The sequence below is a fragment of the Drosophila ficusphila genome, unplaced genomic scaffold (genome assembly GCF_018152265.1).
Source record: "Drosophila ficusphila isolate 14025-0441.05 unplaced genomic scaffold, ASM1815226v1 contig_607, whole genome shotgun sequence".
Classification (NCBI taxonomy): Eukaryota; Metazoa; Arthropoda; class Insecta; order Diptera; family Drosophilidae; genus Drosophila; species Drosophila ficusphila.
The window spans coordinates 2,120,062-2,192,150 of NW_025064537.1; the positions used below are offsets into that span (position 1 = coordinate 2,120,062).

General features: G+C 40.6%; 2 protein-coding genes across 2 annotated transcripts; one reads left to right on the forward strand and one right to left on the reverse strand.

The window, feature by feature from the left end:
* Positions 1-33,654: 33,654 nt before the first annotated feature.
* LOC108098703 (homeotic protein spalt-major) lies at positions 33,655-51,390 on the reverse strand. The gene is given in 8 exon segments (XM_017201816.2): positions 33,655-33,903; positions 33,905-34,108; positions 34,324-34,521; positions 34,610-34,842; positions 34,906-35,155; positions 37,834-37,994; positions 39,147-41,865; positions 50,553-51,390. Coding segments are annotated over 7 exon segments (3,834 nt in total). The 5' UTR covers positions 41,797-41,865; positions 50,553-51,390; the 3' UTR covers positions 33,655-33,765.
* Positions 51,391-68,884: 17,494 nt separating this feature from the next.
* On the forward strand, positions 68,885-69,860 carry LOC108098694. Its single transcript, XM_017201802.2, has 4 exons — positions 68,885-69,051; positions 69,106-69,323; positions 69,377-69,582; positions 69,643-69,860. Exons 1-4 carry the CDS (start codon positions 68,986-68,988, stop codon positions 69,690-69,692), a joined length of 540 nt encoding a protein of 179 aa, XP_017057291.1. The 5' UTR covers positions 68,885-68,985; the 3' UTR covers positions 69,693-69,860.
* Positions 69,861-72,089: the final 2,229 nt, after the last annotated feature.

The following is a 72,089-nucleotide window of genomic DNA, read 5'->3' on the forward strand; positions in this document are numbered from 1 at the left end:
CCCATGAGTTTAAAGGCAGAAAACGAGTATTTACAATATTTATTGTCCTAAAAATTATTACTATACATAATAACTCCTTTAGAAAACGCTGGCGTTTTTCAATAAACTATATATTACCTTTTAAAAATGTATATATTTAAGTTAGGACACAAATAATTTTTCATATACATTTTAGTGGAATTTTGAATGCAACAAGCTTAAAAAAAATAAAATACACAAAAATAAAAAACCAATGAATTGAAAACATTTTGATCAAATCAAAAGGCATTTTTAATTAGAGATGTTGTCGTTCAAATAGTTTATATATTTATGTGCCTGCGCAACATTTCTTGCCTTCAGACATACCACACTGCGATTAGATGACGAAGCCGAAGGAGACATCAAGCCATGTGAGAATCGCATGTACTTTAATCTGCAACTCGAGTGGAACGCTCATTACATCTGGATGCCAACCAACTGGGATCTGAGCATCTGTCTCCTTCTGACTTGGTGTTTTTCTCCAGGAATCTCCGCTTCTTGGCCGACTCCATCTCACGTCCGTCTCGGCCAGTTTATGGCAGCCATACTCCGTCCGATGGCCAATGCCCGATGGCCGATGTAGAATTTCAACCATATTTAAATTATGGAAAACATAAGCGAACATTTCTGAAGCGACGAACATGAACAAAATCAAAAATTCCAACAAGTTACAAAAATAACTTGCAGCAGAGCCCACTTAAAGCCCGCTTAAGGCGAGCTGCAACTACAACTACAGAATGCAGAAGGCACAACAACAACAACTCTAGATGTGGGGAAGGGGGAGGGGGAAGAACTGGGCAGGGGGAGGGAGAAAGGGAAGGGCGGGCAGACAGGGACGCAGAAGAATTCGCATTCGCGCTCATTGCAACAAAGACAGAACAGGAGACTTCGGCGGAGGCGGTACAACTCTCATGAATCCTTCGGCCAGGAGCGCATTCATCTGGGCCTAGAAGGGGGCTGCCAAAGACAAATTTCTTAAGAAAATGTATGCAAATAAGATTAGAGAGGTTATAAATTTATTAAAGAAAATTCTGCGATGATTTAACGATCAAAATATTTATTATTGTTTTCGGATATTAATATCCGTAAGCGTTTTTAATTTATTTTAATAACCAGTCAACTAAAAGAAATATAATACATATATTTAATTGCACACATATGTAACCATTACGCTTTGTAATATTTATGTAACCAATGAAAAAAAATGTTATAAAAAAATAATATTTACCTTTTCGTAGGCTTGACGAGGTTAGGTTAAGTCGTATGTCTTACATTCGCGCATTAGTTGTAGACAAGTGATTGTATCCAAAATTACCTATAAATAAATCTGTTCTTTTAAATGGAATTAAATTAAATTTTTTCTTGGGAGAAAAATAATAAAATAATAATTTAACGAAACCCAAATTTATAATATTTTTAAGTTTCTTAAAAGAACGTACCCATACTTGGAAGCCTTTTATTAATCTTGCACTACGGAATCTTTTTCAAGAATTTAATGTATTATTTTTTATCCTTGACTCCGCTCCTGGGGCGATTTGAGCCCGACTGAGCTTGCACTCGCGGCAACAAATGAAGCTAACAACTCGGACGGCGTCTGGCAGTCGTCGATGTCGCTGGTCTTCTGGTCGTCTTCTGGGCTCTGAGTTCTGGGCACCGAGTTCTGGGCTGTTGTCTCGTTCTGTTCCGCGCTCCTCGGCGGCAATGCGATTGGCCTGGCTGTGGGCTTTGGGCCTTGGCAGTGGAAAGGGGTTCGGGGAAGAGCTCCGAGGCAACAACAATTGCAAATAGCACCGCCGTGGAGACAACGAGAACAAGAGGCATGGCTGAGGAGCTTACAACGACAATTATAAAATGATGACAATAACAACAACAGCCGATGATGGTAAAGCCTGCTCAGTGAGCCCGGCTGCGCACGAAACTCTCACGATCTGGACGATTGGCATTGGGAGTTGCTCAGGACGAAGGAGCTCCCGGGGGGCGGTGGCCATTTTCCGGGGAAATGCCGGGAATTCGCCGAAACAGCCCACGAACTGATCGTCGTCGCTGTTTCGCCGGCGACAAATGTGTTTTCGATTGGTTGGCGGCCCTTTCCTTCTCCCCCCTGCGAGGATCCCCGCTCCCGGGCTCCTGATCTTTGTTCTGTAAGCTCGGCCCGGCATTCGAGTCGGCGCCACAGGCGGCAATAATGTGCAACACACAGCACTAGACCAAAGAACCCTACCCCCATCCGATTCCCCCATTGGAAGGTACTTCCCCTCCCAGGGTCAGAGTCAAAAATCGAAAATTAAAATTTTTATCGCTGCTACTCAGTGATGCAAAGGGAAGTATACTATAATGAGTATGAAAATATTTAGGAAATTATTATAATTTATCAAATTCATCGTATACACAAGATTTGAATTTATTAGAATACGTATTTAGATTTGCATCCATTCATAATATAGGGAGTGCAATAAACGCAAAGTTGTAATAAAATAATGACTTGTTAAATGGTATTCCTTTCCAAAATTTTTACCAAATAAAAGTTGTTAAAAATGAATTTTAAATTTACAATGAACAGCCAAGTTAAGTTAAGTTATATAACAAAATTTGATTTAAAATTTTATAAGCATGGTCTAAGTTAAATATGTTTTCAGCCGAATTATATAATGAGAACTGATCGTAAGTCGTATCCTTTATCGATATTATTTGTATAAATGTTGCAGTGTTTATAAGTTTATTTAATAGGTACTCCCTGTCCTGTTCCCAAGCCTATATATAAATTTCAGCTTGTTCTAAGCGACGAGGCAGGCGACTCCTGAACTGGATCCTCCCCGTGGATTTCCCCCCTCTGCAACTGCCACTTGTTGCGATTAATCGCTAGATCGACGCTTTAGTTAATTCCTGCCAACCGCAGTCAGCAGGCGCCGAGTGTGTGGGTGGCGAGTTGGCAGTGGATGCCCCGGCTGATCTCGTTTCTGTTAATTGCCACAACTTTTATGAGTCGCAATTGGGCCCAGGTGGTGCAGGCTGAAGACTGGAGACTGAAGACTGGATCCTGGAGACTGCGGCGGTGGTGGTGGTGGTGGCGCTCGCCCCATTTGCATATGTCGTCGATGCGATCGGCTGGGAGTTGTCCATTTTATAATTGGATAGTTTGTCACCGCTCCGAACGGAGTATCCGCAAGTGGGGGCAGACGTAGGCGGGCATTTGCTTAAAGCTCAGTGGCCAGTGGCTGCGTTCGAGATGGTCAACTTAATATGCATATTAGCCATGAAAGCCAACCGGTTTCGGCCAGTCGCAGACGAGAAACCAGGTGCAGCAGCAAAGGATCTCAAATGAATGTTTTAATCGAAACCATAAATATCAATCCTTACTTTGTCTTTCAAAGGGAACGTCAAAATGAGAAGCACTAATAATAATAAAAACGTAATGATTTAATAATATATAATGTAAGAGAGATTTGTTACCCAAATTTATTATATGATCTTCAAATATATTCCCAAAATATTTGCATTTCCAGAATAAGCATCCGAAGAAACGGACATTTTGAAATATATTCCCTTTTGCAGACATTTAATTTGCATCCTTTGATTTGCATAAATCTCTTCGTAAAATTTCTGTATTTCGGGGAGATAAGAATCCCTTGGAGTGTGTTGATAGCCGACCCTCTTCGCTCCGATTACTTTATCGACATCTTTTGGGAACCCACTGAAATTCATTCATGTTTAGTCTGGCCTGGGAAGAGGACAATTAAAAAGCTACCTTGGGCATTGAACTGTCACAATCGTTAAAAGAATGCTTATAACATAATATGCCGGCGATCGTTGTCGGGAACACAGATGCAACCTATGTGCATTTAGTAAATAAGCTAAATGCGAAGGATCCGAGAGATTAAGCCCTCCGAAGGTCTCTGCCCACTTTGTTTTCGTATAATAATTTCATTTTATTTTTAATCCCAACTGCAAAATGCAACGAGTATCTGGAGGGGATGGGGAGCAGGTATGTAAGTAGGGAGAGTCGAAGTCGGAGACTATCGCAACATACGGCGATGTCCAATGTTATGTTGTCACGATATCAAAGCATTTTAATTGGCCGATTTATAGATTTAATTACGTATTCATGCGAAACATCGAATCCGTGATTCGTAAAAACACACACCGCGGCCCCAATCCGCAATGAACCCGGCGGAGGAGAGATGAAGATACAGATACAGAAAAGGACGGGGCGAGCGAGCGATTCTGCCCAAGATCGGAGCCCGATTCCTCAGCCGGCGACGCAGCAGATCTTTACGATTTCGGATCGGGACGGGAGGATCTGAGTGGGTGGAGGGGGTGGCAGAGGAGGGGCTCAAAGATCTTTCGGCTCCAAGATCCCTTCTACTCAGCTATGTACACTTAAAACGCTTTTAAATCAGTTTCAGTTTCATTCAACTGGTATTTTCTAGTTATACACGTTTCATTATATTGCAATCAAAATTTAAAAGGAGAAATGATCATTTATCTTCCTGTTCAGAAACAGAAGCTAAAATATTTTGAAAAGTTTATCTTACCTTATTCATCTTTAAAGTTTTATTAAATGAAATAGGTAAGTATCTGAAAAGTATTTCCGCTCTACAAAAGGTCAATACTGTATTTATCTTAGAGTTAAGCATCTCAAATTTGTTTTAAATTAATATCGCAAATCTGAAAATATCTTTATTCTATTTTTTCGAGAAACAAATAAATAAATAATAAAAAAAATCGAAGTAAATTGAAGTAACAGAAACAAAAACAATTCAGAAAGAAATCAATTTAAATAAAATTCTAAACTTTTGTCTCAAAATAGTGGTTTTAGACTTTTAACCATAAAATTAAATTTAAAAACTTCTCTAGCTAATATCCTTTCTCCTAGTGTATGCCAAGCTGCACGAGATGCAATCTCGAAGCGAACTGAGCGCCACACGCTGCCGCCTTGAAATGCAGCAACCGAAACTGGCCGAAATGGAAAGGGCCAAAATGAACGCGATGGTGAATGTGAATGCGTATGCTCTTACATATTCATTTGTGGCGAGGGCATAAAAACCATCATAACAAATTTGTATTCGTGGCATTTGCGGGGGAAAAACCCAAGTGGCCCCTCCCCCCGGCCCCTTCACCATCCACCGCCCCTTTTTCGCGGAGGCGTGCGCAGAGCCATTTATGAAACCATTTCGGGGGCACATTTCATGCGCCGTTTTAATATCTTTATTGGTCATCATCGTCGTTGTCATTAAAAATGAGAATAATAAAATCATAAAGCTTCGGCGCAGACGGCCGACCGATTCGGGTACGGAACGAGGCTCTGGAACTCAGGTCGAAAGATCGGGCAATCGTCAATCGACGGCAATTTCTGTGTTGATGATGTTGTGCAAAAAGCGAAATTATTAAATTTTGTGCCTGCCTCGCATTTTAAATGCGTGTGCGCGCATTTTAATTTCCCCGCTTGGCCAACTCACGTATCTGGCCCCAGCTGGGCCTTGTCACTGCTTCTCCTCGGCTCTGGATACACCAACAAAAAATGTTATCAAATACAACACACTAAATACATATTGAGACGTACAATATGAAAACTCCATACTCCTTATTTCCATACATTGTAACCAAATAAAGGATAATATTATACAATTTAAAAGATAGTATATAATTTTTTCTGAGAAACTTATAACAAATATTATAATTACAAATTTACTCAAACGTATAGAAGAATCAACTTATGAAAATTTGTTTGTTTAGATTTATTGAGAACTAATTAGATATTTAATGCATGCCAACAAAATAGTGAGGTAAAATGTAAAGGGTAATAAATCTGAATCTTAATAAAGCTTATATGTTCTTTGAACTTATTAATGAGAACCTTTCATTTAGTTTTGATGATAAAGCCAATAAAGATTTCTTAAAAATAAACATGTTCTTAATAAAAATTATTCAAAATATAATATACAGACAATAATAAATCTTTGGCATAATATAAAGTGGTCATTAAAATACTATTAACTATTCAAAAAGAAAGGAATTCAATTTTGTAATTAGTCACACTAAATTTAAATTCAATTTTCTAAAATTAGCACATTTTGCGAGTGTACTTCGTGGCCCCTCTGCAGGGCACACTGAATTTGGCTCGAATTCGGAATTGGGCTGAAATCGAGGTCTGAGGTCTGGGCCACTTAATTAGAATGAGTTCACTCGCCGCGAAGAGTTGTCCATAATGTGGCTATAAATTATGCACGGCAAGTGCGGCGATCCCCCGGATTCCCCGCCATTTACACCGATCTCCTCCCACCTGCGAAGTCGGGACATAAAGCCACCGAAATTATTCAATATGACAGCCGTACAAGACAGTTGATTTAAGAAATTTCATCATAAACGTCAAAAGCGAATTGTTTGGCTCGTAGATCTTATCCTCATTTTCTTTGGCCCAAACGAAGACGGGAGAGGGTTTTTGGGGGCGAATAAGTCCACACGATTTCGCGGTTTCTGGGACATCTGCACATTTCTTGGCCGTCGTGCCAAATTGATAATTCGCTCGGATTATATACGGGTATATACGTATTTATAAACAAGAAGTGTCGACATCGCCATAGTCGTAATAATTTGCGATCTTTACTGTGAGAATAACTGTGTGAATTTTATATACCAATCGGGGAATGCGTCAACCATGACTTTTAAATAATTTAATTAAGTGGTTCTTAATTTACAAGAGAAAAAATATCTTAGAAAACAAATTTAATGAAATTATCATAGTAAACAGTATAATTTAATTTGTTTCATTTCTTCATTATAATTAATAATTTATAATTTTAACAAAACTTCTAATTTCGAAATCTTTTTTCGCCTTTACCATTTCGATTTTAACTTTGTTTTGCGATTTGTTTGGTCGCACCACTTCAACAGTGAAAGATTGAATATCAACCGAAGCACTGCAAATAATAAAGCCAAACGAATCACCAGTAATTGTGTTGACTTAACCCTTTGGTGGCTGAAACCATATCGCGATACTTCCCGTTTTGGGGTCCAATAAGGAATCTCTCAATTGAAGCTCTTGCGTGTCATCCATATCGAATTTCAGAGGGGAAGCACCGAGTTCGATTCACTTTCTGCGTTTTAATAACCACATCGCTGGGAATTTTGACAAATTGTGGCTTCGTGTGTTAACCGGCGTTTAAGCAAATTGACCGCATATCAATTATGAAATTGAAATGTGTGAAAGTGCAGTTTGAGTTTGAGTTGAGGAGCGAGAAGCCTCTGTCAGCAGCAACAGCTCATTATGCAATAATTGAGGGGCAGTTGAGCAGTTCGGTTTGGGGGAAAGGCGAGGGATCGATTCTCGCCACGGCGATCGATTTCAGGTGCATCCGGTCGAGAGGGGCGGGCCACGCCCTCCCTGGTCAGCGGTCAGATATATTTACCATATGCGAATGTTCTTCTTCGGCGCTGCTCTGCGGATATGAACGCAATTGTTAACCCCCTTGGCCTTTTGTTGTCGCTGCTTCTGTTGCGTGTCTGCACTTTTTGAGCATTTGTATGGCTGCACTGAGCAAAATTTTATTATCTTAAAAAATGAAAATAAAACTTGAAAAGATGACAATATTAATAAAGCAACAATTCTTATTTTGCGTTTAAATGAATATAAAACTATAAACCCAAAAAACACCTTTAATTCAAAACAATTATTAAACCTGGCAACTTTATTAGTAAAGTACTTCTCTTAAATACTGGCAGCTTTTTTTTTCTGCTGATTATTACGACTCAATGTAGTAAAACTCAAGGTGACAATACATTCTGGCAGAACACATTTATTTGATGACGAAGAGAGATCAAAATTAATTACAGGAAAACTTCGAAATCAATTACAAGTTCGGTGATTATTTTGCGCCGTGTAGCCAGCCGTTTGACGTTGTTATTGTGAATTAACATATCATACCCATCGGAAAGACCTTTTGGGTGCGGTCAATGTAAATCAGAGCGCACATTAATTTCACAACTTTGTGCGAGTCCGAGTGTGAGTCTGAGTATGAGTGCGAGTGCGAGTGCGAGTACGAGTGTGAGTTCGAGTAGAGCCGAGCAGGAAGTCGCACGCTGAAAGCCCTGTAATTGAATATGACGAGTGCAGTGGAGGGTCAAAAGGAAGCTCCAGTCAGTGGTCACTATCGGAATCAGAGGTCAACTGGCAATTGTGCTGGGCGAATGGGTTAAGTTGGCGGCGAGTATTCCCAACGGAAATCAACATCTTTGATTTCAGCATATCAGTTTCGAAGGGGCGGGGATCGAAAAGGGGAAAGCAGAGGGGGAGGCGAAAACTCCCCGTTCTTATGTCTGTTTAATCAACGTCAACTGTAAACAACGGTCAACATCTAAAGTTTCCACCACACCACAGAAAAGGGGGCGGCAAAGGTGGCCGAATGCTATTTGCACTTGGCCTACAACTCCGTGTCTGTGTTTTCGGTGGGCGGTGAGAGGTGAAAGGGGAGTGGCAGCGGTAGCCATCCATAAGGATGAACAACCCATGGCCAAGGCATCAAACATCTTGGCTTCTTGCAGTCCTGTGCTGCACAAATATTTGCTCTCAAACACAATTCAGAATGCTCAAACAAAACACATGCAGCTTTTGAAGGTATATTTACGAACACGATATCTTCACATTCACAAAATAATAACAATATAATATTTTGTCTTGGCTGAAAGTGGGTAGATTGACCAGTAGCTATTCTATTTGTTAATAATAAAATACAGTGATAGAAAAATGGGATTTTTCTTCAAACTGTTTTATAATATGTATTAGTATGCTGGCAATATTGCTCCCTCCCTTTTTAATAGTTTCTGTTAGTATCAACAAATTCCAATTCTATTTTTATTTCTGTATAAACTCATTAAGCTACCCAAAACCCGTTCAAGTCAGAGGAAATTGTCTCGAATTCCGATTGTGTTATTTTTATTGCATGCAAATACAAATCGAGAGTAAATATGCATATCTATATTGTATTTATTGCATCTGCAGTTGCAGTTTCAGGCCGAGTGCGTTTAATTTGAATCGAGTGAGGGGGCGGAATCACTCATAAATGGGAGCACTCGAACAAGTCTCGCAGTGGCAACTGCAGTTTCAATGGACGCAATTGTTTGGGCTGTTGCTGCTGATTGCTTCATTGTGGTTTCTCTGAACAGACGTACAATAATAATGTGCCACGCCCACAAATGGGGAGACATTGGGAGGCGGGGAATATTATTTGCAGCTATGACAAGCGATAAGGTGGGAAACTGAGAATCGAGCCTGGGCAAACATGCATTTAATGATAAACATCACAAAGGACCAACTCACCGAATGGACAACTGCTTAACCACCGAACCACCCATCAAAATTATCCATTCCGAGGATAATTTGGGGACATTTGCATTTGGCCTCAAAAGCTCGGAGGGAGATGGAGCTAGTTTGCAACTGGCGATATGCAAATTTTGATATTGGTGCATTGATATAACAATCAATATTTAAATTGCCTCCCCTGAATCCCCTTCATGATTTGACTTTGCTGTGTGTACTCGTGTTTTGGTACTAAAGTGCATCTATGAAGACATATTCCTGATAGTCTACATTTGAAAACCGACAATTAGTCAATAAGCAGGACACTAATGTAAGTGTATCAGAATAGTTACAATCGTTTCAGGAAAGCTATTTCTATAGAATAAAGTAATTACATTAAAAGTGTATTAATATGCAGCATGAAATGTTACAAGGCTTTATTTTTTGACATTTCTACAGACATTCTATTGGCAGAAGGAGCACCTCCAGATTAAAAACAAACATATTAGCTTGCAATTAAATTGGCTAAACCTATTGCTTATAGTACTACATACTACATACTAAATATAATAATTTAAGCATTATTATTTGGTATTAATTTGTATATATTTATTATGCTGATGCAAACGAATTAATACATTTCATGAATTACTTATTTATCGAACCCTCATTCTATAATCCCCAATTATGAATATGATACTCAAATCGAAATACTTCGTGCTAAAATAAATCATCATTCTTCATCAATTTATTTATGAATGCTTTTACAAGCCTTAGTTCTTTACTCCCCAATTATGCCTAATCCTGTGTCTTTTTTACGCATTCGCTTAAGTAAACTGAAATTCCAGTAGCAGTTTGGCCCCCGTTGGACCGCTTGACAAACCTGTCAGAGTCGTCGATGCCACGATTGATATCGATATGCTAAGCCTGAAAACTGGCGACAGGCAGCAGGCGAAAACGGCTTAAGGCCGGGCCAAGAGCCAACTGCCAGTGGCAAAGTAACAAAGTAATTATGAGAGTTTTGTCTAATAGGCTTAAAAACGGCGGAAAGCCAAGTGAAGAGTGAAGAGTGAAGAGTGAAGAGGGTCATGCTCGAGCAACAGTCGAGACCAAAAGGGAAAACAGATATGGAAACGGAAACCGAGCCGGTCGAAAAATCCCCTAGGCAAGTGGAAAACATTCGAAGCGCCTCGAAGGTGAGACGAAAAGAACATTAAGACACAGAAGGGTTAATTAGAAGGATAATTAGTGCGTAATCCGATATGTCAACATCGGGAAGTGGGTTGAGTTGAGGGACGGCTGCGTAATGAAATTTGGCGACGGTGTGGAAACTTATTACTCCAACGGGGTAGAAGAAGGAAACCCTGGCGAAAAGAGGGAAACCAAGTTCAAGACCAAGTTCAAATGCCCAGAAAATTATGACGTTAACTCAGCCTGGCGTTTTCCCTTTAAGTTCCTTTGCTTTTACCTTTTACTTCAACTGGAACTGAAATTCCATTCCCTGTTTACTTCTGGTTCTTACCGGGGGGTATTACTCTTTTGAAACCAATTTGGCTCAAAGAAACTTTTATAAATTTTTAATAAATTTGGTTCAAAATATATTATAGTTATTTAAATATAATAACAATTTTATTTGGATGTGCTCTTCAATGAACTATAAAACATATAAGTGCATTTTGTAAGCATTTAAGCATCTTCAAAGAATCCGTTGCAAACTTAATCTCAAATTTATCTTCACTATTTAATTATATTTTTGAAAAACCTAAAATATTGAGAAAGGGTATACCAAACAAGGCACAAACTTTTAAAACATATTTTGAAAGTCTGACGAATTCCTTTGAGACTTTTGTGATGTTTGTTTTAGTGTCGCTTTAAATTATGCAGCAAAAACTTATGAATAACCACTCTCCGCAGGTGGAAATGAGCCCGGCGGGCCAACCCAAGACCCAGGCAAACCCAACCCAAACCAAACGAAGAGATCCTGGGGCGAATCGAACCCGATCCCCTCGTGCTGCTTTATGGCATTGGGCGCCACCCAATTAAAAGGCACTCGCCGGCCATTAAAAGCCGGCTTCGAACGGGAGAATCGGGACAGGCATCGTGTGCTGGGCCCACTGCAACATTTCGCCGTATTTTTTGCAATTAGAGAATTATTAAAGTGTCGTTAAACGGCCGGGGAGCCTGGCATATGAATCATGCGCACTTTTATGACGACTGTCAGGGCTCGTGAGTATTTATGACCTCGCACAATGGCCATAATTTCGGTGGGGAAAAGGAAGATGAAGGGGGAGGGGTTGAGTGGGAATGTTACTGGATCCCAGCTGCGGGTATTTCGTATATATATCGAGTGCTTTGAGCTATAAGGCAAGTGTGATGGCACTGAGGAGTAATCACAGGGATATACAGGAAGTAATGGAACTTGTGGCTTGGCTATTTCAAATCAATGTCAAATATTATTGCACCTAAACCATAGTTTTCACTTTAATAATGTTGTCTGAAACCATATTTTCCACAATTTTATTTCCGAGTAAGAATCATTATAAAAACTTTGCTAAGAAATACACAATACAGAACCCATTCAACGAAAAACTTCGAAAGGAACGACTGCTGACCGGCACAAACATATAAAACTCTTCCAACGCATCTTAAATTTGTTTCCTCTAGTTTGGCTTTCCTTTTTTTTTTCCTTTTCTGCCTCAGTTTTTCTCGCAGAAAACCCGCTGTGAAATCAAGCCAACAGTCACAAAAGTATTTGGACAAATCGTGATTTACGTTGCAGGCGAAAGAAAGTTGCACAAATATTGAAATATTATATCCATATTTATTGGAGCTGTCTCCGCTCTCGGGGGCCACAAAACACACGCAAAGCCAGCGAGGAAATTGAATCAATGAATTTAGTGCGGGCATCAGCAGAAATTACTTTTATGATAAAAAAGATACTAAAGCCCGGACCCAAAATCCATCCATCCAACCACCCCAAAAAGGCGAAAAAGGAGCCGAGGACAGGACAAAGGAGCTGGCTATCTCATATCATAATAAGCGCTCATCAATTTCCATTAAATTTAATATGTCACTCGGTCGAGGACAATGTCCGGAAAAGGACGCTGTCCTCTTCCGCTCGTCATCATCGTAAAAAGCGAGCGGACCGACCATAAAAAAGCTTTTTCATAATTTCCCTCGAAGTGCGCGAGAGCGGAAAATAAAATATGATATGAGCGTGTAATAGATTTTTATCACTATTCGAGTGGGGCGGGGTGTGTCATTGAAACAAATGAGCGTGCTAAGTGAAAGTTTTGATTTATGCCGAAATAATATACGCCAGGGACTGACCAGCCACTTCGCACGATGGACAAGCATTAGCCGCAATAACGAAAAAAAACAACCAAAAAACCAACCAAAATCACGAAGAAAATTGCACAAAAATTTGGGAAAGACATGCAAACCCGGGAAAGACTTTTGTGCTTTTATAGGGGAGAAAAGGAGCAGGACGAGGGGCTTTGACAGGTCATTGAATGGCAAATGTGTTGCTGGAATGACAATTGGCCATAACTCAGCCCAATTCGTGGGCAAGTAAAAAGCGCTGACTATTTGGCCAGCAAGTGCAGGGTTTGGTAAGTGCACACAACAAAAAGGTAGATAGAAAATGAAAATTTAAAAGTAAATAAACATAAAGGGAAGAAATACTTAAGGTAATCATAAAAGTACTTGTATGGTATTTAATTAGGTTTCTTCTTTGTTTTGCCAGCTTATATTTTCCAAACATTATAATTTAAAATTAAAATATAATATGAATTTCTTGTTCGTCAGCATGAAAAGTGAACCCGAACTTATTGTTTTTATAAGCTATATATGTTTTCAATAAAACCAATTATTAATATTAATTTTGTTGACATATTTTTTAAGCCTACCCTAATTAATATCTGAAATCCGAGAAGATTTTCTGGCCGTGCCTTTAACACCTGTGAGTCATACTCCGGATAGTTGCAGGCCTTTCGGATTCGCGGTTTTCCTGGGTGGCTGCCCACCTGGCGGATCAAAATTAATTAGCCGCACTCAAAGGCAAAGCGGCGACATTTTATCAGCGCCTCCAGCTGCGATTGCCTTTTGTTTCGCTTGCCGATTTTGCATTTTTCATACTTCAATAATTGGGAAATATGCAGGTGGGGATGGGATTGCGGTGCATATCCCATCGGGAGCGGCAGCCAATAAAAGTTTAACGAGCATTACACACGGGATGGTTGCCACATAAAAACTCAGCCCGTTTCCCAGGAATCATCGTCATCGATGGACACCAGTTGGCTGAGGATGGAAGGATTGGTTGTGACGCGACTGTGTTTTCCATAATTGATTAATTAATTAATTTTGAGGCCATTGCGAAACGATGGCTGTATTTCTCGGAGTCTGTCCAAACAAAGTCATTCGGGTCGATTTTTATGCGTGACAAGCCATAAAAGATTTAAGATCGACATTAACAATTTCCTTATTAAAGCTATTTTGAATCATTCACTACGCTTTTTAATAAACAATTTTATTGAGTTGATGCATCTGAGGTGCGTGAAATTAAGCATAATGTTAGCCTAATTGGACATATTCAATACTTTGGCCTAACTTTAATTAAGTTTTATGATTTACCCAAGATTTGTTAAATGTTAATAAATTGTGTATATTCAAAACATTGTATCGCAACCTTACTAGTATTACATTTTATTAACCCTGACAAGCTGCAATGTTGGCTATTAGAAATTCCTAGCTGAGCCAGTCAAATGGTTGGCATACCTTTCTCAACCGCTGATTAAGATAAAAGTCAGCTAGCTTGATATAGGAATTCAAATCTTATCGTCCTGTAGTTTTAAAAGGCAACCGATTCGGCTGAGATTTCTCCGTAGTCCGGCAGAAATAATTGCCCAGCGAATGCATCCATCAATACGCGAGTGCTGCAAATATGGATATGCAAATTTCTGGGGGAGAAGGCCAAAGTCTTCAGGAGGGGATCGCACATAACTAACTGGATTTCTCTGGGCTGTCGGATCGAAAAGGAAATGCTGCTCGGTTCTATTGCCGAGTGTGGGACAAAGATGAATCCGCGAGTGCAGAAATTGTGGCACTTGATATCCATAAATACGTCACAATGTGAAAGTCGCGCGGCGGCATGCAAACGAGTCGCAAGTTTGTTTCTATTTATGCAAGTTGCAGTTGCATTGAGGAAGTTGCTGCTACCGTTGAAGTTGATGTTGCTGTGGTTGCTGTTGCTGTTGCAGTTGCAAGTGTTCGCCAGCAGATGCGGCTGTCAGCGGCACGGCATTCACTCTCTTATGAAATGGTTTTTGTCATTTATTTATCGCTGTTCGCCGCTCCACTGAAAACTGATTGAAATGTGTCTGCTCGAACGGAGAACTTCGCGGCGAGCTTTGGGCGAATGTTCCTGGAAGACTCTGCCTAATTTGGACCCCAAGGCAGCAGCAGCACCCGTAGCAGCATCAATTTGGCCAATTATATTGACACTTTCGCTTGACCGGCAATCGGCATCAATCGAGGCGACTCCGATCGCCGCCGCATGCAACATTCGGCATTCGACACTCGGCATTCAGCACTCAGCATTCAGCACTCAACACTCATAGCCAGAACAATGTCCGACAAGCTGTGAGCTGCCAGGAATCGACTGAGAAATTGGCATATCTCCGCTTGACAATCAAATCTTGGCCTTAAATAGACGCAGTGCGACCCCCAACTCAACTCCGGCAACACTCTCATGCAGATGGGACCTCTTCTTTGGGCAGGGATTGCACTGTAAACAAGTATTGCAAGCTCTACAGCTGTACACAGGTAAATATAATAAAATATTATAATTAATTTGAGGAATCATAATTGTAGTTTTAATCGTCTAATACCACCTCAAATATTCTGGGGTAGATATTAATGCTATTGTGAACAATTGCTGAACATATAGTACAAATACTTAAAAACACACAGATAAAACTATGTTTTTGCTTGAACGAAAACAACGAAGTAATATGGTTTTTTAATAATTGAATAATTTTAATATTTAATTGTAAATCAATTGAAACGTTTTTTTTTCTTTTTTTATTGTTTTATAACAAAATTTTGTGTTTATACTAAGTTAACATATTGAAGTAGATCTTTTAATATGCATTTGTTTTCGTATGGATCTGACATATTCTCTCAAGATTATTTTATATATACTAAATCAATTTCTTATAGTGTAACCAGGAACCGGGACTCCGGGGCGTTCATCAATTCTCTGGCGGGGCGCGATGATGTCGCGATGACCAGCCCAAAAAGTGCCGCGCAGGCGCAGGCGCAATCTCTGTGAGATCAGCCGCGGCCAAGATGCAACAATGGATGTGTGGCTTTGGCTGCGACTGAAAAGTGATCGTGACACAAGTGTGAGGCTGGCAGGGTGTAAAAGGGGGGTTTGGGGGGACTAGAGGTGCCGGCAATTTTTCAACACCCTGCCGCACGAGGCAATACACAAAAAACTTAGTTCCACCATTAATTATTATTATTTTTATTATATTAACCGACTACATAAGCAAATAAGCTCAATTTATAATAAAATAACTTTTTTATCCCCATAAACAGAGTTATTTGACTTTCAAACAAAATAATTAAAACAGACTAAAATTTATTATGGTAGTGGAAAGTATAAGAATGTCTCCCATAAAATATAGAAGGAATATAACGAAATTTCGGAAAATTATTTGAATGTTTTACAAATTCAGTGACTTATTCAAATGTTGTAAAATAGTACCAGCTGGCTTAAGGTTTTATTTTCTGTGGAGCAGCCATGCTCACATATCGCAGTTTCGTTAAAAATTCTAACTGGAGCAATCGCATGGAAAATGTTCCGCTCGCGAGTCGCCAGGTGGGTTACAAATTTGTTGGCAGTGACATTTACTCTGCGGAGCTCCACTGCGGCAGCCTCTTCATTTAGCCGCCAAATGGCGCACTCCAATTCCAAGTCCAAGTTTAAGATAATGATCGTGAGAGAATTCATGGGTGCTGATTGTTCCAACTGGAATTTTAATGCCGTATCCAAGTGCTAATTTGTGTTTGCTGTTAATTATTATTACTAGACGAACGAAGTTTGGTTTGTCGAAGTAGCTCAGAAAAAAGTACCATTATAATTGTAAGTAGAGGAATGTATTCTGGTAGATGAATCCAACAATCTTGCTTATAAAAATTTCTTAAAAGGTTTTAAGAATAGTTGTTCCTTATTATTTATAATATATATAAATGATTATAAATTCTTGTGATTTTAATAAAGAAAATTACTCAGAAATCTTACATAGTTTACTCTCGTATTAAGTTTTCTTACAAAAGACGTTCAAATACAAATCTGATCCATTCTCCAACAGTATAAAATAGATTTTCCACGCCCATTCGCGTCTTGAATGACCACTTCTTGTGGGTTTTGAGTTAACCAGAGATATCCAAGGGACACTGCTCACAAAGTGCGCATAATAAAAATTTGAAGTCGCGCTAAATTGGGTGATAAAGTCGATCCGGGCACGATAAGCCCATTATAAATGCATTTAATGGCTAAATATTAAATGTATATTCGTGCTGTGCGACGCGATCTTGTCGGATCCTCGCAACACGTCGTCGTGCTCCGTTGAGCTCTGCGACCCGCAACCAAGCTACACAGAGAGAAATAAGTAGAGTTAGTATATTTGTATTTAACTGGAAAAGTGGTTTAGTTTTGATATATTAGTGCACATTGTTTAGACCCAAATGAGGCACTTAGAACATTCTTAACATCTTATTTTCCAAAAATTACAAAACTCTTATTTTTCTATGTTTCCTTGAACATTTTTTAATCAACTATTTTAGGATTTCCAGATTTATTTTGAGTGAAAGCAGAATTGAGATTAGGTTGACATACTCATACACGAAAATAAATATTTTACTTTACTTTTTTAGGGTATTTTTTAAGATTAATAAATCTTGGAAAATAATTTTGGAAACCATTTTATTCCAGTGTAGAGCCTGTGGTCTTGCTCTTGCACTTGGCGGTGTCAGGTGACGGGCAGCGATCTCTGGAGCTGAATTTATGAAGTTGTTTGCGCTTATTAAATTTTAAGCTGCGCATGCAACGCAACACTTGCCACCAGACACCTACCACTAGCCACTCGCCACTCGGAACTCGGCACTCGGCACTTGGAGTTGGATGTGGAGTTGGAGTTGGAATTGGAAGTTGGCAGTTGGCGACAACCTGGCGTTGCCTCGAGATGCACAGATAAGATTCGGTGACTGCGAGTTGCGAGTTGCGACTTGTGACTGGTTCCCAAACACGCCCTGGCTTTCCACTGCGGCAATTAGCGCAGGCGCTTGAAATGTGTTGAAAGATATTTGATGAATGGCTACTTAGCGTGTCGGGTGGTTTAAGTAGTGCCAGGGGATCTGAAGGCAATGTCAGGTGTGCAGCGGGGTTATGGCTATTAAAAAAACTAAAAAACTAAAACTAAAAACTATAAAAAAAATTACACATTGAATAGTTTGCTTTACAAGCGATGATATATACCTAATGGTAATAAAGTTTTTTAATCTAATAAATAGATTGTGCTTCTTTAATGTTTGCCTACGCTCATGTACATTTTACAGAAATATTCCATCTCATAGTTCCTGCATTAAAAATATTAATTTTTTATTATTATTTTGTTTTAACAATTGCTATGATTTATATTTCCAAACATTTTCAAACAGGAGTAAAAGCATTGTAATTTCGAAAGATCAGGAAACCCAAAAACCTATGTTATTACTACTGAATTATTTTACAAAACTAACTGAATTTTGATAAAAGATACTCAATAATTTGTAAGTTAGCCTAACGAATGGTGAGTCCTAAACAATTTTTTTAATATCCATATTACTTAGTATATGACTTTCTTTTTGTATTCAATCTTGTTTATTTTGTCAGATTTGTTAGTGATCAGTGATTAATATCAAACAAGAAAATCCCCTAAGCTTCTGATCCCCATGTAGCCATTAGGTTTCGACTATTTTCCTTGTCCGGTCGCGATGTTGCCAATTTATTTGCATAGAATGCACACACGCTCGGCAATATTTCACGCCTGCAACGGACTCTATTAGATGCATTCTGCGACATTCAAATAAAGATGTCGCGGCGAATGAATTATGAATTATATCACGCGGCCAAGACCAAATTTGGAGAGGGCCCGGAAAGCAGGCAGTACAAGATGCAAAAGACTACACGAGTCGAGACAATGCCCCTGGCTTCGCCGGAGGAATAACAAATCCGCTGCCGATGGCCAAAAGACAATGACAATGGCCGCAAGTACAAGAAATGTGCGGAGACAACGGCCGCGGAAAGCACCACAATTGGCGGTGGGGGATTCGAGGATTGGAGGACTGGAGAACTGGAGGATTGGGGGTGGTGGAGCACCGTGGACCAAGTGGCGACGATATGCCAACGGCAACTGGCGCATTGTGTCGCTGTTTTGGATATCTTCATATGGCCCCAAAGAGCTCTCCATCTCCACCGCATTGCATCGCATCCCTTTCCCAGCCGATCCCACCGAACCGAACCGAACCAAGCCGAGCTGAGCATTTAGTTGCATTTATTTGTTGCTATTAACTGGCGCGCTGACGCTTATCGGCCGACTTCGGGACCAGGCCAAGACCAAGTCCGGCTTTTGGCTCAGCCACAGCCACAGCCATGGCCAAGTCCAAGTCCAATGCTAGACACGGAAAAGGAAAAGCGCACGCGGTGAGAACAATTGCCAGAGCAAACGAGGCCGGCACTGAGCCAGAGTCGCCCCCGCCATCCAAAAAGCCAGCCAGTAGGAGAGTTCTATCTGCACAGTGGTTAAAAGCTAACGATATTAGGTGATACTTTATTTGAAGACTATATGAGCAAACTTTAAGTACTTAGCAAAAGCAAAAGGAATTCTTACTCAGATCCTGTTGGATATAAATAAATAAGGTGGAACATTGTTGCCACCATAATCTATGATTTGGCTAAAAAAATATATTTATTATTTAAAAAAAAATTTAGTTGAATATCAAACATTTTTTTAAAAGTGTCTGTATACACTAATATTATATTAGGATAAAATTGAACAAGTTTTTATAGGAATTATTTTTCAAATAATGCATATTAAAACCCGTATATTTAGTCAAATTCTAAAAAAAAGTAATCAGTACGTTGCCAACGAAATGCCAAATAATAGAAAGATTTTTTAAATTCAAATATAAGGTAAAGTTAAACTTCTTGAAATATTTATATTACAAAGAAATAAAAACGATTTAAGCTTTATATATAAATTGCATCTGAAATATCTCAAATAAATCACTGTGCAGTGAATTTGGCTGCTTGGGAGCCGCTGTGGTCGTGGCGCATGTATTGTTATCGCCTCCGCGAGATGCGCTCCCCGCTCAGCTGGCGGACCTGGACCAAGTACCCCCTATCCAGTATGCAGTATCCAGAATCCAGAACCCAGTACCCAGCACCCATTGCATACTTATGCTATATTCCGCATCCGATTTGCGCTGCTGGCCGGCTTCTGCGGCTACCGCCGAGGTTCTTTTCATATGGCTCTCAAAAAACGCCATGTTCATATCTCAGAATTGGTCTGCGGTTCGGCTGGCTACCGTTGCCTCCACGTTCACGGTGGTAGAGGGGGTGAAGAGGAGGGGGCGGGGTTGGAGGCCACTGTGGGACCCTTTAATGTGCCTGGTAATGCTCATCGTAATTTTTCCACATTGACGCTGGCAGCTTTTTGCTGCTGCTGCTGCTGCATCTGGCTCCTTTAATCTGCATATCTTCATTTGACTCTGCCGCTTTTAAATGCTCCACGGGTTTGGGGCACACACACACATACATTCATACATACATACATAGGTGGGAGTCAGCGGTTGCCGTTTGGCGTTTTTAGCAAAATAATGAGAATCATGATTTCTGCTCTCGGCGGTTTCGCCTCGCTTTCTGCGGTCCAACGAGATGTTCAGTTTTGCGCCATTTTATTTAGCGTTTTTTTTTTATTTTTGTGTGTTGAGCTGGTTTGTGTGTACAAATTGATATGCAAATTTTTGAGGAGCCGAGAACGAACCGAGTCTGGACCAGGGTTCTCCTCCAGGGTTCTTGCACCCGTACTTATCGTAGGCACCAAAAAAAAAGAAATAGTACGGGTAACCAAGGTTAATTAGTCGCCAAGTGTTGGCAACTGCAGCTGAAAGCTGTGATGTGATCGAAACTAGTTGTAGTTTCACATAAAGAACGAAAGGTTTTTGTGATTTAATGAGCTTATTCCTAAAAAATTTAATATTTACACATATAATTTTTTTGTGGCTTACCTACTCATATTTTATTTTCAATCAGACGTAAAGAAATAATAAATAAATAAACCAATTAAGTTATTATAGTACTTCAATTTCTGTATTCGTATAACTAATGCCTGACAACTTTTTGTGACACACGCCAATCTTTCATCTCTTGATATAATTAAACTCGATATGACTTTTAAATATTTATTACACTTAATTATAGCATCTGTTTGCATGTTTGAAGCGTTTAGAGTCAAGACCATAGCTAACAACTTGTCAAACCGTTTCCTGGTCAACAGGTCTTATTATCAATAATAATCCAATATAGTTTAACAACTTATTAAGATTTGTTATTATAACAATTGCGAAAAAATTAACTATTAACTAACTACATATATTGTTATCCCCATCATAATTAAATATAGTTGTTAAATGTTTAACAATGTTAATGTTAATGCAATGTTACAGAAATATTTTATTATTTTTTTAATATTATTTAATCAAGATGGTAATATTTTAACTTGTCATCAATGGATGGTTTTCTCAGACAACATTAAATTGTAACAACGCTCGATTGTCACTCCTTCTACTTTCAAATATTCACAGACAGGAGGGAATACTCACCCACACACCCACACATAATCCCATTAGGGATTTGGCAAAATCATTCCAGACCATCCTCAACTTGCGGCATCATCTCCATTTTGATAAGTCCACTTTACATATTCCCCGGTGCTGCCTGTTCCGTTCGGTTCTGCAACATGGCCACAATAATCTTGGCCAGGACCCCCTTCCCCACTTGAATCCCCCCTTTAACCCCCTTTAATCTCGTTGGTAAACAAGTTTCTGCACTCGCATAATCTGCATGAACCATAATTTTATTGAGAGCACGCCTGCCAATAAATAACTCTGCCCCCGATTCCCGATCCCCGCTTTTCGAACTCGGGATGTTGCAACGGCAGCCGTGGCCATTTATTAATATGGAAATCTACAGAGGAGCCGCGGTGGCAGAGCTTCTGTTCCCAGTCCCCCTCGATCCCCTTTCCCCTCCCTCTCCAAAACCACCGCCTCTGTCGCACCGCTAAACACATTACACGATAGCAGCAAATGGGAGCCAACGTCATCTCCATACACCTATATCCATACCGTATACCCATTCCCCATTCCCCATCTCCCCCTGATTCCCCTCCCCTCCCCTCAATCCCCTCCTGGCTCATCGTCATCCTCATTGTTATCGGAATGCTGGGCCATAAGCAACGACCCGGCCACTGGCGAGTTAACTGGCCGCCATCCGCCATCGTCATCCGAGTTGCGTCGCGCTGAGTCGCAGGCAATTTCAATTTCATGTTATCCGCAAAATATTCATTTTAATATCTCTTCAATCCACACACGAACGGGGAGAGTCCCAAGTTGTGCACAGAAAAAAATACTATTTAGATGTGGAATTTATTTTAAGGAGTAATGAGATAGAAATTGTCCGTGTCTAACGAACGAGTAATATCAACTCAATTTATTTTCTTTTTCACTCTTGTTCCTATATCTGTGTAAACTAAGAAATTAAACAATTATTTTGAGAGTGTTTTAAATAAAATAAATTTTTTTAAATCGTAAAACAAAAAACATATAAAATTTTTAAAATGTTCTAATTATACTTACCTTATACATAGTTTATACCTAAATTGATTTTCAATGATAAATAAATTGCTTTTAATTTTATTGTCTCATTTTTGATATTTATCAATCTTTTATTAACCAACATTATAATTTTAGATTTGAAACAGATTATGCTATTTTAAATCAATAGCTATACTAAAGGATAAAACAGTATTTAAAATGTTCAAAATGTTTGAAAATAATGATTTAATTTTATAGTAGAATTGCATTCCCCAGTGTGCTCTAAGTGAACAATGGGGTTGCAGAACGAGAGCTTTATGCTTCGGCTTCGGGTTTGATTTCGTTTTTGGGGCTTGGGTTTGGGATTGGGATTGGGGCCTCCTTCGCCAGACGGACGCAAATATGATGTCCATAAATCTCGCTAATAACCAATCCTGGCCGGGGCTCCGAATGCAAATTGCTCATGCTCCGCCGGCAGCCCCAAAAACATGTCTGGGCGCAGTGGTTGGCCATGTTGGTGGTTGGCTTTGGGTGGACGATTCTCGCAGACGGAAACCACCCAGCTTTGCATATGAAATGATGTTGGGTTCTCTGCCTCGATGGAACATAATCCCCTGCTCTGTTAGGGGAGCTGGGGTGCTCCATTTGGAGCACTCGGGCATATTCATAATGCATTCAACCCCCCGAAACCGAACTCGCTGTCGTTGCAGCAATTTCGGGGCACGGAATCCCCTCCTGGATTCCAATTCAACTGACAACTGGCCTGGAAAGTTACCGCTGCGGTGTTGGTGGTTTTCCGTTTTATTCGAACCAAGTGGAAACGGACGATTATGGGTGCCACTCGCAACCTCAGTGCGCTGTCCAAATCTCACATCCTTTTGAAAGGATCCACTTAAAGGGGAGCTTAGAAACAAAAAAGGGTGAACGAAGCTTTAAGTTGTGTATCCCAAACACACTTAACCGTACGATTCATTTTTATTAACTTCACTTATCTTGAAAACAAAATACTTTTTTGTAAGGAGAGGTATAAAAAAGGATTAGTTTATTAAATGGGTATTATTCTTTTTACTAATCATTTAATAAATCTTGTTTTTAGACATGATACACAATTGGCTTTAACCTTTAACAGTTTTAAATATTTTAAAGTTTCGTATTTAGTAGCTGCTTAAAAACTGTTTTTGTATCGTTATCCTTGGCTTTAGGTTTAGTTACTGCAGCTATTTTCTTACAACAAAGTTCTCACTTTGGTTGGGGCAATTACTCTTGTTTCTTCATCCTGAGTTTAGGTATCGTAGGCACTAAAAGTACCTGTAATTGGCCCAACCTCGATGGCCTTTTTGGACCTGGGATTAATGCAACTACCGCCGGCCAACTAACAATTTTAATAAATTACCGTTTGCTTTGTCAAATTAGAATATTATTTATTTAGAATGTAAATATGAACAGTTGACCACAGACACAGGTATTTTAGCCATTTTATCCCAGCTTTGCCGCAGAGCCAACCATTTTCGCATTCGACCGTCTGAGTTTTCATTTGTGCGGGAGTGTGTGGGTTTGGGAAATGCAAACATTTATCGACACGCACATTTGCAGTGGAAAAACCCTTTCCATTTAGGGAGCCCGTTTCTCTTCGTCGTCATTAATATTTATGCCATTCGAGGGGGCTGGGCGCACTTTTTCGCAAACACAAATTGCAGTTACATTAGAAATGTAATTATTATTTTAATTGGACTGCGATGCTCATTTGTTTAGTGGCCGTTGCGAGAGGCGGTTCCATTTGCTGTTTGTCCGCGCGGCGGCCACAAATAATAAATGGACGGAGCTATTCTGCTCTGCTATTCGGTTTGTCGGTTAACCGAGACACTGTAAATATGAATAATTTCGGCTGATGGTTGCGCTTCTCTCTTATCAAATTAGTCAGTTCGTCCCCAACCGCTTTTCCCATTCAAATACTGCACACTTTTAACATTCAGTCGCATCAAAAAAATGCATTTACCGGAATGCGGAAAACGGCAGGCCAGTTATCCTATGGTAAGGAAAAAAATACCTATGCATTCTAAAATATTTATAATTTTTGCTAACGATTTTTTGGTGAAATTCCTATTGCTGAAATTAACTCTCAAATTTGTACGTCTATAATATATTTAATTACATTAAAACAGACTTAATGGAATGGTATAGTTTTGAATGAACTTAAGTAGCCGTTTAGTAATACTTTCTTTTGTTAACGATTCTTAAGCTTAGCTTCAGGAATTTTATAAATTCTAATGATAATAGAGTTACTTTGGTTATATTAGCTGTACAAAATAAGGGTTACAAATATTTTTTGTATGTACTTATAAAGACTTTTTCTTCCCACTTGGCTGCCTCAAATTTGCTCCGCCCCTGGTTGCAGCTTTTCTAATTCCGTGGCACTCAGAACCCGACTCCTTTCAGAATTCTTCCAATCAACGCAAAGTGCAAAACGCGTTCCGCCTCAGCTCCCTGCTCCTCCGCCCCCTCACCTCCCCGCTTTGCCCTAAAAATTGCATCGCATCAGTGGAGATGCCTCGAGATGCGAATGGCAGCTGCCGGATTCAAATTCAATAATTTTTTGCCGCGCTCCCGTCGCCGTCGCTGAAATAATGATGATGCTCGCTTCATTTTTCCTGTTCTCGACTCTTCCATTTTTGTTTTGATTTTGCGCTGTAAGTCTCGAATCACCATCATTTCGCTTTGGGAAGCTGAAATCTTGGGAATACGATTGGTGCAGTTTGTCCGAAATGACGGCACGAACCTGGCTGATGGGTCTTAGCCATGTCTTGAAGCAAATCGGTATGGCTTGATGTCTGAGGAGATATTACTTTTAGCCAAAAGCTATATATGGATATAAATTCAGCAAAAGAAAATTCTGAGCAGAACGACAAAAAAAAGCCGAAATAATTTATTTTTCAAATTTATGTTATAAATTTAAGTAATAATATTATCGATACAATATGCATAAAGAATAAGAACTCACAATTATATTTAAGGACACATATATACAATTTTTAAGACCCAGTTCTTAGTATCTATTTCGAATGCACTTGTAACTAAAGGTAAAATAATCTTAAGGTTTCTTTTTCCTGAGAATCTTCTTTTAACAAAAAAAAAGAACTTCACCTTCAAAATTAGACTTAGTTTTTAAAGAACTTGAAGCAATAAGAATATAATTTCAAATCAACGTATTTTAAAATTGGAATTGTTGGTAAAAATAAAGATCTCTTTAAATAATATTTTAAAATAAAAGAAGGTTAATTTGTTGGTCCGAGAAATTAATCAATTAAACAATATTTTTGTATAATAAAATATAAAAAAAATAAAGAAAAATAAAATGTAATATCAGGGTCATCAAGCTCTTTAAAAGTTTTTTTTAACTACACGTTAAAGGAAAGTTTAAAGGAATCTGCATGCATATAGCCATATATCCGAACAATGCGACTTTCAGCGGTTAATCAGCCATTCAGTGGCCTTCCAGTCTTCCCGCCTTCCCGCCTTCCTGCTGGCCAACAAGTTTTCCAATGCTGCCTACAAGGCCGCCAACAAAATGATTTGTTTGAAGTTTGATAAGCGGATGGGACTGTCGACGGCGTCATCGAGGCATCGCAGTAGATGCATCTGTATTTGTATCTGTATCTGCATCTGTATTTGTATCTGTATCCGTATCTGAATCCTAGCCTGCCGCGGGGATATATCGCTGGCATCTGAGCCTCAGCAGCGGCAACAATAACTAAATGACTTTTGTTTCATGCGGAGGATGTATGATTGCAGACGGCGCTGCTGCATGTTGGAAGTTGCTGCTGTTGCTGTTGTTGTTGCTGCTGCTGCTGGTGATGTTGTTGTTGCCGTTGCAGGAGTTGGATGACAATCCATGTCGCTGTCGACGACTGTCGGCGACATCGACGACGAGGTGATCCACATCCACTTGCAATCGGCGCAATCAATACTTTGTTAGTTTTGAGCAACATGTTGCTGCGGTGCAGCAACTGCTGCTGCTGATGCTGCTACTGCTGCTGCTGTTGTCGCTGGCGATGTTTGGTATGCAAAAAGGCAACTTTTGTTATCTTCATGACAATCATTGGCCCGGCTCATCCGTGTGCCACAATTGCTCGTTCGCTTTTTGCGCTTGATTGTCTTCTGTCTGCTGTCTCTTCCCCTTCATGTTGCTGCTGCTGCTGCAGTGATGTTGCTGTTGCACTGATGTTGCTGCTGCTGCTGTGGCGGATGATGATGATGATGGGGAAAGAAATGGCGGCTGATATGGCCGCTCCAGCGATTCCCAATCCCCGATTCCGATGCCCGATGCCGATGATGATTATTGTAGTTCAATATTTGCCTTATGGCCATTTCGCAACCGGCTTCTCCGTTTTTGTCGCTCGTCGCCGGTTTTTTCTGCTGCCGCTGCCAGTTGTCAGTTGCATTCACATCAAATTAAATTGTATTTTGCAAAATAAATGAAATTAAAAGGAATGACAACGGCAGCAGCGACAAGTGGAGCGCAGCCGGAAAAGGCGAAGGAGCTGCGAGAAGCCAAGAAAGATGGGGCAGAAGTCGCAGAAGCAGAAGCAGGAGGAGATTGAGATTGAGGAGGAGATGGAGTGCAGCCAACTGCGACTTGGCTGCAGGTTCATATGCAATTTATGTTCCTTTCATTCTGCTCTGCTCTGTTTTTTTTTTGTTTTTTTTTTTTTCCATCCGCCAGTCCACTCATCCATCTCCGGTCTCCCCTTCCGCACTTGGGCGATCTCCTTTTGCGGCGGGAAAACTTCTCCGGTTGACCATGTCCGACCCCTCGACTTTTCCCTCGGACAGTGGCATCGATTGAGTTGTTTTTCCTTCTCGGAGTGGCGTTCAAGCTTAGTTTTCCGCTCAAACAGTTGACATTTGCAAAGGTGGGAGTTGAAATGTAGGTTAGGAATCTAAGAACTATATGTGATCAACGCATTTTTATTGATAAACTACCAAATCCCAGACACAATGTGATGAAAAGCTTTTTAAAATGAAATATATTTTAATTATAATATATATAATTTAAGCTTTATTAAATAACTGAGAAAATATTTGATTGGTTATGTGTACATGTAATGTAGGTCATTTGAATGATTCTAATGATTTGCCTGAAAGCATGATATTCAATTTAAGTAACAACAACCTTTGTTCACAAATAAACCAGTGGATTATTTTTTTAAGTTGTTTTGCTAGTTTCCTAGTTTAAAAAAACAAGAAATTTAAACAGTGATCAAAAAACCAGTTGAAAATCTAATAATATTTTTACAGGGAATTTTGTTGTTTTCGTTAAAAAGTTTTCCGTCTGTCAAAAATATCATAAAATACTATATGATTTCACACTAAAAAAATTTTTAATTATGAATATTTTATTTTGTATTATATGGACTACCAACATTTAAATCAATATCCTTGTAAAATATATTGTTGTGAATGATTTTATTTTATTGGGAAAGCTCTAGCAGAACCTCAGCTGCACAACAATTTTTTTGTAGTTAATTGGTTTTAATTAATATTTTTTGCTTGCGATTGCGAATGTGAAAAGGAATAAACTAAAAATCGGCATTACCCATTAACATATATATACACTCGTCGGAACATCCGTGTCGCCATCGATATCGGTGTTCTGCTGCCGGTCGCCAAGGCCACGCAAGTATCGATAACGCGACTCCTCCGATCGGACAACATGCGAATATGTTTCGCTTATTGCACGCTGCACGTGACCGTGCCCCTGCCCCTCGACCCCCTTGCCCCACATGCTGCAGAACGAAACTAGTTGCAATTGCAACTGGCAAATGCATTTTGTTGCACTCGCCGGCAGTTGGCTTTAAGCGGAAGCGATAACGTCTAACAAATTAAGCCATGTCCCGCAAGAGAAAGAGAAGCGGCACGAGAGGACTTTATTAGCTGGGCCTTCAAGGATGTGGGGTGGGTGGTTTAGGGGGATGGGAAGCGGACTATGAGATGTGTCCCGGGAGAGTTGAGAGGTCGAAATGCGACTTGTAAATAAATAAAAGCTGAGCCGCCATAAAACCCGATTCTGATATCATATTCCAATCAGTCCGGCGCATTAAGGTAAGTGAAGGAGGTTGGGGTAAGTACTGGCTATTGAAGAAAATGCACAAAGAAAAATATTTCAGACATTAAAAAAAGAAAAGTTTGTTACAGATATATTTTGAGGATAAATTAATCTTTATCAAAGTTAAATTACGTGTTAATCCAATAGGAGTTTACTTATGCCTCTCCCGTTTCTTATACAAATATTTTCCTAAACGTATTCCCTTACAAAAAGTTGTTATAAAAATATAATCATAAAACCATAAAATATTGATGAAATGTATTTTATCCCTTCACAAAATTGTGAAAGAAAACACTTAAATTACAATTACAAAGCTTTTGACAAAATTTCCCACCATTTGTAACTATTTATCATTATATACATATTACTTGTAGGTATTATAGATTATACCACCTCGTTTCTCCCAGTGCCTTTGACCATATTTAACTTTTCTTCTTCAAGAAATCGATATCTGCTGACCGGCAAACAATTTTGGCAAATATTACAACAATATTTCGATGCGATGTCCATGAGGGAATTACCTTTCGAGTGGGGTGTAGTGTTCGATTTTTGATCGGCAAGAACAAGGGCGAGGAGTGGGTGGTTTTATGACACTGCCTGACAAGTTTATGCCACCAGAGTTTCACATGCAACCACCCAGCTGGGTCGTAAAGCCAACTGGCAAGGCCGGCCGAAAAGGGCGGCATTTCGGGGAGGCACACACTTAATGGCAATAATAAAGTGGCGCAGGCATTCAACACTTTGTCAGCGGCTTTCGCGCTGTCTGGCCGCATTTATCATGCCACTCGGGCTCCAGACTATTTTGACAAGTTATCAAAATGAAATGCAGCCAACAGCCAACAGCCAACAAGTTGCTCGTGTGGCAGAAGAAGAAGGCAGCCAGACAGACAGGCAGACTCCCCTTTTGGCCCTGTCATAATCCCTTTGCTGCGGGGAATGAGTTGGATGCAAAGAGCTCTCGACAGACGACAAGTGTATTTATGTTATGATTTGAATACCGCTAATGACAGCCAGACTCGACAGCATCTTTCGGGTCTCTGAGCAGACATTCTATACAGACAGATGGATGGAGGATGGAGGGGGATCCCGAGATCCAGGAATCCACATTTTCAGCGCCCCCATCAATCCGCTGCTGCGTTGTAGGTATTTTCACACCTTAACGCCTCGGAATTGGAATCGATCTGGGAATGCTTTGCACGTGAGCTGCAGAGCTGCAATTGAACATCGTCATTATGAGGCCCATAACGCTTCGAGTAAGATACTAACATAAGATACATTTATCCACGCCGTGCGTGTGGCATCTCTTCCTTCAAATGCAAATGATGCCACCGCCTCATCCGCTTTATCTGGGTCCCGAACTCCGTCGGCGGACGAGGGGAGTGAGTTACGATTACGATGCCGCGATAATATCAAGCTTTATAAATTTATTAGGGCCAGCTATGTACGCGGCGAGCCAGATATATTTAGCCAGGTGGATAAATAGATGCATAGATGTAAGACTCACTCTCTAGTTGGGTAAGAAAATTATTTACGGATTGGAGCGATTTATGAGATAAAGATATTAGGAATGCACAGTAATAAGTATTAAATCAAAAAATGAATGTTAAATAATAAGGTAAGACACCTATGTGTAGCAAATGTTTACCTGATTTTATTTTCTACTTTTAGGGTGAAGAAATAAGTTTAAATCTTTACAGATAGATAAACAGATAGATCTTTTTAATAACACTGCAATCTTTATCGACTCTGTAAAGCTAAATAATAGAAAGGTATGCAGATCTATACCATCTATATTTTATTTAATTTTTAGAAAATGTAATTAAATGATTTTAACCTATAAAACTTGTTTAACAATATTTTAAGTAGGTATTTTTTAATCTTGCTGGGAATTTACTATTTTAAATTCCCTTAAACCAACACTGATGCATCCCACAATCGGCGACTCCATCTTGAAGAGAACTCAACCAGTCACCGATCTTCAATCGAGAACAACAACAGAAACCTCAAAAACAATGACAACAACGGCAACAGGGAGAGATCGGTTCACGAGAGCAACTTGCAACATCGACAACTTCAGCAGCAACATTGGCAAAAGCGAGGCGCAAAAGGCCGCCGAATGGACGAACGGCAAGGACAACATGAATAATCCATTTTTCGAAACACTTGTCCAGCACCGAGCTCCGTGGAAGATCATAGATATAGGGACGGGTTCCTCTGCCTTCCTCCCTTCCCGTCCTCCTTGGATCATGCAACATCGTAGGTGTTGTCTAGATCTCTGCCACGCATGAGAGCGGCAGCAGGAGCCGCAAGGCAAGTCAAGGAGTCAAGGCTGCGGCGACACCAGCGCCGAGATTAAAGATTCCTCCATAAACAAACAAGCGAAATAATTGAGGCAAAATTGAAGCAAACTACTCGCCGAGGGAGGAGGCTGCAACGCCACAAAGGCTCTGCCTCGGAAACCAGTTCGGATCCGCGGTGCAACAATTAGCACGGAATTTGTGGGTGCCATAAAACGCGCTACACGATGGCCGCTTGTTTTCTGGAGACGCGAAACCATTCCCATTCCCATTTTCATTTTCATATCAATAAAACTGCAGTGTCGATTGCCGTGGCTTTTCTTTCGGCTAACGGTGCCTCCACCGCCCAACTGACGAACTTTCCTCCCATGGCCCCCAATTAGGCACTAAAATCTCTAGCTTTCTATTAAAAATGTTTAAGTATATATAATTGGTAGGAGTTGTCTTTTTAGTTGGAGCTATGTATGTACTTAGCTTGCAATTATTAAATTTTAAAATTGATTAACACCATTTACCTCCTTTAGTTGTCGACCAACAGATTACACAAAAAACTTAATGCAATGCATATTGTCCTTACAGTCAAACATTTTTAAACGCTCTTTATTCGCTAAGGTTGGGTTCTTCCATTCAAAATTGTATTTAATATTTGCTAAAGATGCATTTTGACTTAGGAACATACTCGTACCCCATAATGTAATCGCAATTAATCTTACAAACGTTTAAAAGTGGATTACCATTCCATGTAAAAAAGAGATTGTCGCCCAGTAATAATATAAGGAAAGGCCCAACAAGAAATTTAATAAATAAAGCAGAAATTGTAGTAACAAAATATTTGGACCATATTATGTTTCGCTCATAAATTAATCTGCGATATGGAATGCTGCGCGGACACTCACCGCTCGTTTAACTGGCGCCCAATTAGAGCCACTTCAAAGTTCGCCACGGTATGCGAGGCGCGCGATCTCGGTGGCCATCAAACGAAAAATTCATAATTCCCCGGGAAATACTCCTCCTCGGAGTTCCTCCCCGGGTTATTATTCATAGCCCGATTTCGGACGACGCGGTGCTCGCAGACGGAGGTAATTACGCGCACAGATCAAACAAATTGCACGCAAAATAAATATAATGCAGCCCGGATCGGAGGATAGGAAAACCTGGGAGGGAATCGCGAAATGAGGTTATTAAGATGCCCGACGGCTGCCAACCGGCGGGCGAATTATGATCATGAAATTATGTCTGCGCATCGGCGTGATCTTGAAATTTGGGTGGGGATCCTAAGTCCTCACCAGACATGGCACAATTTCTCATCGCTCATTTCGATGCAGGAGGCCGAATGCTTCTCCTTGGCCACCGGCTGCTCCTCGGTCCGGAGTTAATGGTTCCAGCAGTGGGACTGTTAATAGTCCCAGAACCCCCTCCCTTTTCCCTTTGGATTTTCCATTCGAGACACTTTACGGCCGCATATGAAATATGTGCGCCCATGAAATGAGCTAAATTTCTCGGGAAAAGTGCAACATTGTGGAAAATGGAAATGGAATTGCCAACAGAGCAGCATTCGTGCTGCAATTCCAAAGCAGAGGGATGAAATGTTTGGAGGTGTTTATGTGCGAGTTCATGGCCGGAATTCTAAGGCAGCTTCGAATGGAGACTAAGAAAAATTCCCTTTCGGAAAACTTAAATAAGGAGGTGAGTCTCAGCATAGCAGAGCATCAAATTAATTTATTACCCTCAGTTATTAATATAAATGAGTCGTTTTCAAATTCAAATAAATTATTATAAGCTGGTATTTCCTGTTTTTAAGGTAAACAAATTATAAATCACGAAAGCTTTCAATTTTGTTTTCCTATATGTGCTTAAAATGTAAGCAAAGTATTCAAATTTTCTTGTTACACTTTGTGGTTTTTTAAACATTAGAAATTCCCAAGTAAATATAATGTTTTTCAAGATTTGTATTCAGAATGCGCAACAATGTCTCTCTGCGGAAGGTATTTTGTGACAGTTCATCATTAATCTTTTTAGCATTTGAATCAATCTGCACCTGGCGCTCCCCCCTCAGTCGCGATTATTACATGGGGAATTTATTTCTCACCCGGTGCCCCACATGGCCGAGTGCATTGGGTCGAGTGCATTTTTTTGGCAGACAAAGCCTGTCATATTTGGCGAGCGTTTATAATTTGCGGCGACATCAAGTTGTTGCGCTCTAGAAATTATTATTTGTTGCATTGTCGTCGCGGGAAGAGGCGCTGCCAAAATGACAAGGGAATAATTAAAAGTTTTGCGAGGCACTGAGACAGTGAGACACTTCGACCAAAATTTGTCTGGGCAAATGAATCAAAAAGGAAAACATCTGTTGGGAGTGGCAATGGGGATGGGAATGGGGATCAAGATGAGAATGGTTATGGGGATGGGAAATGTATCATATAGAGGCATCTTTTGCTTAAGGGAATGGCATAATAAATGGGCTGCGCGTGGCATGTGGCACGATCGAGGGAGGCGCACTTACCGAATCTGCCAATTTGCATGAATTTATTGAATCCATCGAAACTGCGATCCCCGATTCCGAAAAGGAATTCTGCCCACTTCCCGGAAGAGAAACGTCACAAGTTTTACTTTGCAATTTCGCACGCCGGCTTTATTTTTGATCATTTTCGTCGCGGTTTTCTCTCGGGTTTTCGATTTCAATTTTTTATATGCAACTACCACAGTTTACATTACGTGTATTTATCGGTATATGTGTGTTTAAGTATATCTAGGTATAGCCATAAAATTAGTTAAGTTCTGACCTCGCAGCCCGCCCGATCCGGTTGAAGATATACCATACACGGGTGTGTATATAGTATGTAGCTCCAGCCAAGTCCGCTCCTCGATCCGCTATTTTTACAACTTACCGGCTAAACTTAATGCATTTAAATGCCTTGAAGATCGCTATCAATTAACCGTACTATATATATGTATAGACACAAAGGATATATTCGTATATGTGTGTGTTTTTTGGGGGTGGTGTTCTTTTTTTTTGAGTTTGTGTCGGTGCCAGTTGAAGCTTAGCGTAGGGTAGTGCTCAAGATATGTACTCCACAAAAACCATGTGTGTTCCAAGACTAAGATCTCATCAGTTCCTCCTCTTTCGTTCTCCCTGGTTACTTCTCCCCGTCCCTGGACTCCGACTCCTCGTGGTCCCCTCCCGCAGCCTCCGCCTCTGCCTCCTGGTGATCCTCCAGTGCCTCGTTTTGATTGCTCTCCACCTTGATGCGACTCAGCGGGTGCCAGATGCTCCCCCGATCCCTCCTCCTCCCGCAGCGAAGGACTCTGCGCCGGCTCCGGCGTGGGCGACTTGCTGCTGCTCCGCCGCTCCATTCCGTAGGGGTGCTGGGCCAGGAAGCCGGGGAATCCCAGCAGTCCCGGCGGATAGGGGTACTTCCCGCCGTTGGCGAACGGTGGCGGGGGGATGTTGGGAAAGGCGCCGGGACTCAGTTCACCGGGCTGGAAAATGGAGAGGAAAATAACAGTCCCCATTTAAAAAGATTACCGATTAGAGTTTCCAGTGTAAACCCAAACTAAAAAGTGTCTAAAACAATCAGGATTACTATAAATAATCGTTTGTATAAATGAAAATAGATTTATCTCTTAAATTATAAAAGGCTTTTAAGATGATTTAAATCTAGAAATACCCCAAAAAAAGGCTTTAGTTTACTCACCTTTGGTGGCAATCCATTGAAGAAGGGCGGCAGGTAGGGAAAGAAGAGCTCCGGTCTCCGCTGCATGAACTCCTGCTCGGCACTCGATCCAGGATGACCCTGTCCCGAGTTCGGACCAGGACGCATGGGGAGCTCCAAGGACATCCGACGACCTCGTCGCGAAGTGGGATTCGTCCACATGTGGGTGCCCATGTGCACCTGAAAATTATAGTAAAAAGGAAACAAATCAAGGGGAACTTAGGTAAGTAAAAAAGCCTACAAGGTTAGTGAGTTTTCCTTAAAGTACCTTTAGATTTCCCTTGGTGGTGAAGGCCTTCTGGCACACGTTGCACTGGAAGGGCTTATCCCCAGTATGGGTTCGCATGTGGATCTGCAGAGCGGAACTGGAACTGAAGTTCCTCCGACAGACGTGGCAGAAGTGCTTGTTGTTCACCGGAGGATCCAAGCTGGAAGTCGGAGGTCCTGCGGACATCAGAGCCTGCTGGAAGTCGAGGGGACTGGCAGGAAAGCGATGGGCATCTAGGGGAAGGAGATCCCTAAGCTTCAGGAAAGGGATCTTAAGGGATTGTTACTCTAACTTACGAAGCTGCATCTTCATCAGAGATTGCTCTGCATCCCCAGATTCCTGCTGGTAATTCGGGGCAGCTCCACTAGCGGATCCTTCGCCAGCCGATGCCCCCTCCTCCGCCATCAACTGCTCCTGGTCGGGATCCTCTTTGATCGGCGTCGCCGGGGGATTCTCGGGGGCGAAGGGCTGGGCAGATGGCTCCGGCAACTTGTCATTCGAGGAGGAAGGCGGCTTCTTCGCAAACAGATTTGGATTGAGAGTGAGCTGAAATGCGATGAGATGTACAATGCGACATTACAGGGCCATAAAGGGCGAGATTTTCCGCGACGGGCGCTAATTTCTGCGCATTTTCAGTTAAATGTGCCGTTAATCCCGCCGCAGCACCAGACTCGCGCCTCTTAATAATCTTTTTTTCGAGCGGAGAGAGAGCCAAAAGCAGCCAAAAGCATAATTTACAATTTTTCTATGCCATCGCGTGTAATAATGCCAACTAATTATCTCGGCCAGACGATGCCGCCGCGTCTCATATTTTTATGGCAAAACAATTGTTCGCAGAAGGGGGGAAAAGGCCAAAAAGGGGGACCTAAGCAGAAAAGTACATACTCGTAGTGCTCGGTGTCCCCGGCAGACGCGACGAACAAAAGATTAAATAATTTTGCATAAAGCGTAGCATAATTTATTTGCATTGAATGCATCGCACACGCCGTCACCGATCCGGCACAGGCTCCTCTATATCTCTCCCGATCCCCGAGTTCCCCTAAACCTCATCTCCCCGAGAAGTTCCCCCAGAGCTTGTCCCCCAATCCAGAAGGAAAATAAATACCAGACGGAGTCGTAAATTTCGCATCATCATAATGCATTCTCGTAATTACTTAAGATTTTGAAATCATTTAGAAATTTCAAGCCCAAAAGATGATGCCGATTCCCGGCCATCGCAATCCCCCATCCCACTAAACGAGTATATCCATATCCCCATCTGAATCCCGATCCGATGTTCGTCTGCTCTAGATCATCAACAATGTGCTAAGAGAGCAAATCGGAACGTGGCAACGGGGGTTTCACGATCTGTCTGTCGCTCCACTGGCGTAGGGGAAAAGGGGGAAGGGGGGTCGCAAAGGGGACCTGCTGATTACCAACTGAAAATGTTATGACACTTACACAGCACTCGCATTTCGACCAAAATTACAATACAAAGGGTAACGAGCGGTTCAATGGGAGTGACGGGATACAAAATGAAGTTTAATGACTATATTCCTTAAAGCTATATTTCTTGTATGTAACAGAGATCCGAAAACATGTATTTATTGTTTTTGATAAATAGCAAAAGAAACCTACAGGTATATTTAAATTAAAGAAAACATGAACGGTTTTACTACACATTACAGAAGAACCATATCGAGATCTCATATTCACGAAATGATTTTATCTATTTTTATTTTGAATTCCATAAAAACGAAATATAAAACTACATTTTAGTGACAGTTTAAAAAAGTGATAGAAAATATTTTAGACCGGCCTGAAAATACACTCTATATATTTACATAATAATTTCGAATTTCCTTACATAAAATGAAAATATTTTTATCAAAAAAAATTATTTATTTATTTACCTAACTATATTTTACCGTGTTTCCCTTAACACCCAATTAAAATCCCGCCCTTCCGAACTCAAATTCCGTCCCTGTGCCGAGACATTCGCTTTCGATTTTGGAAATACTCCAAGAATGTAAGCCATAATGAACGATGTCATTAGTCATAGAGACAATGCCGCACTGCGTGCCCGGCCAGAAATAAATATTAATACTCGCATTTGTACTTAAATTATGGCCGTTCGCAGCAAAACCACTCGCTCGAGAGAAGCGAACGCACTTTAATAAATAATTGGCATTGCTGGGCGATGTAATCCGGGCACTTAAAGCTCTCTCTCCTCCTCCTCCTCCGCTGAGTAGATGAACCTGGGAGTCTGGAAGTCTGGGAGGCTGGGAGTCTGGGCTTCCAGCCCCAACTTGGTCCGCAAAGCGGAACGCCAACAATTAAGGCAAACTATGCAAGTTGGCCACAATTTCTTCATAATAAACCCGAGTGATGACGACGCGAACACGCCGGGCAATTAATAATGTGCTCATAATTTGTATGGTCGCGGCCAAAACGGGCCGAGCTCCAACCATATTTGGCCAAATCGAGGCAACCCCAGGAGCGAGCTGAACCCGCGAACATTTTAATTAATCATGGAAAAGGCAGAGCTGTGGCATCGATTCACCAGATGGCTCCGGTTCTCAAGGCGGGAGTCGAGGTGGGATTAGGACGGCTGGATGCGATGCAAGAACATCCGTATTGGGGCAGGGAATGCTCGTTAGGAATTAACTGCGGATGTGATTAGTGGGTTGCTTCGAAAAGGGGAGCCCAATGAGGTAAGTTAGTTACCGTGGGGGAGTTACAGCACTGATATCATAAATGGTTTAATTTGATGAACAATATTTTATCAAACCTTTACCATATTCTTGATTATAACTAAAGGCTTGATATTGGTTAGTGTGTCTCATAAAAGTCGTCATTTTGTGGAGTGCAGCAAACATAGCAACCATAACAATTTGAAAGATAACCTTTTTATTTTAAATCAAACTCGCGATGAATTGACTTATTGTTTTTTCGAGATAAATGTACTTCTTTAATTTCTTTGTTTTGTATTTTTAAAATTTTTGCTTATTATAAAAAAAATATATATGTTATTTGTTATTTTAACGATATATTTAAACGTATTATCTGTATATATTTAAACACGTAAAATGTTTTAATATTACAGTTTTCAAATCAATCCTCTTTCTATTTTTACCCCAAAGGCCAAAAAACTTTTAAAGAAAAATATCACTTGTATATGCTCGTACCAGAAAACCCATAACTTTAAGACTATTCATTAAATATATATTGAGTGATGCACTTACCTTTGCACCGTACGGTGATCCCGCGTCACTGCTGTGGGGGCGGTGGGCGTGGCCCGTCGCCGGTTCTTTGGCATGTTCGCTCTGCAGATGGCTCTCCAAGGCGGCCAGGCTGGGCAGCATCTTGAAGCAGAAATTGCACACATTGGGGGGCGGGTGCAGACCTGCAGGAGGAGGAGGTTGAAGGGGCAGACAAAGAGTTACTCACGAGGTCAGTGGCAAACACATAATTCCCGCCACGTGCTGCCAAATGTTGTCGCTCGCTGTAGCCGCGATCGCGGATATAATAAATATCCATCCGCGAAAGAGGTTGTGACATAATGAGGCGACAGATCGCTGCTCGATCATTCGTTTGTGCCGCGAATCGGCGGGAATGCGCCGATGTTTATAAATAAATTGCGGAATTTGGCATAGGCATATCAGGCATGGATGCGATGGAGCTGGGCGGACGGGACGCTCCTCGCGGAGCCTTTGTCTCGCTCCAATTGAGTTATGTCGCGCCCAGATCGCAGATTTATCGCACTTCCATTGCGAGCTGCCTGGCAAACGCCGACAGGGTCAAAGGTGGCAGACAAAGAGGCTTTGTCATCTCGATTTACCAAGAGGCGGACAACGGGAGGAGGAAAGTTAATGTCAAGATGTACGCAGATCTGCTGGTCTATTTATACATCTTTGGTCTTGAACAAGAGTGAACTATATAGAACTTTAGAACTGATTGAATGAAATGCCCAAGAAAGAGTTCCTCTTTTAATTGGCGAAGTAAACACAGGAATGAGTTATCGAGTTCTTTTTTAGGGAAAGCTAATGAGAAATCGAAAATTACTTTGGAATTTATTGTACGTTATAGATTATTCAAAAACGTTTCAAAAATAATAAAACATATTGGTTTCCACTTTTTTAACTGATAGAAAATAAAATCTCGCCATGTAACTCTATTAAGATATGTGTTTAAAGCCGACTCAATTCCTCAAATTATTAATAAGATGCGAAAGATCTAAAACAGATTTAAACTGAATAAATCCCTCTCAAGTATATATACCTGGCTAAGTTTAAACTCTTGCAACTCAATGCAGGAACTTTGATAATTCATTCAACAAATACATTAAACAGACTCCACTTTAAAATCAGAGAAAACAATTTTCAATCTGAGTGTAAAAGTTGACATAGTCAATTGGACTCTTTCGGACAACCAAAAATAAAGTCTTAATATTAAACTTTGAACTTTCTGAACACTCTCAAAATGAGATCATTGTATTTTTTAATTCTAATCCAAAATAAACTATAAATAAATAGATATCAAGAATATGCAGACTCACCCATGAATCCGAGAGGACCGAAGGGCAGCAGGGGGAATTTGGCGTGGGCGTGGCCGAGGGCGTGCATCTCCTCGCGGGCGGCGGCCATGAGGAGGAGATTGGGGGGCATGGGCATCCCGAGCATGGGGAGACCTCCGCTTCCGGAACCCCCTCCTCCAGAACTCCCGTTGGGCAGACCGCTGGCGAAGATTCGACCGGAGGCTGAAGAAGGCGAGGAGAGATCCATGGCGGGGATTTCCCCACTCTCGCTGCGTCCTCCGCCCAAATCGGGATTGGAGTGGGATCTCTCTTCAGAGGGATCGTTGGGCATCCTCCTTTCCCTATCCCGATCCCTTACTCCCTCTCTATCCCTTTCCCTTTCCAGCGGATGAGGAGTAGCTGTGGCTGCACTCGAGTTGTCCCTGGAATCGTCTGTGCTGTCCATGGTCATGAACTCGTCGAAATCCCCGCCCTGCGAGGACTCCGACCTCTGACCCGAGTGATCCGAGATGGTGGTGGAGAAGTCCAGGGTGTCCGACGTTCCCAGCGACTTGTTCGAGTTCTGGTCCTCGATTCCCAGCCGCTCTGCCTCTCCGGGATTGGCAGAGGAGCCAGCCTGACCACCACTGCCATCGTCCATGGTGTGGATGCGGATGTGCTGCTGCAGGATGATGCCGTTGGAGAACTTCTGGTGGCACACGGGGCACTTGAACTGGCTCCGCATCGGCGGCTTGATCTTGTGGATGCTCATGTGGGCCTTGAGGTTCCCCTTCGTGGCGAAGGCCCTTCCGCAGATCTTGCAGCGGAAGGGACGCTCCCCGGTGTGCGTCCTTATGTGCATCTGCAGGGAACTCCGGCAGGACATGACCTTCTGGCAGAAGATGCACTGGTTGGGATCCGTGAGCTTGTTCTCGATGTTGTCCACCAGCTGCTGCAGCTTCGAGGTCTCCGACGTCTTGTCGATCTCGATGAGGTCCTCCCAGGACTTGTCGATGATGCGCTCCATCTGAGCGAGGGAGTACTCCGCTGGCTGGGCTTCCCTGCTCGCAGAGGAGCGTCTCACCAGCTTAGCTATGTGCAGGTGCTCGGCGAGATCTCGCTCTCGTTCCCTTTCCTCTTGCGGAGGACTCCCTGTGTTGCTCGTCTGTCGCTTGCGAACGGAACCATTGCGACGCGACGGGGTCGCCACTGGTTTGGTGACCTCCTTCTCGGGCTTTGGCTCCGGTGGCACAACTTCTGGCTTCGGCTCTTTGGGGGTCTTGACCCTCTCCACGGGTGAATGGGACTTCTCCTTTTCCCTAGGCATTGGTTTGCTCAGATCTTCAGCCTGCTGAGTGGGAACCTCCAGTCGGACTTCCTCCTGCTCCTCCACTGGCTGGTGAGCCTGCTCCTGAGCTCCAGGCGCCACTGGAGGAGCGAAGGGAAGGCGAGGGGGATACAGGTCAGCCTGCCCCTGCCCCGAATGCCCCACGTTGGGCGCCACTCCTGGTGGCAGCAGCATGGGCGGGAAGATCTGCGTGTGCCGCTGGTAGTGGACCTTCAGGTTGCCCTTCGTGGTGAACTTGCTGCCGCAGACGTTGCACACGAAGGGTCGCTCGCCGGTGTGCGATCTTAAATGGATCTGCAGGGCGGAGTAGCTGCCGAAGATCTTGCCGCAGTACTTGCAGCGGTGCTTGAAGATCTCGCCGCGACTCTGGGCCTCCTTGGAGGCGTACTCGGAGTACTCCTCCTGCATCTGGGCGGCGTGCAGGCTCTGGGAGGCGGAGTCCAGCACCTCCTCCGTCCGCCGCTGCAGCATCTCCAAGCAATTGGGCTCGTTGGGCGCCGGCGGCGGATCGTGGTTGGTGATGATGCTGGAGGCCAAGCTCGAGCTGATGTCGCACATCATGGGTTGGTAGTCGGTCTTCTGCTCCTCTGCGTTCCTCTTGTCAGTCTTTGAACTCTCCTCCCGCTCCTTCTCCTCCCTCTCCCGCTCCCTCTCCTCCTCCTCATTCTCCTCCATCTCCTCCTGCTTTAATCCATTGCTTGGTGGCTTCTTGGACTCCCGCTCCTTCTCCTTCTCCTGTTCCTGCTCCTCCTCCTGATCCTGCTCCTGATCCTCTTCTTCATCACTCGGAAGCTGGCGACCCAAGGCCACTGCCTCCGCCCTTTTCAATTGACTCTGCAGGTGCTGGATGAGCTGCAGCTGCATCAGGTGCTGCCGCTGCACGTTGAAGATGGTGGACTGCACCATGGCCAAATCAGCGGACTGGTGGCCACCCGCCATCGCCGAGGCGGCGAACTGGGCCACCGCCACTTTGGTATGCTGCAATGCCTCCAGCGAGACGTGACCACTTCCGGGAAGGGAGCCCCGACCGCTGGAGGGGATCAGCGAGAGATCCAGCGCCTCGTTGCTGTTCTCCAGATCCCGGTCCTGATCCTCGGCCAACTCCCTTTCCGCATCCTCGGACTCCGGAACCGCCTGCGTCTCCATTTGCGGCTCGGTGCCATTGTTGTTGCTATCCGCATCCAGCTCCTTGGCCAGCAGGGCGTCCCTATCCCTGTCCCTGTCCCGCTCCCTATCCCTGTCCCTGTCCCTCTCCCGATCGCGATCCCTGTCCCGCTCCCCGCTGCCGCTCCTCGTACCGCCAGTGCCACGGTAATTGATGCGGTTGCGAAATATTGAACACATTATCCTCTCGATCGGAAGCGCTCACCTCCTGATCCCAATTGCCGCTGAGGTCTGATCATGGACCGCTCCCTGGCGAAGAAGAAAGGGGAGAAGATGGGGAAAGTCTTAGATACGCATTTCCCATTTTCCCAGTTACACTGGACAACAAAAGAATATCTTTGGAAATTGCTAGAATAAATGCGAACAAAAAAAATTGTTATCTAGGTGGTTCTGTATATATAAATGCATTTATGTTATTTAATTAAGTGCTTAGACGTATTTATAAAATAATTATGAACTTATAAATTATATACATTCTAAAGTAAGTAAGTTATATCCCAACTATAGGATCGAAGTCCAGTTGCGCAGTGTGATTTAGCAAGACATATGGCCGCATCGTCACGTAAGGCTAGCCCGGTCAGACTTTATGATAAATTTTTGAATATATGAATAGCGGCGTGTCGCAATCTTAGACGTTGAATAAATGAACAGGGCGCATATGGTTAGTCGCGTATAACTTAATAGCTGGCTGCGATCTGCGATCTGGAATCGCCGGCTGGAGCGAGAATTCGGATATTACGGAGTTGCCGTGGACTCCTGACCGGGTTGGAGGAACCCAAAAGAGTTTTGCATCAGCGATTCGCGTAAGAGTGGGTAATTTATTGATTTATTACACGGAATCACTCAGCATAACTTTCAGCCTACCCAGATGATTGAGTTTGCGCCACGAATCTGCGAGTTATTCCACCTAATTTACCTGACGCCGGCAGATATCGGCTATCGAGATATAAACTCTCTAAAAATAATCTGTTCAATGTCGACATAGAGCGGCTATTGTTACATCAGGTCCAAGCTACAAAAAACCAGCGAACCAAACAGTGCACAAGTCAAGAACTTAATTAATTATTATAACTTCATTCTTAGTTAATTGACTACGTAAGATTAAAGTGATGTTTGTTTTTTTACATTTTACAACACAAATTCTCAACATAAATACGCAGGTAATCAGGAAGAGATTTTTTTTAATTTTTAATTTTTTTCTGTTTTAAAAAAATTAAATTAACAGCGATTTTTTAGCTAAAATCGCACTTTTCACTTTCAAGTGCTCCCAAAAATATACAAAAAATAAATTTGAAAAAAACTCTTCCTGATTACCTCGGGAAATTCATTATCTTTACAGCGCATATCACGTTTTTTTTTAAAGATGATCCGTTAACGCCCTATAATGTTCACCGCAAAACAACTTTTTCTTTGGGCGCTTCGGAAGATTAACCGCCATAGGCTTATTTCTAAATATTTTTTAATAATTTGTTTTCTAATACTCTTCAAAAGTTGAACAATTAAATGTAATTAAGCTCAAAAAAAAATAAACTTACTCATTTCGCCGCAAAAAAAATCAAACATGGCCCTTTTTTTGGCCTTTAAAACCTGGTATTGGTATTCACAAAAACATCAATCTTAATTTTAAATCTTAAAAAAAAAGTGTGTCAAAAAATAAAAATCAAAAACATTTAATTTAACTTTATTATTTTTTAATTGTTTTCACTTTTTTTGATACAGGTTATCCGAACTAAATTTTGTATTTTGGGAGAAATAATTTATCTGTGTAAACATAAAAAAAACATTCGTTTATGATTTTTTGAAGAAGATTAAGCTCTCTAAAAAAAATACGACTCTGTAATCTAATGAGCAGAAAAGTTATTTATAGTGATTATAAACATATAGAATTGTACGTTATGATGTGAAGCATGTTGAACGACACTCTGGAGTACATCCATCACTTCAAATATTTCCCCATTGCTAGTTCAACGATTCGTTCTTGTACAGAACTCGAAAGGAATTCACCGAGCAGATCTCCGGATGAAACAGGGAAAGTCCAGAGCCAGTCGGGTATTGGATCGAGTTCTGGAACAGAATCTTCGTCCTGCGAGGAAGACTACGAAGCGGATTCCAATGTACCACCAGCTATTCACGATTTTCTGTATGGTCCGCATGGCGGACGAACTTGACTACGAATTTGGAAAACAATTCAACCGGACATGAGATGGTGTATGAATGGCCAACTTGGGGGGAACACCACCTCGGTTGCCCAATCCCAACTAAAGTGTTCGATGTACGCGCCGCATAAATTTCGTGGCAAATCGATTTCAACATAATTCCACACCGTTTCTGAGTTACACTTTCAACAGGGCCACAAATCGTCGATTTCCCCCGAACCCGAGTCCGATTCCGAATGCGAGTGCCCCAAGTCCTCCCGAAAATAAGGCTTGCACGGGTATCCCATCCGCATTACGGCCGATTGCTTTATGATTATTTCCCGGCAATTAAGGCAATTTATTGGCCAAGGTAAACACTCGCCAGATACAGATACAAATACAGATACAGATACAGATACAATAGTATAGGGATACGAGTACGAATACGAATATCGATTCGACGCACTCGAAATCATCGGGGCACACACATCGCATCGACTCCACTATTTCTATCAATGCCGATGGGCTCATCGGAAATCAATTTGTTTAATGCATGGGAGTTGGCCAGGGAGCCAAAGTCTCGGCCTTTCTCAGGCGAAAGTGTTAACCGAAACTAAAGTGAGCCGGGCCACAACTTATTCCACTTGAGCTGATTTCTTGAGCGATTTACGTACAGCCAAAAACATAAAACTTCCGCAATTGCCGAGGCAACCTTTTCTCGAGGAGCTCTAACAAGAAGTTCCAAGAAGCAGTCTGCGGTGGGATTCCATCAAAAAGTTTCAAGCTGCCATTTCCTTTGTCACTCCACTCCACTCCGCGGAAAAGCCCTGGAAAAAGCGGGAATAGGCGAGTTTCCTGTCGGCAGGTGGTCCACATTCCTCCAAAAGGAACTCTAAATCTAAATCGTTCGGATCTTTCGAGTGAGTTTTGGATCAACACGGCGTCAATCATTCGGCCAAATCGTGAATTATCGCCGAGTATATGTAGTATGCTGCTACATTTCTATCCCCCAGAAAGTATTCGGCGGATATTGATCAAAATTCATTGCAATTCGCCCGATTGATTGATGGCCCTGTTCATATATCCGGGGCCAATTGGCCGCTCTGTTTTGGGAGCCATCGAATGAATGAACCCGGAGCCAACGTAAACAGACACTTTGGAAGTCTGGCGGGCCAAAGGGAAGTGCCAATGCGAGATCTTGATTGAAGTCTGTTGTTTCAACCGTCGATCGAACACGCGCGACTGGCAGTCCGTCGACGGACATCACTTTATTGGCCCCCAAAAATTGTTTCGAGGCAGCTAGCGCCAATTCTGACAGCCTGACGGAAATTACTAAAGATGGGTATAGGAATATTTTTGTAGTACAAATTTAATTAAATAGGATACAAACTTTTTAAATATGTACAATTAAAACAATAATGAGAGATCTGCTTTAATTCGGAAAATTATATATATTTAACAGAGGTCTGGGCTTTACAATTTTTAATTAATGTCGGATATTATAAAAGAAAATGTTGATCCAACTTATAGAAGGAAATTAAATGTTTGATCTTTCAAATGTAATGTAACAAAATTCATTCCGTTCTTTCCGGTTTTGGATTGCATTCTGCTGAGAGAACAATTTCCTATAAACTTAAGTATTCCGTATTTAAAGTGTATTTATTTCAAATATCCGCATTTAAATGCAGCACATTTAGCAAAAATAATTTAACCCTTCAAGTATTTCCCATAGAAGCATGATTCATTTCGGAGGATTGTGTGATAAATGGCCACTCCGTTTCCACCTGACATGTGGAAAGCTTATGGAAAAAACTCCAGCGAGGTGAACCCCACGCTTTTTTCCTCCTACTGAATTGACTTCCCAAAAAAGCCAAAGAAAATATGGGAAATAAAAACGGTTGAAGAAGCGGGAAAAAAGTGGGAAATTGTTTGAGCCAAATTTATGAGCTTCGCTTAAGGAGGCAACTGCGTCTGGTTAGCGCTCCCCCGATGTGTGCGCTATATAGTCGTGTATATATTTATGTAAAACGAACGGGGGAGGGGGGCTTAAAGCCACTCTGGCATTGACCATTTTGCATGAGAGCCCCGGTTCCCAAGCGAAAATATGTTCGAGGCACTCGGGGCAACCAATGACGACAACGAACCCGGAGCTATTCGAAATTCCCCGCTCCGAGTTTCCAGTCGCCAGTTCGCAGTTCCCAGTGTGCAGTTCCCTTACAAAATGTCTGCAAATTTATTAAGCTGAAAAAATTTTATGAGTTGAATTGGTATAATTTTCATATAATTTTTGAGAGAGAAGCGAAATGGAACGCTGCCAGACGACGGCGACGGTCAACCAGTTGAGCCAGCGGGGGGTTAAGCGCCACACACACCTCGTTGGAATGTGTATGTATGTGTGTGAGTGTGTATCTGTGTGGGGGAATTCAAGTGTGTGTGGCAGAAGGGTCTGAAATGAATGAATGGCCTGGGAAGAAGGCAAACTCGAAGGCAATTCCAGATACCCACAATCACACAGACACAACTCACACACACAGATGCAGACACACGATGGCCCACACAGATACTCCACACACAGACAGGGAAGTCCGGTCTGGATGGCTTGTAGATGAATTTGTATTGTTTTGCATTTGCTTTTGGGGCGCTACACTTTTTGCTTCTGCCCCGTTTCTTCTTCTTCTTCTTCTCCGTCCTCCTCTTCTTCTTCTTTGCCATTTCAGTTCGTTTCGTTTTTGTTTGAAGGGAATAATAAAGGGTTGGTGGAGTTGTTAAGCTGCCATTGCAAACAATTAAAATCATAAGAGACGCACATAAATTATTCATGGCTTAATCTAAAGTGGACAATCTATGCAAAGCACCAGGGCACTCACACAACCACACATCTACATACATATGTATGTGTGTATGCATGTCTCGTCGGACACTTGTTTGTCCCCCCCACACTCGGATGGCCATTTTTGATATTTTGCCAATCCTCGCCTCGCTCTCGTTTCGTTTTAATTACTCATAAACGAAGGGAATAATTGCATTCAAGTAGCCACCTTTTGTCTTCGGTTGCTTATTGTTTGTGCTTTGCTTCCATTTTTGGCAATTAGAAGGGACAACGAAGCAGGGAAGATTTCCTCAACAATAATCGGGATCTGTTACGGAATGTGTTAGTAAATGAATGGAATTAGCTGTGGGATAAGTCGAAAATATCGAAGTTACAAGGCTTAAGAGAGTTCTGTTGATCTACATATTTATTTTTTTAAATCTCATTAAACGCTTGATATCACCATTTGCAATCTATCGTGAAAAATTGGCCTAATGCCAATAAAAATGTGTAATAGAAATCCACAACTTATTCAATTTTGTCTGAATCTTGGTACATCAAAAAATATTCAATTCATTTATGGTAACTGATCTTATGTGTATCAATTAGTGCTTGAGAATGTTATTATTTTATTATTGCTTCAAGACAGTAAGAGCTTACAATAAAATCATATTATTTTTTCTAAAGCCAAAAAAAAAAAAACAAAAACAAGAATGAGATTAAATTAAAGACAATTAGCCAATTCAACATTTTTTCGAAAAACATTTTAAAAACCCTATAATAGGCATTTTAATTTGTTGTCAATTTATAAATTTTTTATGATGCAGACTCGTTAACTTTATTATCAATATAAAAGGTCCAATTATTTCTTTAATTAAAATGCTTTTATCGTATTGAATTACAGCACTTATTGAGTCCACACAATTCAAATTTATTTCAGTTATAATTAGTCACTCGTAGATCCGGAATAAAATCAAATTTAGTAAATGGGTTTCGTTATTAATTCAGTCAAGTCTTGCGTTATTCATTTCCGTACCAGCCAATCCCAAATTGGTTTTGATGAATATGAATTAAATTTGGTTTATTACCCTGACAAACCAAAAAAAAAAACGATAAAAAGGCAACTCAAAATCGGGCTGGTTCTAACCGTGTTAGAATGGAATCCAACTAATAAACTTGCGCGGCGGATGAGCAATAAAAATTCAATTTATGCGGTTTATTGGATTAGCGAGCGGAATTAAATTGAAAATTCGCGAGTTCAGAAAAGCATGATATCGTTGCATATTCGAAGACCGCGCTGAAATAGATGGATTGATATATAGACTGACAGATAGATTCGCATTGTGGATGGGTGCTATGTCGGCTTCAATGGCCCACATTACAGAATCACGCTGCGAATAATAAAAACATTTTCGCCAAATATTCGCATTCAAAAGCTACAAAATATGCCGCGAACTGCGGTCGAAAGGAAAGGGGAAGGGGGAAAGGGTGTATCCGATAGATACATTTTTATACAGCCTCTATGGCCGCACATTTCTGTCATAACACAAAATAAATATTTCATCCGTCCTCTGTCTGGTTCAGTATTCCTCGCCGCCGTCGAATTTATTATTAAAATGAAAATAAATTTTATATCAAATATATAAAGCCAAATGGTAGGCGAGAAAAATGAGAGATAGACTGGTTGGCTGGCAGCGCGAAAAGCGCTTCGAATTTTTACAAATGAATTTATTGCCGAGCAAACGAGGAGGGAACACAAAATAGAAGCTCCTCGTCGCTGAAATGAAATCGCGCAACTCATAAATTAATTAAAACAATAAAACAATAATACGAGCGAGGGGTTATGGGGACTTTCTTCAGGCAACGACTATATGTCTCTATATATTTCTGTATCTATTTGCAGCGAAGTGCATGAATGTGAATTATTTATGCCGGGCATGCGTTGCATCAATTGCGACATGATTGAACTGTTCTTCGGTGTTTTCCCCCTTGAATCTGCCAGATACTTTGAGTCTGTGACACACTGACTTGACACCTGTCATCTTTTCGTTTAACCCTCGATGGGCAATGTCTCCGAAAGACTTCCCCTCCACTCCGCCCTCCCATTTCGCCTCCAAGTTTTCATGTTAATTTCCATCTCGACATGTTCTTGTTGCTCTTCCATTGGCTTGCGATATTGTTCGACTTCCCATGTTGTTGTCATTGCATAACAAGCACACACACACACACACACATACCCTGTCATATCCTTGGGCACACAGACTCCTCTCCGAAGACCGAACAACGACCTTACGCCCATGTCGGTTTCACCAAAACCCCCTTGACCCCCCCTCACCCCAATTGGATGCCCACCTTTGGGGCACAAAGTAGTTGTATTTATGTTAACTTTGACATAAGCTCAACATGCAACTTTCGGGCTGCTCCGTTGCAGTTGCATGTCCTCGCATAAAGTGTCAAAGTTAAATAATCTAGCCACTTGGAGTCTAGAGGGGGAGGGGGGCAAGAGGACATGGGTGCAGTACGCAAAAGTAGCCCCGAGCTCAATTTCGATCTTGTGCAGTTTGTATTCCCCAATTTGTAGGTTACTCAGATGCCAGAGTGTTTGTAAACACATATGTGCACCAGGGCCAACGCAATTGTGTGCGTCATGAGGAGTCAACACACATCAGATGATAAATATAACATATAATATAATGCATTTATTTACTACTTTAAACCGAAAGGTTTTTATTGAAACTGTGTGACGCCAAATATGGCACCCAGATAATCAATAAAAGGATGGGAGGAGAACCGTGAATAAAAACCTATTTGGAGAACAACAAAATATTGGATAAGTAAGTATTTATTTCCCCTTTAATAAAAATGCCATACGTAAACGATTAATGTATTTAAATTGCATTCAACGAAGGCACATTATATAACTTGGGTGTTCCATTAAAATTAGCACACTACTGAAATCAAAGTGCATTTAAACCTATAGCTAAGTCGTGATTTATACAAGCAAAAATCGAGTTAAGTACACCAACAAGATGTAGAGGGTGAAAAGGGTTTTTTTGGGATAGAAAAATTCCCATTTTACATTATGTTTTCCCTCACAAACACAATGCACATCTTTCAAATTAAAGTTTCCTTACACTCCGCTAAACATTAAAACACTAAAGGGAGTGAAGAACCAAGTCAGATTACTATATATCCTAAAGGGGTTGAAACCTGTCACAGTTCTTATATAAAATCACCAGAATAATTCAAGAGTTAATGCCCACTATTTTCCTTGCACTTTATTACTCAAAATACCCTTTCGAAACACTATATAATTTATTTAATGGTTTTTTCGGTGACAATCGTAAGATTCTAGTTAAGTGAATTGTATCTTTAATTTAGACAGAATTTCGTGAATTTCTTATTATATTCAAAAATAAAATTGGATCTTTCACTGCACATACATTTCTGTAACATTTTCATGAATGTTCCAATAGATATTGAGCTTATCTTATTTTAAATCAAACTATTTTTTATTCTATTTCCTTTTTTCATTTATTTACGTCGAAATTGTTTAGTAAAAGTATATTTTTCAATGAGCTCAAAGTTTTCTAGTCTTCATAAAGCTGTTGCTGAAACCCTTAATAAACCCATTTCAAGTCACTCAAAAATGGTTTTGTAAATGTTGTACAGTTTTAAATACACCTTTGAGCATTGAATTTCTTATTTCTTCTTTAAATATATTTCCGATACAACACTAACCAACTTCCGTATAAATCTATCTGTTTTAGGAACATTGCAAATTTGAAATTATGATATTTTAGGATGTATATTGTGTACTTATGTTAATGAATACTAATTACCTTTGGGACGGATCTTCAATTCTTAAAATTAAAGACCTGAATTATATTCCTCAAAAAAAAAAATTAAAATTAAATTTTAACTTTAACTTTAACAACTTTAAAAAGACAACAAGGAATTTCTTATTATTATAACAAATGTTTAAAACTCACGTGATTTTGGCGCCGTGCTCCTTTTCCTTCCGTTAGTTTTTACTATCCTTTGTTCACCATCTTTTTGGGGTTAAGTATCTCACGGATGCCGTCGGCAAAGCAGAGCGTTGGTTTTCGCACAGGATTCAGTTGGGTCCAAAATCGAGTTTATTGCACATAACGCCCCCTCTCGCCATTCCCCTCCCGCTTTCACCCTCTCTTTCCGTTCCTTCAACGTTTGGATTTGTTTTTGGGTTTTTTGTTTGCTGGCGAGTTACTTTTTACTTTTGCGGCTCGAGATGTAGATTTTATGATTAATTAAACACGCGCGACCGCTCAGCCCACACGCACTCACACTCACTCACATTCGCATGCCCCCGCCCCCCGCACGCACACCACTGCGTGTCCGTGTGCGCATACACACGGATATGTACTTGTATATATGTAGATGCGTAGGCAGCGGAGGCGGCGGTAATAAAAACGCACTGCGGTACCGTTAAACTTTAGGAAGTGCCAATCTTCTTGGCCTCTGAGTTGTGAGTTCTGAGCCCCAAGTTCTGGGTTCTGGGCTCTGGGCTCTGGGTTTTCTGGGAAAGGCGCTCTCGACTGGCAGGCTGCTTTTTGGCTCGCCGACTGAAACTATGGCCAAGAATCGAAATCGGAATCGGGAATCGGAATCTCGGGCTGCAAAACGAGTCCGAGAATCTCGAAAACCGAGTGCGAGTGCGAGTAACGAAGCGAGTGGCGTTAGCGTTGGCGCAACGTCGGAATGTCCTTTTTGGCGACTGCGAGTGCGGGTGGCGCCCCCGCGCGGCCGGAGAGAGCGAATGGCGGCGACTGAGGCAGCGACGTCCTGCGAGCCGGAGCGTCGAGTTCGTTTTATGGAAAAAAAAACAGGAGTCGCCCAACGTGGCCGCCAAAATTCGCAGCAGCGAAAGCTTCTCTGCCGCTCTCTCGCTCTCTCACCGCCGCTCACTCTCCACCGCTGTTAACGGCTAACAGCTGGGGAAGTGGCGTATAAGACTGCAGTTCGAATGTTAGGCCACCGTTAACTGCCGCTGTTAAGGCGCAGACCCCATATAGCCGTGCTCCTCTAACCTCTCGCTCTCCCGCGCGAGAGAGACAATCCAGAGCGAACAAAAAAACGAAATATAAAGTAATCCCAACGAAACGTCTTCGTTTTTTATGAACGTGCGCAGCGGATCGGCAAATAAATAAAAACGCATATATAGCAAATTATGACAACTTTAGGCGGAGCAACGACGACGTCGATGTCGACGCAGGCCCTTATTTTTATTTTTGAGACTCCTCGTTGGCTCGGCATCCCAATCATATTTTTCCTTTATGTGCTCGGCTCCTTGCTGCTCCTTTTATTTATCCATATTTCCGTTGTGTCAGCCGCCGCTGCTGCTGCTTCTTCTCCTTCTTCTTCGACGGCGTCTTGGCCGCCGATTGTCCTTTTTCGCAGCAGGGATTTCGGATTGGCCAGCGATTTGCCGACGGGAATTTCTTTGCAAGCAGATTGCAAGTGTTTGGCAAAGTTGTGGGAATCTTATGATGTATATAATGTATATAATGTTATTTTTACCTATTAAGAATTAAATTAAATTAAATATTTTAAAATCCGTTTGTAACCCCATGTCAGGAATACCATGGCGCTTTTCCCATACTTTTAGAATTTGATTTGAAATGATAATCTTGAAATGATAAAACTGAAATGTCCGAAGCAATTATAAAAACTGATATGTTTTTTTTATATTTAATCTCGTTTTCCAAGCCCCTAAAAAATGTCACTTGGTTCACATGAACTATGCATTTGCTTTTGTTGCACGATTACTGTACATTTCATTCAATTCGATTCGATTCGATTGGATTTGATTTGATTCCAGTTCGGCTCACTTCGATTGAGTGCATCACGTACTGCAGGCGCATACTATATGTATCTAGAAATCTGCATGATATCTACTCGGCAACCCTAAAAATTCCCAATGGAAGGGGTAACAGCTGCCACTTATGATTTACTAAAAACCGTTCAGTGGCAACAAAAATTTCAAAATGGTTGATATAAAAAATGAACTGAAAAATGAAAACGAAATGAAACCGAATGAGATGATCAAACAAAAAACACACGCAATGCAAACAGTGTTGCGTTCACATTTCCCAACCCCCGTGAACATCCCTACTTAAAAATTCAGGTCCTTCCCACCTATACACACGCATATGATGATATCAAATAATAACTAACCCTCTCCCTTGATCCCTCATAATGCCTATAACAAAATACCAGTCTGTACATGGATTTTTTTCAAATCAGAAATAGAATGGAAATAGTAAAAATGTATAAAAGATGGCAGCATCCAGAGACACAAAGTCTGAGAAGTCGCCCCCACGCCAATATCATCTCTCACAAAAGAATACCCCCAGAAAAACGAAACCGATCCCGTAACCCATTTGATCTTCGTTCTGAAGATCTTTTCTTTTTTAATAATCATGGCGGAGTTGCCCTTTCTCTCTCACTTTACCAAATGCATCTGAGGGAGATAGCAAGTGACATTTCTATGCAAATCAATCCGAAAAACTTGTTTTCCTTCCAACATTTTTTGATGACGCCGATTTGTCTCCACAATCATAAAAATCGTTAAAGAAAACAGAAAAGTTCAAGGGAAAAATCGGGGAAAGATATAGAGAGCGAGAGGGAAACAAATCAAAGAGTTTTTCCGACCAAACATATTAAATTTTGGAATAAATTATTACTACACATTTTGAGCAGCAAATGCGACAAATCTTCGCTTGACCCTCACCTCAAGTCCAAAAACTCAAGACTTCGGAGAACATCTTTTATAATTTTCGGATTCCCTCATTTTTTTCCTCCCATTTGTGATAAGAAAACGTGAGAAGGTTAGGAAAGGTTATGGGAGAAGTCGGTGGGATCTGAGAAGTAGGCAGGTTTCGTTTACTTTTAACATAAACATTTCTGTGGGAAGTAATATTTTATTTAGGACAAAAAAATGGATGCGACTTCTTGAATTTAAAAGATTTAATGGTAAAAAATAAATACAAGAAACATAGTCTGAAATTTAAACTAAAACAAAATTCATTATATGTACCTTTATTATATTTTCTTACACATGAATTTCTACTTAATCACATACTTCAACTGATTTTAATGCTTATTTTTTCTCATACAAATCAACATTAACTCAGGTCATAAATACGAGTTGATAGTTAAATATTTTTTGGTCACGTCTAATTGCCTGGCTCATTAGGCACTTAGCCCTAAGTTGAGTTCTAATTCCAAACCTTTTCCATCTCCACAATCAATAAAATGTAAAACGCACGTCGCTCGATTGATCAAGATCGTCGGCTGGGCCTTCAATATATTATATATCACGTGTGGCGGGAAATGAAATAAAATAAATTGAAATTGAAATTAAAGCTGGAAAAGTTCTTTATTTTTATTTTTCTCATTTGCCGTAAAATTAAGTACTTACCAGTACCGAAGGTTCTTTTTGTCTTCGTGTGGGTCGAATGGGTTTTTGATATGTTTCGAGTGATTTATGTTAACGATGACACTTTTAATGGAATCGATACATGCTCAAGGTTTGGGTTCCCTAAGGGTTTTGTTTAATTTTAATTCGGTTTTATTCTGTTAATACTATTATACATCTTGTTATTAGAACTTGTCTTTTTTATGATTTTGAATGTGGTTGCTTAAGGTTTATTTTAAATTTAAATTCTGTTTTGTTTCTACAATTTTTACTTGCAATCATAAAAGTAATTCCATTGTTGTTCTGTCATTTTGTTGTTTTCTTATGTTTTTGTATTATTCTTAATTCAATCTTCAGCTTATAGAAAATACAAAGATGTCCAAGGTTTACTTTAAATTAGAACTTTGTTTTCTGGTCAGTTGTTGGCGTTCACTCCTAACTTATTTTCGTAAGCTCTATTTTTCTTTAAGCTCATAGAAAATATAAAATATTTTTTCTATGTTTATGCTCCTTCTCTCAGTTTTTTTGTTTTTATAGCTTTTCTTATTTTATAGAAAATACATAACCTCTTTCACAGACTTGCAACTCAACTTGCCATTTGAAGAAAATTAAATTCTCCTGAAAACACACAGGGACAAAACCCGAAAACCCGAAAACTGGCAAGGCATTTAAGAGTTGACCTTGTCTCGGGCGGATTGTGGGCGGTGGCGGGTTTTTGGCTCCGGCTCTTTGGGCCATTTACCCGATTGCGTTTAATCGATTTCTTTGTAAACTGGAAACCAATGTCAACAGCCTCGCACAGATAAACTCACACAAATAAACAAATTCCCGGCTGGCGAAAAGGAGCCGACGAATTTGCTTCTTTCGAGCGAGAAAACATTTGCACACTTAAACGAAGCAAAAGAATTCCTTGTGGGGCGGCATAAAATCTATATCGCTGCGAAAACTAAGAAATTGTAGTGCAAAGAGAGCGAGGGAGAGCGAAAAGGACACAGTCCCCGGAAAGGACTTCCTATTCCCCCTCCCCCTTCTCCTTCCACTTCCCCCGAGGCGCCTTTTCGCTTAGGTAAATAGTCAGTTTGCTTGTGCGAGGAGCGCAGCAAAATGTATCTGTTGGATACATATCGACTCGACTCGACTGCCAGTGCTGGCTGTCCTTGCCTGGCGCCCATTTTAAAGTGCCTACATCGATTTTTTTCACCCAACGAAAACTTTGGGCCATAACTCAACTTTTGCGGCTGCCGTTGGCAATTAACACGCCCACTCCGCCGCCCCGCGAACCATCATCATTTCGAATGCTTAATGGCAAATTTATGTGGCGCTGCATTCCCTGCTAATGAAAATGGAATTCATAAAATAAAGCAGCGCCGAGCATTTGGGGCGACACATATGTGTGGCGACTTGGCTCGTGGCAGCCACATGTTCAATCGGAGCAGATCACTAAAGTCCCGCCCAAATGGGGAAATTAACTAAACAGCAGATGTAGAGGAACTTCTTGAATTGCTGGAGGAATTTCCAGCTCACATAAATTACATGATTCATATTTTAAAATCTGTTAAGCAAATATGTTGAGCTGATTAAGAGCTCCGAGGAATTCTACGGCAAGTGGTTGTGGCAACTTCAGGGAATCTAAATAAAAATTTCCTCATTAAGTGATATTATTTATGAAATGATTTATTTATGTAAACGGTTTAATCTTTATTATTTTATAAACAATTTATAAATTTTTTTTTTTAAGTATTGAATAGAATAATTCAAATATAAAATACTTAATTAAATTAAAATGGTTTAGGTAGCTAAAATTAATAACTCTCGCTCGTAATGTTGTTTATAACAATTTATGAAAAGATAAATGATCAATTTAACTATAAAGTCACAATAACAAGTCGTTTCCAGTTCTTATGTTCTTTATATACAAGTAAAACCCATAGAAATGAATGGCTTAGATAATTACAAAATTCTACATCGCTTAGAATCTCAAACTTGACCTAGCCTTCGTATCTTTGACTTAAATTTGCGCCTGCTTTAAGCAAATCACTAACACAAACCTTTCGACTGCGTCCGATGAAAATTTAATGACAATTGTTGCATTTAAATGTTGGCCCATTTAGCCGGGCTCCTTCAGGTCCTCGGAGCCACCCAGACCCTTCGGCCACGCCCCCTGCCCGCATCCCGCCGCCCCCAAAAACCGAGAGTCAAGGCCCCGACAAAATCGATAAGGTCCAAAATAGACATGTCTGTTCTGGCTCTGCTTCTTCTTCGGCTTCGGGTTTTGGGTCCTGGTCCTCTGATGTCGCTTCCTTCTTTTTTGTTGCCATTGCCGGCGACGTCAACAAGATATATTAGCTGGTTTCATTATGAGGGGGATTCCCCGTTCATTTCAGGATGCGTCGAAGAGTGACGAAAGTGGCTGGGCGCCACCCTTTCCCCCTTTCCCCTCCCCTTCCTCTTCCCCATCACCCCTTTTGCAGGGGATGTCCTTGCCCTCGCAACTGCCGATGCCGTTGCTGTTGTGGCGTCGCATTTTGCTCCTGCACTGAAAATATAATTACCAACATCTAAAAAACCATTGCAAGGGAAATGGTTTCGTACCACACAAATATATATTAACTGTCCCAATTTTAGTAAGTTACAAAGAAGGAAGTACTTTATGGAATCTAAGGAAAATTTACATTCTACCATAAATTTACAAATTTCAAAATGTTGTTTTACAATTTTTTATAATCTTAGATGTATCCTATACCTTTATAATTCTTATTTGATTTTTCTTGAAGTATTAATCATATGTAATTTCTAGTTTGTTTTTTTGTAGGGATTTCTTTGTATATAACTGTATATAATGTATATATATAAATACAAAAATATATTGTTCATTTTTTGTTCAGTGCACTTGGCGCTCATCTAGGCTATGTACATGTGTGGGTATGTAAGTGCATCTCTCTCTTTCGCACACTTTGCAGCCATCTCCCTCTGTCTGCGACAATTTCCGCCGGCTTCTAAGCGAGAGTCCTTGCCAATTGCTCTGCCCTCGGTGGCAGCTCCCGCCGAAAAAAACTTTGTCCGTCCACGCCCCCATGTCTGTCCTGCGCCCCCTTTCCTCCCCCCACCACACCCCTTAACCCCTGGCACCCCCTTAACTCTGTCTGTGTCTGGCTTTTTTGTCGCCGTCGTCTCGCAGTTTCACTTTTTGTCAGCTGCTATTTCCCCAACGCCCGTTCAAATTTCCATTGCGTATGGGTGTTAAGGTCTTATATAGTAACGTATATATCTGGGTACATGTGCACACCCGACTATATACACACGCTTGGGAGCGAAAGAGACGGGCGACAACTGAAACCGAGAGCTGCAAATTGAAAAAAACCCACCAAAAAAAAAGAGGAAAACTGCGGGCATTTTTATGTTAATCAGGTCAATGGCACGTTGGAGCTCCCCCATACCCCTCCCCCTCCCATTTCCCCCTGAAAAAGCAAAAATTGGGCCACTAGTAGCGTCCTCTATTCCGAAAAAAACAACAGCAACAAAAAGCTTTATTTTTGGCTGCGATGTCAAACAAGTTCTCTAACAAATTGTTTAGCTTTTTGTTCACCATTTGTTGCTCCTCCATGAAGTAGTTTTTTTTTTAACTGTGACAAATTTCCAAAACAAAACAAAAAAGAGTTGTGTAAATCAAGGGGATTGAGAATTGAGGGGTGAATGGGTTAAGTTCGAAATGTAGGAGAGTGTGTAACGTATTCCTATATAAAACCGATCTCGACATTTTGTTGTCCTCTCGAGCGAACTATTTGTTTAGGCAGGATGAACAAATAAAAACACACAGATACATAGAACTTCCCTGGTTCCATTGTCCTCGGTGATCCTGTTATGATTTCATTTCATATCCTGTCGGCAGGAACTTCCCTTTTTGTCGATTCCGCCTTTCATCCGATGCTGTGACAATTTCGAAATGAATTCCACGCCGTAAGTTGGTTTTTCATTACGGATTATAAGAAGATTATGAATGTTTCTGCAGAAGAAATAATTCCCGCCGTAATTCTCTGTCACGTGAAGAGGGAACTATTGTGAATGTTGAGTAACATATATACTCGGATTTAGGGGTCTACTCTGATTTAACGATAGCAAAATACTATAAGTTTATATCAATACTTAGAACAACATATGTTAATAGATCTAATAATTTCAATTGCCTCTCAAAGAATTTTTACAAGAAAAGCTCTAACGACTTTTAACATTTTCCAACTACATTTAACAATTTTTGGCTTTCAAATCAAGATCCGCTGGCACTTACTTTTACTACCCATTTATGCATGGGGATAACCATGATTTAATTTATGGAAATTATTCAGATTCCTTCTATAGATTCCTTGAACAACTAGCAGATTTAATGATCCATTCAATGGAGAAATCCGAGCCAAAACTTTTCACCCCCAACGCATCAAAATCGGCGACTGACAAGAACGAGTGTCTTCCATTCTTTCCTCACTCCATCAGAGTTTTCGAAGCGTAAAAGCTTTTTTCTGCCAGGCATGCAAATTTTATTACGCACGCACACACTCACCCGAATATATACCTATATGCCCACATCGTCGGGGAGTCCATAATTATGTATTTATGCAAATTTCCGGTGGAGCGGCGCAGAAGTGACGCCGCCATATTGTCGCATCATTTACCATTTACGAAATTGTTTAATTCAATTAAATAATTATGCATATGTTTTGCCGACACGCATGACGCCCTGCAACCTGCACCCTCCGCGTTAAAAAAGCCACCCACCCCGCGAAATGATCAAATTACCAGGGACAATAAACTTTGGCAGGGCGTTACAACAATGCCAACGGGGAGAAAGTGGCAGAGTGGGTGGTTGGGAGGTGGGAGAGGGGAAAAGAAGGGAGGAGGGTGCCAAAGTCTTAAGTCTGCTCCGAGGAGCGTGGCCCGTGAGCTAATTCATAAGCGCTCGAAGGAAAACTCAAAAAGAGGATGAATACTGAATGTAACACTCAAGTGCACAGCAAAAAATGCTGACTTAAATATGAATTAAATTAAAATGTTAGTCAGTTGTCAAAAAAGAATTAAGAGGGATTGGTTCAATAAAAAAATATACCAGAATTATCGGAATATATATATATATTTATCGAATTTTTATATAAGCTTTTACATTTTTCTGCAGTGTTTTTAAAATCCATTCTTTTGCCTAATGCAAGGACTCAAGGGTGGAAGAATATCCATACTCTCGTATGAATCTTTATGCGCGGATTTGGCGAAAAACTTTTATGGAGTCAATTTGATAGGCATAAGCTAAATTACCTATACCATATGCAAATTGAAAAACAGGGAAATAACCAAATCTCTGCATTAGGGAATCAAGGAAAATTAAAAGTTTAGAAATATCATAAAAAGGGTAAAAGTTGTAGCTCTGAAACTGCTTTAATTGTAATCTTAGTCATATGAAAACAGTTTAAAGCTGAATACCCGATGATATTGAATGTATCTTTAAGGCTCAACTTTCAAGCAATTGAATTCAATAAAATTATAAGGAATTGAAATATACTTAATTTCTAGATGGGAACATACACTAAGACACATTTGAAAAGATAATATAAAATGTATATAATATAATATTAATATAATAATATTAGGTCACTTTTCCGAGAAAATGTATTCTCCTGATTTAAAACTTTTCTTTTAAAAACAAATTAAATTTGTGGTTCTTTACCAAACCCATAAACATCACTGGATTTCCATCAAAATTCAAGACGTGAGTAAGCAAAGAGAATTATTACCTTTAAAATGATTTCCCGCCATATTTTTAGGCGGAGCATGAAAGAAAGCCGTCGGTGGATCCACCGACAAAGAGATGTGAAATAGTTTATGTACCGCTTCACACAGAAAATACCTGAAATCACCTTCGCCCTCGCACCTTTGAGAAATTGGCCCTCTGTCAACTTGATTAGAATGCGAGCAAGTGCCTCCATTTTTCCAGATTTTTTATTTGATTTTCATATAATTTGGATTTTGATTGAAATTAAATTCGGACACACGCTTTGCATGGCTAATGAACGGTGGAAGAAAACCTCATGAATCTTTTCTCCGATGAGTTTCCATTCCCATGGGACTCGGTCTTTGAAGTCGTGGGTGTCTTCGTTGTGGGAGGAATTGGGGGACAGACGAGTTTTGACGCATTTCTGATATCTTTTTAATGTTCTCATTAAACGACTCGAAGACGTCACCTGCATTCGGTATTCGCTTGAATCGAAAACGATTTGTCCATTTTCATTTAATGATGGCGGGAAAATTAAGGAGGTAAGTCGTTGGAGAACTGATTGAGAATATATACAAAAGTTCAAACAGAAAGGGAGGATGTATATCCTAAGCGACTTATGTATTTAAGAAATAATATAAGAAAGTTTCTGCATATATGTAATTTTAAGAGCATTTTTAATAATTAAGAGCCGTTTCTTTTAAATCTATTTCGCCAAATAATATTCTACCCGCTGCAGTCATTCATCATTGTAGATACCCACACCCAAATTAGATGACATATTGTCTATTCTAAACCAATTATTCGTCTGCCCAATTTATTGGAACTCGTAATCGATATGCGACGATCAAAATCTCAGCTTGCGCTTTTCCTTCTCCAACTGCGAGAAATGTGGAAAACAAATTTCCCGTAGTTCAGCCATAAATTAAGTACCGAAAAAGATCACATTTCCCAGTGACTCAGGCCCCCAATAAAACCAAAGTAATTATGTGGAAATCTGTGTTTTCTTCCAGATTTTCGGTATGCAATTTTCCAGATTGTCATTGGCAAAGAATCGAAGGAACAAAACCATTCGAATGCGAGAACAATGACATAATTGATATGTAAAATAATATTTGGTCGCTGACAAAACTAAATCTCTAATAGCGATACCCAGGTACAGGTCCCTTTCATCCATTCATTGTTCTGCTGTGGCCCGCTGTGCTCTTAATATAATAATCATAATAAATCCCTAATAATTTCCGAGCCATCAAAGAGCGGCGACGACAGATTGGAATTTAATGGTCTGGGGACAGGGGACACAGGACAGAATTCGGGACTCGGGATTCGGGGACCCAGGATCCGTGATCTGAGATGCCAGGACCGGCTTAATGAACTCGGTTGACAAATTTCTTGCTGATCCTGCGGACAAAGGCGCGTTTCATTAGGTTGCACAAACAACTCATCCGTCATGCGTCATCCGCTGCCAGCCAGTCGTCTTGGTCTTTGTTCAAGGAAATTGCGGTTGATTGCACACGATCCGAGATCGAGGACCCTCTGTAGATCGAGAATCCTTGAGGGGCACTTTTAACTAACTCTCCACGAGTGCCCGGGTAATTGTCTTTGGCCCTCGGGCTACTGTAGCCACCATTGTCTGCCCGGATTTCTTTTCCATTCTCCCGGGAAATTTGTCAACACCGATCGAAGCTGAGAAGTTGCTCGGCTAAGGAGCAAATCAATTTCGGTTTTCCTCAGATCTTCGCCGGGAAAACCGTACAAACTACAGCCAGCTGCGGTGGAGGGAGGGGTGCGGGTGCGGGTCCCTTTATTGATATTTAATTTATGTTCTATTTGAGAGCAGTGGCTGCATTGACGACACAAATTACATATTGACACGCTGATGGTTTTTTAATATGCACACTCGGCAACGTCAGCTGGTTGGCGGGGTTCGGTCTCCTCGGGCTGAAACAATAAAATCGAAATTCGTTTAATGAATTTATACATTTAATTTATTGGCGCGGCCTTTTATCAAAATTTGATAAAGAGGGAACGCAATGGCGTCACGGAGCTCGGCGCTCGGAACTCGGAGGTCCGGATTCCCTCCATTGAACACGGCGAACGGCAAACGGCGCTCCCTTTCCGCGGACATTAACAGATGCGGTTATGTTGGTTAACAAACATTTTATTGGCAGTTCAATTTCGATTTTTAATTAAAGCGTGAAATATTTTTGGACGTCATTTATACGGCAATACTCTCAATGAGCATTCCGCGCGTCCAGAATTAATTCCAATTGGGGAGGAAGGGGCTGAGCTGCGTGGCCAAATTACTGTCATTAAAAATTGTGTGAGAGAGAAGGCCGTTTTAAGCCGAATATTCCAGTTCTGCATTAGGTTAGAGAAAGCTGAAATTACGAAAGGAGATTTCATTTAAATAATTTCAGAATGAAAGCAGAATTATGTGTACAAAATAATGTTTCTATTAGAAGAAATTTAATAACAAAAGATTTTGATAAGCCTGATCCTTAACCAAAATATACACAAGCATAGATTTTGTATTTATAAAACAAAAAACACTTTAATAATGTGTTCGATTTATTTATTTAGTGGTTTTTCCTTGATATCAAACGTCACTCTTCTTATCCGCCACAAATCCAATTACGCCTTAAAATGTTGCAGAAAGGTTTTTATTCGATATTTAAGCAGAGAGCGTTAATTAAAACAAAGCAGCAAACTAAAGAAAGACCAATGCAGACAATATGGATAACGAATGAAAATGCAAACTTAGTGCTATTGTAGGGCTTCCCTTCGATTCGGAGGCCCCATATAAATGCCTGCTTATGTATATCATTTTGTGCCGCATGTGTATTTGCGCGACTATTTTTCCACGCCTTGAATTTAATTCGAATCGAAACCGAAACAGCAGAAAATAGTTGCTAAATTGCAAAGGGACAATACAATGGCAGCGGCAACGACAACGGGAAAACAAAAAGCATCGGTACAAATGCGATTAAATTACAGGCCTTAACTATTTACGTGCTGCAAATGCAGATGGAGGAGGTGGGAAAAGTGGGGGTGGTGGGTGGTGGGTGGACCGCCCTGTAATTCACATTAAAACCATGCAACACGAAAAATGCTCCAAGTCTGCAAATAAGCAAAAAGTTCAAATAGGAAAATTAAAAATCGATAACATTAAATTGAGCTGACACCGTTTGGTTCGTGGTTGGGGGGTGAAAAAGTGGGTGGGGTGGGTGGCAGCTGATTTGCATGTGGGTTTCTTTATTTCTCACATGAAAGCAAGGAAGCAAGCAAAAAGTAAGAACTTAAGCGTATTAAATTGGATTTGATGGAAAAGCTGCAGCCAAACATGCGACAAATTCAACTCACATTCATGCGAAAAGGATAAGTAATACATGTGTATGTGTGTGTGTGTGGGTGGATGTTGCAATTTGCATTCGCACATATGCATTATGCGATGGCTACGTTTAAAGTAATTTATCTGTTACTCTGCTAACTAAAAATAATAAATTAGGGCGGGTAAATTTGCCTGATTACAGACTTTTGATGTTTTAAAGTCACAATGAGAAGTATTTGTATCAATTAATTTTGGAGAATTATTCCTGCCTTGTCAATTAGTCGCAGGACCAAAAAAAATATGTAATAATAATTTAGGATTTAAGCTTTTAAAACAAATAATCACTGTTTCGTATTCGTATACTAGCCTTAGAAAGAACTTTTATTTATCAGCAAAAATTTTCAAATGAAAATGAAAACAATTAATACAAACCATTATTGGTCTGTAAGGAATAACTATGACTTATAAGACAAAAAGACCTCCTGGAAGACTTTTTAGACAATTCCATAATGTTTTTACAGGAAAGGAAATCAGAATTCTTACGATAAACATTTCCTTGAACGCATAACTGTCTCCTCATCAATTTACTGTTGACGTTTTCCCGGCCACCGAATGGAAATGGAAATGCATTAAAAATTGATTTACGCCGGCTATTTACGCTCATAAATTTGTAGCTATTTAGCGGTTCTCCAAAACAACCAACAAATTGTCAACACAAATTCGAAAACGACGGCGTAGGCAGCATGAAAAAAGGGAACGGAACGTACAAAAAACTGAAATATTACACTCGAATATTAAAAAAACAAAAGGTCAGGGGGCGGGGGCGGTTTCTTTGGGGGGTGGGGAAAGGAGGGCAGATCGAAAAGAGACAACCGCTTGAGGAACAGAAACCAAATGAAGCGCAGCGGAAGCCACGCAAAACGAGCACAAAAACAACAGAAGAAAACATAAATGAAAACGAAAACAAAACGAAAAACATAAAACATAAAAATAGAATTGACAATGCGTTGACAGTTGGCTCTGTGTTGGTGGAGCGGAAGAGGGAAGTTCCAGGGGTCAGGGGTCACAAGGGGGTGGAGAAATGGAAAGTCCAATCGCCCGCAGGAATCGAGACACATTCCTACGAAGTTCCTTCACTTCTTTTATCAAAAATGTAATAAAAATATATTTAATATTTATTTAATTTTTAAAATAAACATTTAGATGCATGATAATTAATATCTTACTCGGAAATAAATATTGTCTGGACAATTTGTTAAAATTAACATATGTAAATATTAAAAAAAGAATTGATATAATAACGAATTCTATTTAAGTGTATAAGTATAGTCTTTATCCAAATAAAATGCTGTATTCAAATAAAAGAAGTTTATGCGATTAGTTGCACCATATAAAAATCTTAAATTATGGAAGATATAAATATAATGGTATATGTCTAAAAACTATCAATATTAACTTTAGTTTATTAGTACATTTTGTTCCAGATATTATTAAACGAAATAGTCTAAGTTTTATATGAAAAGTGAAGTGTTTTTTTAGGAGTAGTAAAGTAAAATAACAAATAACTACCCAACAAAATTCGATCTTTATAAAGTTAAAAGTTGAATGAAACCACTCTACACATTTTGGACACATCCCAACAAATCTCTAATGCTTAAAATAAGACGCTTATCCTACAATTCCATTTTACTACAAGCCCTTACCGACTTAAATTACATGAGCATTGTATCCCACATAGATGACCAAACTGCAAGAAGGGATTCAGTTTGAAATTGAAAAGTGGCATCATTAGGATCACATTTATGGGGATCGGAAGTGACAGAACCCACTCATTGAAGCGTCATATATGGCACATTAATTTTCGCTGGAAATTGGTTGAGTTAATGTCCTGCCAAAAAGGACAGAATAGGCAGAGGGACGTCCGGGTCATCTGTCAGATTGGCAAAAGGTCGCCGAAGGATCCGATATTGATTTCACAGTTATTGCTGCTGACAAAGCGGCGCTTTCGAATGAAAAGTGTAATATTTCAATTTTGAACCCGCCACAATAGAGAAAGGGCCCGAAAGAAGGGGGAGTTGTGTCCGGAATGCGAACATGACACAATTTAAACTGCCTAACCCCTGACCCCTGCCCCTCATCCCTGATCCCTGATCCCTGACCATTGGCCACTGGCCACCGGGTCCACCCCCTTTCATTAGACCTGACCACCGCAGGGCACCACCTCCATTGTCCTGCGTGTCCCGCTCGGGTTTATTGTTATTGTTATTATTCGAGAGTGTCCTGTCCTCCTGCAACTGCCTAGCGGAAGTACTTCGTCCTTTGTCGCTGCACTTCTACGGCCTTGGCGGGATCCGTCCACGGGACCCATGGAAAACCCGAGCACGCGCCATACGGCGACTAATGACGAGGCCTGCGATTCGGAAACCCGCTCAAGTGCTTCTTTAAAATGCACTGAAAACATTAAATGGGATATATAAATACAAATAATAAAAAAGGATTAATATTGGTTAATTTACTGTGTAATGGAACAAGTAATTCCAAGGTAAAATATTCAGCCAACACAATTTAACTTTGTTTAAGTATAAATCTAATTGTAAGATATATAACTCATGTTTTATGTCGCTCATTTTATTTTGGATTGGTTTCACCATCGAGTATTTTTATTTTTATATTTATAAGTACTGTTTTTTTTAATACTTGTAATTTTGTTGTAGAAAAACAGGGTAAAAGTAATTGGTTTCGTAGTCTTATTAGTTTTAAAATTAAACAGTAATCTGAATGTAGTTCCACTGCTTTTGTAGATTTCTTATTTATTAAAAGGAATTCATACAGAAATGTTATGAGTTTAAGCATTGTTTTTCCCAGTGTTTGTTGTCAGCACCCCGGGCTCAACCCCCAATCGCCCAAGGAGTCAACTATCTGTCCATCTGTGGGTGGATGTATCTACATACATGTATCTTTTCTCTTCGACTGTGCGACTCATAAAGCCGGGGCTAAATGATGCAAGCAATGCCCCTTCGGTTGTTGCTGCTGCTTTTGGCACATGACAGCCAGCCAAAAACCAATAAATGTTCTCAAATTTATTGCTTTTCATTCAAAAATTACTTTTGTTTGTTTCGGTTTTCACAATCAAATCACACAGAGATCCATCCCATCCATCCCGGCCATCCCTCGAGGATATTTGCCGGACAGGACATCAGTTTTTATATCGCAAATTGTCAACAACAACAACGGCAGCAGCAACAACAAAGACTTTACTTTAGATGGTACATATATAAATAGATATAAAATTGCATGTGGGGAAATATCAATCTTTGAGATACAAAATAGGAATGGAGAAAAGTGCTGAGTTCATTGGTTTGCAACCTCATATATTTTAGTTACATGAAATCATTTTAAGTCAATACTGAAAAAGCTTGCATAAAGTTAATATATGCCGAATAACCAATCTATAGTCAGTTAAATAATATACATTTATTTTATCTGCTATTAGATTCATTTTAAAACATAAAGCTATCTTGCCAAAAACAGCTTTTAGAACCAATCTTTTATTTTAAGACCTGGCTAAGTATTTAATGTATATACCTTATCTTTAGTTAGCATGTTAGCCCCTCCCCCAAAACATCAACATCTTCATCAATGTGCTCTGATGAACGACGATTTATTCCAGCGATTAGGCGAAAGGCATTTCATATTTTAGCCAATTAGGAGAACGATCGCAACAACGGACCCAACAAGCATCACTAATTGGCAGACATTTAACACTCCCCCTTTGCGATGAGCTCCCCATAAAACGATTTCCAAACGAAAATTGGAGGCACTCAGCCAGCTACTGCGACTGCAGATGGAGAGATGGAGATCATCATCATCATTGGATCACCAGATGAAGGGGTATTCTTCGAAGATGGGTGCTACATGGCTGCAGTCCCCACGCGCCGATTCCGATCCGGATGATTAATTGCCCCGAAAACGTTTGTTTTCATAAACAATTTTTTTAATAGGCCCTCGCATGTGTTGGCTGTCGACTTCCATCGCATGAAAACCTACGTTTTTCGGGGTCAGAGAGTGGGTGGGGTCAAAGAGTTAAATCGAATCGAGTGTTGTCGTTGTCGTTGTTGGATCTTAATGCAGATGACTCCGATGACTCCTATGATTCCGGACTCCGTCAGCTATTTTCGTGTCCTCCGCCTCTGATCGATGCACTCGAGTGGGGAATGTAAAAAGAGTTGATAAATCAAAATGTTCTCCGGAGCCACAAGGCATTCGAACGCCCCCGTGGCCCTGACAAATGAGCTCTTGGCATTCGGGCTTATTGAAGGTGTTAATTGGCAGCAATTAGGATGGACCTTAAGCGGTTGAAATTCATAATTCCCGCCATTCAAAAATAGAAACACACGCGGTGAAAAAAATAGAAAGAGCAACAATCGAAAGAAAAACATTCTCCCAACGGCGAGGGTGACGTGGAAATTTATGAAATTTTTGTGCGCTCTGGAGGCAGAGGCATTTCCCCAACAGATTTTTTCAATTAAAATAAAAAATGTTTTCAACAGGTGACAAAACAATTTTACGGCCCAAACCGCACGAACGCCATAAAATGGGATTAGCCATCGGGGAGATGATCAAAGGAGGGGCTCCTACTCCTCGTTCTCGTTTCCTGATGCCTTGTTTTGAGTTAAAGGGACCATCAAATATTTTATGCATTTTAAATTGCTGCTAAAAAAGGCGAGCTAACGTGCCTTCACCTCTCGCCATTCCAGCCATAAATCTAGGGGCTCTGGAGATACTTTTTTCTTTTCTCGACCGACAGGTAGATACTTTTCTCGGTCCAAGGACATGCCGACACTTGGCCTCAAGTGCATTATGAATATGAAGCAATAATATGTTTATGAACCTCATAACGATGCAATTTATGAGGTCATCTGGCATTGTCTGCAGCTCCTTTGTAGGTCAGCCTTTTGGCTTTTGTTTCCCCGCTCGGCAAAACACATAAATAATACCAATATCGATGGGGAACTGGTTTGCCAAAGGCAGGAAAAATACAGCTGTGCGGCATGCGGAGAGTACAGGTGGAAGTCGCTTTAAAGGCATTCGATTTTCGGGGGACCAAAATGCGGCTCAACATTGGTTGAACTTCGAAGTGGCATTTATACCATACTACTTTGTACGTCCCCTGTTTGTCATTAATTTATCTCTGGCAAATACACATGTCGCAGAAACATAATTATTTATTTTACACTTTAGGCCGCTTATAAATTGACTGCCAACTGGCTTATGTTTGATCCAAATCTGGCTTATACCATCGCTTTTTATGGTCAATCGTTTGTTTAATTTCAAGAATATTGCCATAATTAATTTTTATTACGCCACATTTATGCAAACATGTATTTATTTATCTATCAACATCTCGATATTAGTTCCATAAATCAGACTCGAATGACTAATTCAATAAATTTAAATAGCCGCTTTTAAATGCCATTAATAGGCTAATGGCTTATTGTCCATAACTTGAGATGGTGATTAAAAATGTATATTATGACTGTGTGTTTGCGCACAATTGGAAGTTTTTTATGAATACAACTTTGTAGAAAATGATTCCGAGTTCTCAGAATGATTATATGATAAAAATAAAACTGGTTCTCACATGATATTCAATATTTTTGCAATAATAAATTTTTTGTTTGTTTATTGCTTATGGATTTAAATTATAGATTTTAAAATGTAAATCAACTAGTCATAGATCGAGAACTCATATCTACTTTTACTGCTTTGTGTTCCTTTCAATCATTCTCAATCCGGCTTTCAGTTAGGTAACAGATCGGTAAAAAAAATCTCCGGCCAGCAAAATTTTTCTAAAATTAGTTTTATAACAATTTTAAAAAAATGGCAGACGGTCCGGAATTTAATTGGGAGTACAGTTACGGTGGTCAGGGAAATCCCTACGCTCAGGTGAGATTGTTTTTTTACTTTCAGGTGAGTATGGCTTACAATGTTATTTTTTAGGCCGGTAGAGCATCTGCCGCGGTTCCCGGAGGCGGTGGTCGTCAGTGGTTGCACTCCACCCAGGCAAACACCCAGCACTTTGTTACGGGGTCGGGATTCCCCGGATCGGGATCACATCCCCAACACGCATCCCCAAATGATCCCTTTGCCTCCTACAACCAAAGCATGATGAGTCAGTACACGAATTTCAAGCCCAGTTACGGACATTCGCAAGTGGGGTAAGTACATTACTCTTAACTTATTCCTAAAATAATTTTTTAATTTATTCCAGGCCAGCCGCGATCCAAACTGTTGGTCCTGATCCCAGTCAAGAAATGGGTAGGGGAATGGGCCGCGGAATGGGCAATGGCATGTCCGAATCGATGGGCTTCAATGAAGGCATGAATCAGGGCGAAAATATCTTTGGAGCAGGAATGGGCGGTGGTTCCAGGCGTGGAGGTCAGAGGTTAGCTGGTGGCTACTCTGCCCGCTCAAATGGTAACGAAAAGTTGAAGACCTATTCCTTCCTGCTAACTATATATAATTTAAATATTTCAGGCCTTAACGACTCCCATCTGCATCGAAACCATCGAGGTAGTTGGTTCTAGAAGACCGCTCGATAACTATTCTCCGCTCCAAAGATTGTTCGATTTCTTATTTAAAAATTTTTGGGCCAACCGTTGTCTTCCCAAACGCGTTCGTAGATTTGGCATAAAGTGTAGGCTACCCATAAATTATATTTACTTACCGAATAAATCAAAATCTTCCGTATGATAGATCGATAATTTAACAAATAATTAATTGGCTAGCCATAAGTTATATTTACTTACTGAATAAATCTAAATTTGCGTTCGATGGATTAAGAAATAATTATTTGGCTACCCATAAAATATATTAACTTACCGAATAAATCTAAATCTTTCGTTCAATAAATGAATCATTTAGTAAATAAATATTTGGCTCATCTATCAATCTATAATCGCGTGTCCTCTGCTTATCGACGACCGTTTAATTGTAATCGATATTCAAATGCAGCCGAGGGTCAAACGGCCATTAACGCTTTTGATTCGGCGGGTGACCTTTTGCACTGGCGGGTGCCGTGGTGCTGTGACCTCTGTCAGCAGGGATCTGTATGGAAATCAGGGGAGGCGAAGGGGAGGGGAAGGGGGATGGCCTTAGTTTCGGGAGGGTGACACAAGGGCATAAATAACAAATGCAATGTATTTGTATGTATAAATTATGATGATACTATTAGTTAGCATGTCATTTGGCAGCGGGTCTATAAATTACGGACAGGCAACAACTGCGCCGCACCACCCCCTACATTTTCGGAGCGATGTGCATCCGTTTTTTCGGTAGTTTTTATTAATAAATCTACATATACTTACCGTTTCGGGGCTCCAACATGGACTGTCACATGTCCCCGTCTCGGGAACTCCTCCTCCTCGAAACTTGGCGCGTGTGTAATGATCTGTCGCCCTGGATCAGAGCACCGGATTAATGGTAAACCGAACGCATTTTTCATCGAACATTCTGCTGCATTTTTCCTCGCCTTCCGCTGTGTTTTTTACGGAGGAACTAATTTATTTGTGGGCAGAGTTTGGAAAACTATCTGGAATCGCTCCGGTTATGAGACCGTTCGTTGTGCTCCAGATACGCCGGGACAGTTGGTTCCGTTCCCCGCCATAAAACCCTGGATGGATTCGGATCCCCGCGTGGAATGCCAGTCACGTCTTGGACAGATAGGCCAAAGAATAGAGCTACAGCCAGCCGACAATCACTCCGCCACTCCACTCTTTTGCCTTCATTTCGATTCAGCCTTTTCGTTTTTGTTATGTATATATAACATTAAGTTAGTCCGTGACGGTTTGGCGGTTGGCGAAGGGGTCACAAATAAATTAAAACAATTGAAATTTACATTAACATTTCTCGAGCCGGTTGGGTCTTGTCTTAACACCTCTTTTGTCAGCTGTGCTCGAAGGGAACTATTCAAAAGTTGGGTACTTTTGGTTTCTTATAAACCATGGATCCAGAAATATTTTTAGCATAAAAGATAATGGAGCATCTACCAATAACATACTTATAACTTTATGAAATAAATAATTATGTTTAATGCATTTATATAGTTTTAATATTTTCGGAAAATAAATTATAAGTGACAGAAATTTTTGATACATAGATTATTACTTTAATCACTTGCAATACAATGGCCTCATTTGTCGTCTTTCCATCAATACCAGTTAATTTAGATTAAAATAGCTTACAGTACAGAAATACTTTTAATTTAAAGCCAAAGATTTTATTCAATTGTAGATCAACGATTTCCCGACTTTCTATCAACACCCATTAACTTAGTTTTATATAGGGTATATAGGAAAGGGGCTCTATTATTGCCGTTGCCCTTTCACGCCGAGTAGTTGAAATATCTTGGTGTTATTTTAATTCGTGTTCTCTTTTATTTCTGTTTTTTATTTTTGTTTTCCCCGTGCTGTTGTGCTTTGTCGGTTGCTTTTCGTTTCGAATTTGTTTTCTATGCACTTATTTTATTGTGTTTTTATATTTATTATGTGCTTTCCTCAAGTCGCCTTTTAATGTGCCACATTTACGTAAAAATGTATTTTTAATTTATTTTCTAGACCGCTTTTGTCGCTTTATCGAGCTCATCGGGTTCAGGTTTAATTTCTGATTCGGGTTGAGGTTTAGGTTTGGGTTGAAGTCGGGGTCCAAAGGAAAAGGCAAGGCGATAAGCACGCACCATTTTGGTGGTTTTTGAATTCAAATTGAGTTTTTATTTTCGGGCTGTAGTTGCTGTAGTTGCTTTTATTGTCGCGGCTTTAGTGCCGTGTAATGAAGGGTTTATGGGGCACTATACAAAGTTATATTTAGTGCGGATGAGGAGTACACTATTGTGTTGTGTTTTATGGAGCACTATCCCTATGTCTTCGGTATAGTTTCTGTTCGAGGTAATCATTCAAAGTCAGAAGATTCAAATGAAATAAACAAAT

Coding starts and splice junctions, on each gene's coding strand:
- LOC108098694 (XM_017201802.2), top strand. CDS start 68,986: ATGGCAGACGGTCCGGAATTTAATTGGGAGTACAGTTACGGTGGTCAG. Junction 69,052..69,105: donor AGGGAAATCCCTACGCTCAG/GTGAGATTGTTT, acceptor GTTATTTTTTAG/GCCGGTAGAGCATCTGCCGC. Junction 69,324..69,376: donor TACGGACATTCGCAAGTGGG/GTAAGTACATTA, acceptor AATTTATTCCAG/GCCAGCCGCGATCCAAACTG.